Genomic DNA, 72089 nt, shown 5'->3' on the forward strand with positions numbered 1-72089 from the left:
ATCAAGTGACCCAAATGAAGCGTTCATTTGGCATTGTCGATTAGGTCACATAAACGAGAATCACATCAAAAGATTAATTTCGACTAATGTGATTACACAATTTGATTTTCAATCATATGAAACATGCAAATATTTCCTTCTTGGCAAAATGACTTGTAATCCTTTTAGTGGTAAAGGGACACGAGGTAGTGAACTATTGGGACTCATACATACCGATGTGTGTGGACCAATGAGTATCACCGCTCGTGGAAATTATGACTACTTCATAACCTTCACCGACGACTTAAGTAGACATGGGTATGTCTATTTAATGAAACATAAGAGTGAAGCGTTTGAGAAATTCAAGGAATTTCAAAACAAAGTAGAGAACCAATTGGACAAAAAGATAAAAGCACTACATTCCGATCGTGGTGGAGAATATCTTAGCCTTGAATTCGATTCACACTTGAAAGGTTGTGGTATTATATCACAACTTTCTCCACCTGGAACACCAAAACTCAATGGTGTTGCCGAAAGGAGAAATCGAACCCTACTTGATATGGTTCGATCCATGATGAGTCAAACCGAGTTACCAAACTCGTTTTGGGGATTTGCAATCCAAACTGCAAATATATCTTTGAATAATAGTCCCATTAAGGCCACCGAAAAGACTCCATTTGAGATGTGGCGAGGAAGAGTTCCTAATCTATCCTACATGAAAATTTGGGGATGTGATGCTTACGTCAAGATAAAGAATGACAACAAGCTTGCCCCAAGATCCGAAAAATGCACCTTTGTAGGTTACCCCTCGAATTCTCGAGGATACTACTTCTACAAACCTCAAGATAACAAAGTGTTTGTGTCTTACGAGGCTGTCTTCTTAGAAAGAGACTTTATTTCTAAGAGACAGAGTGGGAGAAATTTTGAACTTGATGAAGTTCAAGAGCCATAAACCGAGGTAGAGACGCAAGAAGATGTTCCTTCTTCGTCTAACGTGGTTGTCCCTCCTCCACTAAGAAGAACGGGTCGAGTTATTCGCCATCCCAATCGATATGTGGGACTTATCGAAGAAGATGGAACACTGGATGTGTTTCTTTTAGAAAGTGACGAGCCCGCTACCTACAAGGCCGCAATCTCTAGTCCTAATTCCTCCTTATGGCTTGAAGCCATGAAGTCCGAAATGGATTCTATGCATGAAAACCAAGTTTGGGACTTGGTAGATTTGCCTAAAGGGGCAAGACCTCTCCAATGCAAATGGATTTTCAAAGTCAAGAATGGCATAGAAGGACATGATGATGTCTACAAAGCTAGGTTAGTGGCAAAAGGATTTACCCAAGTCCAAGGTCTTTATTATGATGAAACCTTTGCCCCTGTAGCCATGCTAAGGTCCATACGGATTTTTTTAGCGATTGCCGCATTTCATGATTATGAAATATGGCAAATGGATGTCAAAACAGCTTTTCTAAATGGGCATTTAGAAGAGGAGGTGTACATGATACAACCCGAAGGTTTTGTTGATTCTAAGAATCCTAACAAAGTATGCAAGTTTAAGAGATCCATTTATGGTCTTAAGCAAGGATCTAGTATTTGGAATCATCGATTCAATCATGTTATAAAGGAGAATGGTTTCACTCGAAGTGTTGAGGAACCATGTTTATACATGAAATTTAGTGGGAGCAAAGTTGTGTTCCTAATCTTTTATGTCGATGACATACTACTCATTGGAAATGATATTCCAATGTTGTCTTCTGTTAAGAAGTGGTTAGGTAACCACTTCCAAATGAAGGATTTAGGAGAGGCACAACGCATATTAGGTATCCGGATCCATAGAGATAGATCCAAGAAGATATTGGCATTAAGTCAAGAATCTTATGTTGATAAGATTTTGCGACGGTTCAGCATAGACAAATCTAAAAGGGGTTTGGTACCTATGGTAACTGGGACTATATTGAGCAAGACTCAATCTCCCTCCGAACCCCATGATGTTGAAAGCATGAAGATGATCCCTTATGCTTCCGCTGTTGGATCAATCATGTACGCCATGATATGCACACGTCCTGATGTCTCGTATGCCTTGATCATGACGAGTAGATATCAAGGAAATCTAGGTGAGAGTCACTGGATAGCCGTCAAGAACATCCTTAAGTACTTGAGAAGAAATAAGGATTCTATCTTAGTGTGTGTGGAGGAGACACCGAGCTACGTGTAAATGGATACACGGACTCGAGTTTTCAAACGGATAGAGATGACATGTAATCACAAGCTGGTTTCGTTTTCATGCTCAATGGTGGTACCGTTAGCTGGAGAAGCTTCAAGGAAGCTGTAACCGCGGATTCAACAACGGAGGCTGATTACATTGCAAAGATCGAAAAGTCGCCAAGGAAGCTGTGTGGATCAAGCAATTCACGGAAGGTCTAAGAGTAGTACCTACCACCAATGATCCCATCACTCTCTATTGTGATAATAGTGGGATGATCTTCCAAGCTAAGGAGCCAAAGTCTAGTAATAGATCTAGACATGTACTTAGAAAATATCATGTAATAAGAGATTTCATCGAAAGAAAGGAAATTGCGATTTGTAAGGTTGGGACGGATGACAACATAGCCGATCCGCTCACCAAGCCTTTATCGCAGGCCAAACATGATGGACATGTTGCGTCCATGGGACTTAAATGTGTACCAAGTTTATGTTAGATTTTGAAATGAAATAAAAGTGTTTTTTTTGTTCATGTTCACAATCGCATTTGTCTTTTATCTTTTCTTTATACATTGTTACATCCAAACGGGTTGTAGTGACAATTGAACCCCGTTAAAGTGAACACTGATTAACATAGTATTCGCCCATAGTCACTTGTATGAGGTGACATCTCGAAGTGACTAGAGTGTGGTGCGATTGATGGCAAGTTCAAGTGCGATAGAGTCATATGAGAATGACTAGTTGATCACATAGGCAGACTGTTAGGAACACTTTGTCGGGCCTTATGACCGCTTATAGAGTTCTGGCAAATTTATATAGCCTGGTCGTGGCGAGAGCTACTATAGTATTCTAATGAGTCGATTCTTTTGACTAAAGACTATTCGCCTAAGATGGCACAGTTTCAGATTAACTTTGATTTGTGTTACTACGACCTTCGTAAATGGGGTCAATGGGCATATTTTGGGTGATGATGGATGTGGCTAGTCGAAGGGAATGAGTGCGATAGGAATTGTCCACCCCTAGTCAGGGTTATAACAATATCTCAGGGCCACTCGAGGAGTAATGAACTGGAAATGCGTGGCCACGCTCGGAATGAATCCATGGTGGATAAATCCGGTCAATCAGTTATTCTCCAGATCGAGTAAACCACTCTCGATATGATCACTTGCAAGTACGACCTGAAAGACACCTTGCATTGAGTGGGAGATAGTAATACGACAAGAGAATTGGTGACGCACACTTGTCAAGGACAAGTGGGAGATTGTTGGAATATGTGTCCTCCGACAATAATGCGATCACAACTGTTGATCATGATGATCACATGTTTAAGTCTCATTTTAAAGAATACAATTGGGAAGTATTTTTACTGTCAACTGGTCCACACATATCGGTAATGATTGGCTGACTAGAGTTTGACATTACTGTCGTGCGACGGTGGTGACCAGTTGATCCCCTTAGGTCATACCTATAGGGTAACACTCTTAATTGATCATTTAATTGATCGTATGACGATACGGGTCAATTAAATTACTCAAAATTGACGGACGATTTTGGAAGTAATATTTACGTGTCTTATTGAAATTTGATTAAATAAGATACGGTCTAAGTAATCGAATTGTTTTATTACTTAGATGAAATTATTGTTTAAGGAAACAATTGCATTTGAATGAATAAATTATTATAAATACAAGATGTTGTGATTTATAATTGGTAAATTATTTTGGTACAAGTAATTATGAATTACTAAGTCGATTTTGTATATGACGTATTTTTATTAATGCGTTGATTTTTAATATGTTAAAAATACATAACAATTCTATGTGACATATGACATGTGACAAATTGACAAATTGACAAAAACAAAATGGAGTCCATTTTATCTATTTAGACCGAAATAATGGGGTAGTATTAGCAATATATTATGTTAATTGGGTTAGTGGAAAACATGATCATATTAGCCTAATACTAGCCATGCATACCTACTTGTTCTTGTGAAGACAACCTTGTGCATGCATTGGCTCCCTCTCTCTCTCTCCTCCCACCGGTTTTGTGAAGGGCCAAATAGAGAGTTTTTGCTCTATTATCATTTATTCACACTACTACATTACTTGCCTAATGCAACATTTTGAATGCAACATTTTTTTTTGTTGCAATGTAGAATAGCTAAATTAATTCCGCAGCACTTTAATTAAAAACGTTGCTTTTATCGGAATGAGGCAACACTTGTGTTGAAATGTTGCATTGGGAAGACCAAATGCCACGTTTTAGTTTTGGAAAGCTAAAATTTATGTTGGCGGTATTGAGCCAAAATATACCGCGTGAAAGCAAAAATTTTGGATTATTCATTCTGAAATACATACGCCATTTTTTCTACCAAAAAATAAAATAAAATACATACGCCATTTTCAGGGAAACTATACCGCCATTTTCATCCAACATTTTCATCGCGAAACCAAAAACCGCCATTTTCTTCCATTCATTCTCTACATACTACCCATATTACACTGCCATTTTCATACCTGAAATCGCAACCTGTTGAGATAAGCAAAGAGGGGGTTTCATCAAATTTTCAATTGAATTCATCTTTCGATCAATTAATTTGCTTCAGAGAGGTATGTTATTCAAATTTCCTCTTTGTTTTTAGAATTGTGTTTAGGGTTTAGGGTATTTGAATGGAAGCTTATTTGATTTTAATCTGATATTGGTAATTTTATTTGCTTCTGATCAAAGGTTTAGATGATTATGTAAATATGATGTTGCTATTGTATATTTGTTCTGATTATTACAATCCATATTAGGGTTATTGATATGAAAATCGTTTAGATTATAATTTGATGATATGGATTCTGATTTGGGTAGTTGTTCCATAATTTAACAATTTGTCTGAGTTACGGATAAAATTTGTTCTTTGTACTAATTAATTTGAATGAATTGGGTTAACTGTTGAATTTAAAGTGTATGCCTTGAGATTGGAAGCCTAATGAGGATGGGAAATGAGATGTTGTCGGGTGACGGATTTCGTCAATCTGAATCTTTATTCAGTGTTTAGATTTGTTAGTTTTCAATTTTGAATTCTTTATACAGTAAAATAAAGGAGCAAAAAAAACTATCAGTCTAATCCAGTTTATACAAAATTTTAATGACTGCTCCTAACAGTTTGTTCTTATCAGTTCCATTGATGCTTTGTGTGGTGTTAGGATTATACTGATATAGCCTCGATTCGTGTCGTTGAGCTGATTGTAGAAATGCTGGACCTGTTTTCTTATAAAATTATTTGTTAGTTTTCAATATGAATTTTTATTAGAAAGTTTATACTTTGGTGTATTGAATTTAATACAGACTTAAAGATGAGGAATGATAGAAGTTGGATGTATTTACCTAGACGTTTGCCTGAGTTTGAGAATGGAGTCACTGAATTTCTAAATGCGTCCTTTTCTAAGGCTGTTCACGGGAATCAAATAAGATGTCCATGTAAGCGGTGCAAGAATAGATATTGGTTAAAAAGACATGAAGTGTTTGATCATCTAATAGGATTTGGCTTTGTTGAAAATTATGTTGTATGGATTTTTCATGGTGAGGATGAGTTATCAAACGAAACTATAAATGAACCTCCACATGAAAACCATAATTTCCATGATAATACTGATACTTTGCTCGAACATAGGTTTAGAAATCCCTATGAAGGCTCCACCAATGTACAAAATGGTCCAAATGATGAAGCTAAAAAGTTCTATAGGATGTTGGAAGAGGGAGAACAAGAGTTGTACCCAGGGTGTAAGAACTTCTCTAAGCTATCTTTTATTATTCGACTATTTTTGTACAAGAGCCTTCATGGAATTAGCAATACATCATTTAATGATCTGTTGCGTTTATTACGAGATATGGTTCCTGAGGCGAAGATTCCTGGAAACTTTAATGAGGCTAGGAAAATTGTGAGGGATTTGGGTCTTGATTATAATAAAATATTAGCTTGTCGTAATGATCGTATGTTATTCGGAAAGAGTTTGAAAATCTTTCAAGAGTGTCATAAATGTCATGCGTCTAAATGGAAAGAATCCAAGGAGTCGTGTAATGGGTCCTCAAATAGCCGTAAAATACCAGCAAAAGTTCTATGGCACTTTCCACTAAAACCTAGAGCTCAGAGGGTGTATATGAATCCGAAATTCTTTGAATATATGACTTGGCATCCGATAAACGTCCAAAGGACGGCTTTCTTAGACACCCTGCTGATGGTGCTGCTTGGAAGAGTTTTGACTCTTTGTACCCTTGGTTTGCTGATGAACCTAGAAACATTAGGTTAGGATTAGCTTCTGATGGATTCAATCCGCTTCGGACTATGAGTATTGCTCATAGTACATGGCCCGTGGTGCTGGTTAATTATAATTTGCCTCCTTGGATGTTTATGAAACCTGAATTTTTTATGTTGTCGTTGTTGATTCCTGGCCCCGAGGGCCCTGGTAACAATATTGACGTTTATTTGCAGCCATTAATTGAGGAGTTAAAAGATTTGTGGAATGTAGGGTTGCAGACATATGATAAATTTAGGAATGAAACATTTAGGTTACATGCAACTTTGAATTGGACAATTAGTGATTTTCTAGGTAATTCAATGTTGTCTGGATGAAAAACAAAAGGTAAATTTGCATGTCCTAACTGTAACCATGAAACAGATTCATTGTATTTGAAGCATAGCAAAAAGATTTGTTATATGGGTAGTCGCCGATTTTTGGATGTAAATGACCCTTCGCGACGTAACAAGAAGTCTTTCAATGGTAAGGTTGAAGAGAGACCCCCCCCCCCCCCCCCCCCCCCCCCCAAACCTCTGACTGGTTGTGATGTATTCGAAGAGGTATCTGACTTTGAGAATAATTTTGGAAAGCAGCAAAAGATTAAGAGAAATAGTGACAGCCCTTGGAAGAAGAAGTCGATATTTTTTTACTTGCCGTATTGGAGACATATTAAATGTAGACATAATCTTGATGTGATGCATATTGAAAAAAATGTTTGTGACAATGTGCTTGGAACTTTATTGGATATCCCGGGTAAGAGTAAGGATCATACTAATGCTCGTTTTGATCTCTTAGAATTGGGTATTAAAGAAGATCTACATCCCCAATTATCAAAAGATAAGAGACGTGTAAGTCTTCAGAAGGCTTGTTATACAATGTCTTCAACAGAAAAATATATCTTCTGTCGTGCCTTGAAATCAGCAAAACTTCTATATGGGTTGGCCTCAAATATTTCGAGATGTGTGAATTTAGCACAAAAAAAAGTTTCTGGCTACAAGAGTCATGACGCTCATATCCTATTAGAGTACTTACTTCAAGTTGCTGTGAGAAAGTCCCTTCCGAGGCACGTGGCAATTCCCTTAATTAGACTAGGCAACTACTTTAGAAAATTGTACAGCAAAGTTGTGAATCCAGGAGAACTTGATGCCTTAGAAAATGAAATCATCCAAATATTATGTGAGCTTGAAAAGATTTTCCTGCCATGCTTTTTTGACATCATGGTCCATCTGCCCATTCATCTAGTCGAGGAAATTAGACTTGGAGGTCTCGTGCACGGTAGAGGGATGTACTTCATTGAAAGATATTTGTGTAAATTGAAATCATATGTGCGCAATAGAGGTCGTCCTGAAGGATCTATTGCAGAAGGGTATCTAATCGAGGAATGCATGAACTTCTGTTCTCGTTATGTGGATGGGGGGAAGACAAGATGTAGCAAAGACACAGATGATGAAATAGCTTCTGATGGTACAAAAAATCGAGGCAATGTTGTATTTTCTAATATTGGACATCCATTAGGGGGAAAACGACAGAGAAGTGGAAAAGTGTTCACTTTGGATACTTTATTAGGTGAACAAGCACATCGTTATGCCTTACTTAACTCGGATAGTGATGAAGTTAATGAATATATCAAGTGAGTAACTTTTTACTTTTTTATTATATTTCTATTATGTGATGATTTAACTTTATACTTTTATTTAATATATGAATTTGACAGTGAAATGATTATTTATGTAGAGAACACGAGGTATTTGTGAATTCTCAACGACATAAGAGCAAATGGAAGAGAGCACGAAGCTATAGTCATGAATTCGCAAACTGGTTAAAGGAAAAGGCGAAAGACGATGGTGTTTCTGAACAAATATTCTGGCTTGCTAAAGGTCCAAGTCCTACTGCTAAGAGGTATAAGGGCTATTATGCCAATGGTTATGAGTACTATGCAAAATCTCGCGACGCTCGATGTACGACACAAAATAGTGGAGTATCTCTCTCAGCATTAACTTCAAGTTTTGCTAGCTCCAAAGACAAAAATCCTATTGACGGGGAGGTAACTTATTATGGGGCGGTATTAGAAATTATTGAGCTTAGTTATTGGTCCCAGTTTATGGTTGTCCTCTTTCGTTGTGAGTGGTATCATGTGGAGAAAGATGAATATGGGTTGACATGTGTTAATGTGAACAAATTTTGTTCGGTAGATGATCCCTTTGTGATGCCTTCTCAAGTGCATCAAGTATTTTACGTGGCAGATCCTGTAGTAGATGGGTTGCATTATGTCATGGCTAAGGTTCCTAGAGACGTTTTTGACTATGATGATACCACAGAAGAGGCAGTTTCGAGGGAACCTGATGACCCAGTATTGCAGTTTGGGCCGGGACATCTAGAAGACAATGTCACACTATCAAGGGAAGGTCTGGAGCCTACGGTGCTAGATGCAAATACACTAATGGCCAGTTCTAATACCTTGGTTGGTTTAAATGATGACAACTCTGACTGTGATGATACCTTATGGGAATGGATGCAAGCTGATGATGAAGAATGTAACAATGCTGAATGATGATACCTTATGCTCAATTGTGATGATACATTATTAGCTGATTGTGATACTTGTTTGTGATGATCCTCTTGAGTTTGATTGTCATGATAAGTTGGTTGGTTTAAATGATGGCAAATTAATCTTTGATTGTTGTATGACTACTATTTCTGATAATATTTTAGGTTTTTTTTGAAAGAATGAGGCAGGAAATGAAGAGAGCAGATGTACCATCAAACGCCATTGATTACTTGAGGATAAGAAAAGAACGGATTGCACAAAATAAGGCGAAGCTGCAGGAATTTGGCGTGCATAATATTTCAAACTCATTGACAAGCTTGGCGGAAAGTAGCAAGAAAAAGAAAAGGAAGGGAAAAGCATCAGATAGAACAAGTGGTTCAACCGACATAGACATGGATTATTTTCCTAGTAACAGTGACGAAGAAAACATCCCTTTAAATGTCGAGCCTTCAAAAAAGGTTACCTTTATTTAATATTGTTTTCCTAGTAACTTTATACTTTCATAATATATATATTGTTTGATGTTATTTTTATGCATATCCACGTTTTTCAGCCTCAAACTCGACAGCGTGTACAGTATATACCTCCCGGGTCTGTCACGAAATTCTCTGGTATCTCAAGACAAATTTTTGCACCCAAAAACCAAGGTTGTCTTACCAATAAGAAGCAGCAAGTGTCCCAATTTCACTCACCTTTTGACAAAGAGAAAACATTTGAAAGGCATAATTCAGGTAGAGAAAATGTTATGCAGAAAAACCAGGGAAAGAAGATGACAATGGCTGATTTGATCTTGCATAATAAAATGTTTCAAAACGAAAAAGAAATGACTAATGATCATGACCAAATACTATCTACACCTTCGACGATAGATGATCGATACACGGGCTCAAAAACAACTCATAATTCTACTGTTAACACTTTGCCCACAGTTGAAGAATTTCTATCCGCTGGTTTGAACGGTATGTGCAATTTATTTTTTCCTTAAATAATAAATTTACCTCGTTTGCTTTTTTCAATACAAGTTCAACCTAATGACTGATTGTAAATTTGGTGTAGTGCACTCTGAAGGTTTGTCTAAATTAGGTAGAAATGAATTTATGCCTTCAGGTTCTGAAGGGCATGTTTCTGAAGAAGAAGAATCCGATCCAGATGGTGAATTTGATGACATGGCAGGCGAATATGACGAAGAAGCTTTTGGCTCTGAGAGTGAGGATATTGATTTAGATGAACAAGATCTTGCATTAGAGGGTAAGTTAATGTTACATGTTTTATGTTTTATTCTTTTGTAGATTTCGAAATAATTACTTACACTTGGTGAATTTTATCTAGCTATTTCGCAAGGGAAAACAAGAGGACCAACCATGTTGCACCATGTTCATACACGAACTTCGAAAGAACGGATCCCTGTCATTTTGAACGAATTTAGGCAACCCATTCCCGTGCTTATTCCGAATGATACTGAGGATAATACTAATGATACTGCTAATGAAAATGTTGATGATAGTGCTAATGATGATGCTAATGATGATGCTAATGATGATACCGTGGTTAAAAAGAAAGATCCTGTAGGTGAATTTGCCCGCTTTATAGGTACAGTAGCACGAGTCTACGATAATGCACCGCTAGTCTATGACACTTGGCGGAAAGTGCCCAACAAAGACCAACTGTGGGATTATGTCTTGGTAGGTAACGATGGATATTAATAAATGTTTTTATGTGATAATTTCTTTGCGTTTTTCCTAACTTACCCAAATCCATGTGTAGTCGAAGTACATTGTACCTGATGAAGGGAAGGACTGGGTGTTGAAGACCATGGGTGCTGCGTGGAGAGTTCATAAGTGTCGCTTCAAGAAAAGGCATTACTACAAGTATAAAGATGATAAGACTAGGTGGCTACACAGATCAAAAACAGTACCTGAGGACCACTTTTTAAAATTGCTTGCTAAATGGAAAAAGACATCTGAAAAGGTTTTTTTTTGCCATTTATTTCACTTACCCTTCAATTTATACCATCAGTAACTATTAGTTAATGTGCATACGATAGTACAGGAACATTAATGTATATAATGTGAATGTGCAGAACCGCTGTTCTCGTAATAGGGAGCGTCGTTTGGCTCAGAGAAATATGCACGTCGCTGGTCCTAAAAGTTTTGCATGTATACGCGAGGAAATGGTATTGACTTAACTGTTACAAGTGTTGTTTTCATTTCATATGAGACTGTAATTCTTATAATATTTTATCTTACAGAAACATAAAAATCCAGACAAAAAGCCACCTTCACTTGCTGAACTCTTTGAACAGACTCGTAAAAGAAAGGAAGGAAATTTACACAAGGAATCGTATGAGGATACAACAAAAAAGATTGTAAGCTACTTGATTCTATTTTCTCATGAGTAATATTTTGATTATTTACAATATGCTTTTAACGACTAATTAAGTATATTAATAGGAAGCAATGAAGAGTTACGTACCAGATGATAATGGAAGTGGTTCGACGGATCCATTTTTGGCTGTGATGGGAAAAGAATATAGTGGTCGTCGAAGATTATTTGGTAGAGGGGTTTGTAACAAAAAACTGAAGCAAGTTAATGCTGCACCATCATCGTCTTATTTGGTTCCAGGAGAGGTATTGGTCTCGCTCAAGAGTAGTTTGGCTGAAGATTTGCGAAAAGATGCAGATAGTGAAATGAATCGAGTAGAAACTTTTTTTAAAGAATTGGAAGAAGAGCATCTAAAGAAGAAGGAATACTTGGAAAACATGGAAAAAAATCTGGAGAATCAAAGAGAAGCTATGACCCAACAAATAATGAAAACCATTATGGAAAAGCTGCCGGAAGAAGTTGCTAGGCGATACTTACATTGAGGTACATCTTCATATTTGTTTAATTCTCTATTTTTATTTAGCTAAGGTGGTGCCAAGTACTCGATGGGGCAGAATTACGTACGCCCATGTTTGTTGGTACGATCATGTTGTGTTGTTAGGGCGATCATGTTGTGTTGCTGGGAGTATAGTCGAGGTTGGTTGTGGTTAATCTGATGTTGTGCTGTTAGGAGTATAGTCGATGGGTCAGAATTACGGCCAGTGTAGTTGGTGTAATAACAGGTGAACTTCAACTGTTTTTCATTGAGAAATTAGTGTATGTCGGCTTATATGCCTCGCCCCGTTTTGCGTCTTGTTTAGCTGCTTTTTTGCTGCCTGTTTTCAGCCCGTATTGCCGCTGTTTTCAACCCGTTTTGCTGCTGTTTTCAACTCTGTTTTCCGCTCTCTGTTGCTGCTGTTTTGCACCCTGTTTTCCGGCTTTTTTCAGGCCCGTTTTGCTGCTATTTTGCTGCTTATTTTAGCCCTATTTCGCTGCTGTTTTCGTTCTATTTTCAGCTCTGTTTTCCGCTCTGTTTTGCTGCTGTTTTGCGCCCTATTTTGCTGCTGTTTTCCTGCTTTTTTCAGGCCTGTTTTGCTGCTGTTTTCAGCCCTATTTTCCTGCTGTTTTCGTTTCGTTTTAAGCAAACTTTGACACGGTAGCTAGCATGGTACTAACTTCAAATGTTTTTCATGTGATGACCTCGCTTCAAATACGACATTTTGATGGCAATTCAAGTATACACATGCAAAAGAACTACCATGAAGAAAATGAAATAGAGTGAAGTCTATGATTAGATTATGTATTTTTTTATTTAGTCGTTTGATATTTATATTCCAAGCGAAAGCGTACGATTATTATGTGCATTTTACGCACCTTTTGTAATAAGCAAAATAATGTAAAACGTTGCTTCCTTTAATCAAGTTGTTGCTTTTTTGACAATAAAGTGTTGCTTATGATATTTCAAATATAAGGTTATTGGTGGCTATAAGTGTTGCATGTTTATATTGAAAGTGATGCTATTCAACATAAAGAGTGTTGCAATTGAAAAAAAAAGGTGTTGCAATTGAAAAAAAAAGGTGTTGTAACCAATATCAAAAGTGTTGCGTCGACCTATGAAATGTTGCTTTTCTTGCTCTAAAAGTGCTGCATTACCAATAAAAACCGTTGCCATAGCTATCCAAAAAAAATGTTGCATATGTGGGAGTGGGTGCAACACTTCAAAAAAATGTTGCCTTTTGGTAAGAAGTGTTGCACGAAGTGTTGCATTTAGGCTAATACAACAAGGCTTTAGGTAGCACTTGATAAAATGTTGCTTTAGCTATATGGCAACACTTATAAACCATTAAGCAACATATATTGAGTGTTGCAAGAGAACTACAATGTAGTAGTGTCATATTCAGACAATATTTCTAGTGTAAGGAATTAGTAAGCTCTCTAAGAAAACTAGAGAAATAAAAACTCCAAACTTCTTCCTCTCTTAGCCGAATTAAGAGAGCCAAAAATAAATATTTTGGATCATTTTAGTTAAATTAATATTGTTCTAGTAATAATAATATTAATTTTGTTAAGAGTTTACCTTGGGTATAAATCCTTGGGAGGGATTCTCCACTTGAATCCTTGTTCTTCCATTTTGGAGTGCTCAAGAACAAGTAAGAAGGAGATCTTACTTGTGCCCAATAATCCGAAATTCCAATGTAAGGGTTGATGATTTCTTCCTTTTAATTATTGTTTTCATGCATAAGATCATCTTTTAATTTTATGACTAAATTAAAATCATCACATATATGATTATGTCGAGTAAAGAGATATAAATTTCTAACACACACTACCTTCTCCCACTCTCCGAGGAAGCCGAGAACATAATCCAACACCAAAGGGAGGACATCGCCGAGCCCTCCTCCTCTATTATCATTCCACCCTACCCATTCACCTACCATGAGTTTCAACCCGAAAATGTTACGGCAGGGAATGACTACTTGACTCTTTTGATGCAACAAATGCACATGCAAGCCTATGAGGATTGAGTCAATGCATATATAGCACAATATCCGCCTCTCTTACATCTAGCTAGGCAAGGGCTTCTTGACCCATCTTGTCCTTTGCCTAGTTGGGCGGATAGGGAAGTCTTCTTTCCTAGTGCTTCTAAGGATGCTAGCTTGGGTGAGAAGGAGGTTGTTGTTGAGAGTGGTGGAAAAGAAGGTGAAGAGAATGAAGAAGAGAATGAATAAGGTGAAGAAGAAGAGGGTAGTGAGGAAGAAGAAGGAAGTTCATGTGAAAGTGTTGAAGCCTCCGGATCTATGGAGGTTGATTCTAGTGAAGAGGTTGATGATGATGGAGATGATAGTGATGACGTCATGGGCGAAGATTGAGGATTAGCATACTCTTGGGAGGATGCCACATTACTTTGTGAGTTTCCTACACCTCCTTTAAGGATTGTTTATTTCTCTTGTTTTTCATATAATTTTTATCTTGATCATGATTTTTTAGAACTAGCATCAATTAGGGGACTCACACCTCGGTCCCATTGAGGTGTTTCTTTTATTGTTCCCACATTCAAAATCCAAAATGACAATTATAATTTCATACATAGCATCATCATACATGAACTCCTCCAATTTTTGACATTGCAATAATGTCTATTTTGGTTTGGGGAAGTTGATGCATATGCATTGGCAGCTAATCTAAATTATGCTCTCCAACCAAAAAAAAAAACTCATGCATCATATAGCATAGCTTAGTTTGCATTCACTTGTTTATATGTCATATACTTTGCATTTAGTTTAGAAATCATGCATCCTCATATAAATTGCATAATTTTCTATCGTATTGGCCATTGAGGACAATGCCCATACTAGTGTGGGGATGGGAAATTCTAACATGACTTTTTAAAACAAAAATGATAAAAATTGAAAAATTGAAAAATACAAAAACATGTCTTTTTATTTCATAAATCATAAAAACCATAAAAATTTGAAAAATTCAAAAATCCAAAAACATGTTCTTTTCTTTTATAGTATAGTCTTATATATATTATGTTTGTTCATCCTTTTTCACATAGATCGACTACGCCAAATCCGAGACATGAGGATATAGAAAACCGCATGGTATGATCTTTCCAATCTCCTTTTTCCTCTTTATATTAATGACTATGTGGCTTTATTTTGATTGATGCGTTATAAACAATGTGAATTTAGGATTGCATTTTGATTATTTGGCATACTAGTTGGTAGAATCATATGCATTAGGTTTAATAAAAGTTAGTTGCATCATGGCATATAGATGCATTTAGGAAAAATCTTGTGAAAGCATCTATTTGGGAAGCTCGATAAGTGTATATAAGGCCCTTGTAGATACTTTATCTCCTTAAGGCTTCGCTTGTTAGAATATTTGTAAAACACCCTAGGATGTGTCATGCTAGTATTCTTTGACCCATGGATTAAGGCCTAGTCAAGAGTACCTTGTGGTGTGATAACTCCTTGGCTACCGTTTATTCCAAGGTGACCCTTGAAACCATGCAACCATCATCCATGTTCTACCACATTTTGTCATCAAAAAGGGAATGGGCACAGAAAATGTTCAAAAATTGAGTTCAAAAATTGAAATGAAAGTCGAAAAATTTGCAATTGCATCAAAGAAAAAGGAGTAACAAAAATGAAAACTCCTATGCTTCAAAAATAAGCACCCTCACTACAAATGGGGTGACTTTGAAAATGTTCAAAAGAAAATGCAAAAAGTTGAAAGTTGTCAAGTGTTGAAAATGCCAAACATCAAAAGAAATGGCAAAGAAATGTTCTCAGAATGTCAAATGCCACAAGAAATTGGGGGGGGGGGGGGACAACAAAAAAGCAAACTCCCATATGAAACTCAAGTTCTATTGATCCCTTTTGCATCGTATCCACTTTTGTGCATGGTAGATAGGGGACGACCCTTCTTCTTATCTAGGCAAGAAGGGGAATTCCGTGATCCTCCAGTGTTTCTAACACCATAGGGAGTCTACTCTCGACGAAAGCATTCAACGATTGAGGACAAAGGTACCCTAGCTTGACACAACTTGGAGGTGATTTATTGGTATCCTTCTAGGCTTAGTAGTTTGAAGAAACCGTATCTATGATGGAATGTGTACCCTTAGATTCCTTCCCTTGTAGATAATTTCCGCCACTTAGATGAGGAAAGTAGCTATTCATTTTTGTAGATGCATCAATTACTTGTTTTGTGTGCTTTAATGCTTGGATGTGTCGCCATATTGGCAAGCCCCGCCTTGCCTTGCAAGAAGGTATCCTACCTCATGGTTGTCTTGTTGTGAGTTGAAGGGGCGGAGTGAGACCCGATAATTGTCTCACATCGGCTATATTAGTAGGTTAGTTTGAATATGGGTCCTAGTTTTTGTCATCTCTTTACTCGGGACGAGCAAAGGTTCGGTTTGGGGATATTTGATGTGACTCATATTTAATCATATTTAGTCCCCGAATTAGCCTCGTTCCTATGCTTTTTAGTGCATAATTGGGTCATTTACTATCTTTAGTTTCCCGTTTTGTATATCCTTTGAGGTTTTGTTCCCTTGGTAGGAAAGGAGTGCAAACCTTGCATTTTCATGGCAAAATGGAGCTAAATTGATCGAATTCAATGACCAAGCATCAAAGGGAAGACGATACTAGAAGGCCTATGTAGATAATAAAGTAGATTGAGCAATTATGAAAGGATCCATGCATCCCCAACAAGATCCCCGAGGATTGTTGAGGAAAGAAGAAAAGAGAAGTGCTGACCCAGCATCCGAGCGTCTCCCTGCCAAGAACGAGCGTCTCCTTGCCCAGAATCCGAGCGTCCCGATGCCAAGACGCTCGTCTTGAGGCCACCAAATCCGAGCGTCTCTCCCCTGATCTACTCGGATTCCCATGCAGAACCCACCGTGCCTACAGCCTAGACGCTCGGGACGAGCATATTTCCTGGAGACTACCAAAACAGAGATGAGCATCTCCTTGGAGAGGAGCACTTCCTCAACTTTTCTTAAGGGTCTTAATAGTCATTTAAGCCCTTAGTAACCCTAATCCTTGTACCTAATCTCTAGTATAAATACCCCATTGTACTACCTAGATTAGCATGTCATCTTAATATCATCTTAATCTTATCCTAATCAAGTCTCAATACTCTCTTAATCTTGTAATCAACTCTTAATTTAGCATTAATACAAATCTCATTTATTAATCTTTCCTTAATTTCTCTATTGTTCATCATTTATTTTGGGTAATTAGAAGATTATTTGGGTTTATTTGGAGGATTGACAATCCATCAATCATCAAGTACTTCTATTATTCTTTGTTTGATTATTTGGAATCATCTTTATAGGTATAATTCTCTCTTAATCCCTTTTTAATTATTGTTAATCATCATCATTTGTTCATCATGTTTTGCCTTGCTAGTATGATTGACAACCTTGTTAGCATGTTAAACTTAATAATGAGTGAGTAGTTTCCTTAACTAGGGTTAATGGGGAATTAGGGGAAACCAACATGGGGATTGATTTTTGCTTAATCTAATATGTTTTCATAATTAATTTGCTTGCTTGTTGTGATTTCAACTTATGCACATGTTATGTTTGATGAAATGCGAGCCTATGAATCCTTGAATTTTTTACCCATCACTTACCTTTTCAATAAGACTTGTAAGACATAAACCAACTCGAGTCTCATTAGACCATGCATATAGTTGGATAGGGAGGATTAAGTTGACTTGTAAGTGTTGTACAATCTAATCGATTCGGCTCCGGGACCCAAACCTTCTTAGGGATTGTAAGATATAAACCAACTAGATCCCATCACAACAATAAGTGTTTACATCTAGTAGAAAACATGTTTGTATGATCAAATCCCATGAATCCCCTATGAACCCATAACACCCTAGTGCTTTTAATCAATTGCTTACATCTCATTTTAATCATCTTGCTTGTTCACATTGCTTTGCTTTTATATTGTTGATTAGTTTAGTTGATCTCTTACCTCAACCCAAATTGTGACACCCTTAGACACAACCATTTGCAATCGAAAATCCTACATCAATACCTGTCCCTTGGGATCCGATCTTTACTTACCTCTTTACTAAGAGTATAGTAGTTTGTGAAGTTATAAATATTGTTTTGGTCTAGGTAACTTTTGACAACGAGTAACAAAACCAATCCGACCAAAAATGGGCTCACTATGGTACAAGTATGAAAGAATTATTATAAATAATCACTTGTAGTGAGTCGTATTCTTGTGACAATGCCTTTATGCTATACCTTTTTACTTGACATGTCTTTACGCCTCTTTCGGATTGTCCTGCCGATTGTGGGTTTAGCTCATATCTTCCGCCTCTTTCGGACTGTCCTGCCAATTGTGGGTTCTCAATTTCCAATTAAGGGCTCGGGTCTTGGATGCGGACTGTCCTGCCGCATGTCAAATCGGGAACTGTACTATCCCGAGAGTCTGGCCGGATTTAGACTAGGGCTGAGTCTTGGGAGTACCATTGTCGTCCTACTAGGGGGACTATATATATATATATATATATATATATATATATATATATATATATATATATATATATATATATATATATATATATACATATATAGAACTAGGATCACATGAGTCCACCCTATCTTTTTGAGTCCCGTGAGTCCACTTATGTATCACACGCTCTACACAAAAATATCCCGAATTTTTTTATGAATAAAAAAAATATTTTTTTTTATGAATAATTTTTTTTTTAAGTCTAAGCTGTGATATTGTTTGGTATAACCTGTGATATTGTATCTGAGTCTCTGAGTCCAGTAAAAGAGTATCATGAGTTATACAAAACAATATCACACCTTTCAATAAACAATACCACTGGTTGTACTAAACAATATCACGGGTTATACTATACAATATCACAACACTGAACCTAATTTCGTCTTTCACTCCGCCTTTCACCATCTTCATTTTCAGTCACACTGAAGCTTTTAGTCCATGCATTGTCAAATTAATTAGCCTATATGAGATTCAAACCCATATATTGCATTGTTTTGCAGTAACCTACAAGAGACAGGCACAACAATTGGCACAATATTAATAAGCTAAACTTTCTAAGAGCTAATATAGTTAATACAAAACTAGACTCGACTGTAGTAAACCAGAAACCGAAAGTAAGAAACATTCAGTGAAAAGCTTACACTGACTCCAGCTTTGTAAGGTTCTGAATAGCAGGAGATAACTTCCCGGATACACTTTGACTTGGCAACCCCATGAACAACAAGATTAAGTATATAGCAATCAGAACATAGAATTCTGATGATAAGCTAAAATCCTAAATAATGGAAGTGTAAAACCATTTACGGTTGCCTCATCCGATATGAACAGGGGATTTTTGTCAAATTTGGAATCAATCATCATATACGGTTATGCAGGTGCATGGTGGAGTAAGGCAACTTTTTTAATAGCATAGATGCAACACAGTTATAAAATGGTTTGACTAACATGAAAGGAAGTGGATCCATCAGAGAATGGTTTCGTGTATGTTCCTTGAATATTTAAATTAAGATATTCCAATATTAGTGTAAGTTCGTGATATTCTTTTGTATAGCGTATGATATATAAGTGGACTCATGGGACTCAAAAATATAGGTGGACTCACCGGATCTTGCCTCTATATATATATATATATATATATATATATATATATATATATATATATATATATATATATATATATATATATATATAAGCAAGATCCGGTGAGTTTGCCACTTTTTGTGAGTTACCCCCGCATTTATATACCATTGGATCTAACAAGATCAAGGGCTGAGAGCCTGAGATTAGACCAAAAATACACACACACACACACACACACACACACACACACACACACACACACACACACACACACACGCACGCACACACACACACACACACACACACACACTCATTTTTTCTTTCTCTTTCTCCCTCTCATCATCCTGCGTTGTCCTGTAAACTTTTTTTTCCATGCTTTCTTCATTCTTCCCCTCTTTTTTCCTATTTTCTTCAAGTTCATGGCATAATCCAATCAAATTTTCACAAAACTAGAGTAATTCAAGTCGAAAATACAAAATTAATTCATTATCTTCGTTCAATTTGATTGATACACGCATCACGTCAGTTTTTGCCCAAAATTTGAAGAAACCCTAGCACTAAGCGACAAAACGAAGGAATGCGTAGGTTATATAAGTCGATATATGTTATTTTGCGATTTATTTCAATTGTTACTCCGTTAGTATGCTTGTTTATCATACCTTTGACATTTGATTGATGATTGATTATCATAATCCTGAAAATTTGTCGGTAATCTAGATTTGTACACCAATTGTTTGTTAAAATGTCTAGTTGTATGTATAAACTCAGTAATTGTAATGAAAAAACGTGGTTATTTAACAGTTATTCAAATGCAGAAACTCAGTTATTGTAATGTAGAAACTCAGTTATTGTAATATATAAACTCATTTATGGTAATGTAGACACTCATGGTATTTGTAGTTATTGTAATGTAGAAACTCGGTTATTGTAATGAATAAAGTCAGTTATTCTATATGTGATTTAGTTATTCACTCGTCAAGTCCAGATATCTTCAATCCGGTTATTTTACAATCCACTTATTTCTTGGGTGTTTTGTTAAGTTATATTCTGCTTTTTGATGATTTGCAGGTTGAATCACGATAGACGCGGATAATTGACGTTCAATGGAAAATTTGATGTATATACTTGGTTATTTTTTCTTAGTTTTCATTTGTTTAATTGAACAACTCAGTTATTGTAATGTAGAAACTCATTTATTGTAATGTAGAAAAACTCAGTTATTGTAATATAGAAACTCTGGTATTTGTACTTACTTCAATGTAGAAACTCAGTTATTGTAATGTAAAAACTCGGTTATTGTAATGAAAACTCTTGTATTTATAGTTATTGTAATGTAAAAACACAGTTATTGTAATGAGTAAATCGTGTTATTGTATTGAGGTGAAACTCAAAGATATTCAAATTTATATCTTGTGTTTGTTTTCAGCTTATTTAATTGCATAACCAGTCATTTTCAGTCAATCAATAATTGCGATTGGTTAATTCAATAGCAAAATCTGAAAAATGAAATAATAATATATACCAAGGTTAAAAAAACCACTTACTTTCATTATATAAGTATTTTGTTTACACCACATTACACTTAAACATCTCCAACAAATTATATCTAAGCATCATCATAATTACATCTAAGCATTTCAAATAATACATCTAACAATAGTAACATCACAAATATTACATATATTTAATCCAATTCAACATCTAAAACTATTTCTTCCAACGAGAACCGTGTCTTGCAGTTGTTTTCACGTTTCTTCCACAAGTATTTCTTCCCAACGAGAACCATCTCTTGGCTATTGATGAGGGTTGAACCAGCAGACAACAAAAGTTCACTGAAAGAAATAAAACAAAAAGGGGTTAAGTTATAAATAAATATGCAACGGATATACAATAACCACTCACAAGTATTGAAATAACGGTAAAACAACTATAAAGTAACTGCATATTTTATAGAAATAAAGCATAGTATTGTAACCGACTATAAGCATATTATATAAGACCACAATAATAACTCCAAATTGAAATAACTAAGTTAAAACAATACAATTCTAATTTGAAACAACTAAGTTAAAATAACACAATAACTAAGTTTGAATAATACAATAATTCGGTTAAAGCAATACAATAACTATTATTAGCAGAATATTTTCTAACATAGCAAACAAGAATTAACTACAAAATACAATAACTGAGTATAAATAATACAATAACTCGGTTAAAGTAATACAATAATTGTTATTAACAAATTAACGACAAAAACCTTGTAATCATCAAAGATACAGAAAAACAATTGAATTAAAAAAAAAACTACTTAAACACCTTACAACCAACATGAAAATGCAAAAAAATCATTTAGAGTTCTCATATCAAACTCAACTTAAATAGATTATATAAGAAGACACCATCTTACAACAACTGTAATTCAAAACAATTAAGTTAAAATAATATAATAACTAAGTTTGAATAATACAATAACTCGGTAAAGCAGTAAATAACTATTATTAACAAAATATGTTCTAACATAGAAAACAAGAAGTAACTACAAAATACAATAACTGAGTTTGAATAATACAATAACTCGGTTAAAGTAATACAATAATTATTATTAACAGATTAATCACGAAACCCTAGAAATTATCAAAGATACAGGAACATAATTGAATTAAAAAAAAAACCTACTCAAACACCTTATAACCAGTATGAAAATGCACAAGATCATTTAGATTCTCATATCAAACTCAAGACCCTATAAATTATTGGAAAAAAAAATGATAGAACAAGCAATTTAACAACATGGATATAAAGTACAAACGGATTTACAATGAATCAACGAAAATGAAACGGATATTAGATAAGAACGATAATGAAAACGCACAAATTAGATCTAGAAAAATAAAATTAGTACTTACCTATAGTGAAATTAATAAGAAATACAAAGATGAATCGAAAGAGACGACGAAATATCCATAATTGATGACGAATTTGAACGATTTGTAGCCTGCAACTTTGAAGAATTTGATGAATATTGAAATTTATAATCTTTACATACGTTTTTTTTTCTGGTTTTTTAGATATGGAAGGAGGAGAGAGAGTTATATTTTCTAATAATGAGAGAGATTGAGAAATTAGTGTCGATTTATAGGCTGAGTAAGATTTAATCCTAGCCATCCATCTTATGTTAGATCAATGGTCTTGATTTAGAGGGGCAACTTACCAACTCATATGATCCTATATATATATATATATATATATATATATATATATATATATATATATATATATATATATATATATATATATATATATATATATATATATATATATGGGTCGAGATCCGGTGAGAACCACCCATATAATGAGAACCATGAGAACCACTTAACAACCTTGGATCTAATAATACACAGGCTGAGATTAACTCAACCAAACCCCAAATTTTTTCGCACGTCCCTCCCAAACCCACCTAATCTCAGTCATTTTTAAATTTTGCTTTCTCTCTCATCATTATTTCTCTCTCTCTTCAACTCATCTGTCGACTATCAAAACCTTCCGCCATCGCCTCTTCGATAATCAAACCTTAACTTTCTCTACAATCGAACGATAAATTCTTCGACAATTAACCTTTCGACGCTGCTTCAATCAATGAAGCCTTTAAATTCGAGGTAAATTTCGATCTTCATGATTATTTGTTGTGAAATTAGTTGAATTAGTCGATTAAATTAGATTGTTCGTGAAATTAGGGATTGATTCATCGATTAAATTTCTGAATTGATGAATTATGCTTTTGAATTTAGGGTTTCGTCTATTAAATTGGGGAAACTGAGAAATTAGGGTTAGGGGATTTGAGAAATTTGTTGAAATATTGAAATTAGGGTTTGATTCGTCTATTAAGTTTCTGGATTGATAAATTATGCTTCTAAATTTAGGGTTTCATGAATTAAATTGGGGAAACTGAGAAATTAGGGTTGGAGACCGTTTATGTGTATCAAATTCTTGTTTATGTGCATCCAAATTCCTGTTTATGTGCATCAAATTCCTGTTTAGGCGCATCAAAGTGTAATTTTGTGAATCAAATTGGCTTAATTGAGAAATTAGGGTTGGAGAAATTGTGAAATTGCCTACATTTGTTAAAATCAGGGACTCAATTTCATGAATTATACTGTTGTATTGTTGCTTATTTAATTTTTGACATTTCTTGTTGCAGCAATAATGACAATGGCAACTGCTCAATACTATCACAAACTTCTTCAAATGTCATTACAAACGAAGGAGTGACTGTTGAAGCTAATGCATGCCAGCCTATATTAGAAATATCTGCAATAGCAGTTAAACATGATGTTCCTGAAGTTGTGACTTTCGAATTTGTTGAAGGTACAATTCTATTCGTCCTGAAATTGTGAGTTTCATGATTGTCTTAGTTATTATTGTTAAAAAGTTGGTAGCCATCCCAATTCTTGGTTGTCCAACTTGTAGTTGCTTGTTGTTTTCAGTTTTTTTAAGGTAATTAAGCTTAGTTTAGGATACATGTCCTCTGTACATGAATGAAATAAGGTTCAGTGTGCATGAAATAAGGTGTAATGTGCATCAAATAATGTTATAAGGTGCCCATGTTTAATTAGTAGTTGGCCTTTGACTAGGAAAAACTGCTTAAGGTATGGCTGCTGGCAGTGTTTTGTATTCACTGGTGTATTTTGTCACCTATGAAAACTCTATTAGTGTTAAACTTCTTAGACTGTACGGAATTTATGATTAATGAAAGCTATATTTTGCTTGTTGGATAGATAGTTAAACTTCTCATGCTGTCTATTAGAGAACACGATTTGCGTCCTATTTGATGCATGTAGAAGTTTATTTCATGCACATATAGCACTTTCCCATGCATGTATAAGGCAAGTATTAAGACACCCTCGCTTTGGAGTTTAGAACGGTGTTCTATACATGTGGTTATGTAATAGAATGTTTATGGTCAGGGGGAGTGTACTTGGATTATCCAGCAACACGAATTTGTGAGAGTGTAATTCATATTCTTTTGCATCCCTCATCTTTCTTACTTTAATTGCACCACATATACAGATATCATAGTAGAGGAGGCAGAGGACGAGGAGGCAGCAGAAGGTTCTTCAAGCAACACGAATCGGGTTTTTGAGTGTCTCAACCATCTTAAGCCTGTTATTGGTATGCTATTCGATAAGCTTGAACTAGGTGTTGAGTTTTATGAAGCATATGCAAAAGAATGTGGGTTTGTGACTAGATTAAGTTCACAAAAGTCTAAAAACGTCGTCGTTACGCATAAAAAGGTTGTGTGTAATAAGGTTGGAGTATGTGAAGCGAAAGGGAAAAATCACCGGAGGCAAAGGACTAGGATAGAATGTCCTTCTTGTATTAAATTTAAGCGAATTTTGGAGGAAGGTCCTGATATGGGTAAATACCAAATATATGGTTTTCATAAAGCTCATAATCATATGCCACAAACACCATCAACAATGGTACATTTGACACAAACGAGAGAGTTGAATGTAGTTCATAAAAAAATGATAATTGACAACTCCAAAAATAACATAGGTCCAGTTAAGTTGTATAGGTTGTTCAAGTAGTATGTTAGAGGTTATAGGAATGTGAGTGCGTCATTGGATGAGTTTAAGAACTTTTCTAGAGATATCAAAAAATATTTATTAGAGGGGGATGCTCAAATGCTTATTGAGCATTTTATGAATATAAAACACATGTGTCCATCTTTTTATTTTGATTTTGAGGTAGACGAGATAGGTCGATTATCACATGTATTTTTGGCTGACCCTATTAGTATTAAAAACTATTTGTTATTCGGGGACATGACCTCTTTTGATACGACCTTTAGAAAATAACATGTATAGGATAATATTTGGCCCTTTCACGGGGGTGGATAATCATAAGAGATGCGTGACCTTTGGGGCTGGACTTATTATTAATGAGAGCAAGGACTCCTTTGCTTGGTTATTTACGAAATTCGTAGAGGCTATGAGGCGTCGTCATCCAGTTTGTATGATAACTGATGAAGATGCGGGGATAGAAGAAGGAATAAAATTAGCCTGGAAAGACAAGGTGCAACATAGATATTGCATGTGGCACATACTGAAAAAGTTGCTTGAGAAGGTAGGGCCTGTAATATGTAAAGATACTGAGTGTCTGATGAAGATAAACCGATGCGTTTGGAGCGAAGATGTGGAGCCGCCTGAATTTGAGGAAAGGTGGACTACACTAGTTGAATCTCAGGGGTTTTCGGATAACGAGTGGCTTAAGGAGAAGTACAACATTAGAAATATGTGGGTTCCAGCTTAATTTCGCGACCTGTTTTTAGGAGGTTTGATGAGAACAACCTCCAGGTCAGAGTCAGAAAACCACTTTTTCAGCAACTTCACTAATCGTAATTTAACCCTAGTTGAGTTTTGGATGAGATTTGAGAGTGCGATGGATGCACAAATATGGACTCATTCGGAATTCGTTGCACAATCAAAAAACGCCTTCCCCCAGTTGTCGACTCCATTAGCCCTAGAAAAGCATGCATCAGAAATCTACAGTCCAACAATTTTCGGTGAGTTTCAAAAGGAAGTCGAAGCGGCTTGCTATTCATGTGGTGTTGGGGATAAAGAAAAAGATTAAACATATCCAATTCTATACACAAATCTCATAGATCAAGTTCGGAACAAAACATATAAGGTTGGTTTTAAGAAGGATGATGTTTTAGTGGTATGCACTTGCAAGAAATTTGAAAGACATGGAATACTCTGTCGACATGCTCTGTGTGTCTTTAAAGATCGGGGAATTCAGAAAGTTCCAAGTGACTACCTGCTTAGTCGATGGAGCAAACTAGAAACCTGCCAACCAATCGTCGGCCCTAATGGCCAGTTTCTTGCTGATTGTACATCAATGGATGTACAGAAAAACAAAGTTGGTGAGTTATGGTCGGAGTTGTTTACTTGTGTGGCACTCGTTGAACAGAGTCCTGGGCATTGTGATGAGTTGTTTGGGATTTTGTGTGAGTTCAAGGAAAGGGAAAAAATGCCCCTGATGAAAGTGGCAATACTGGTATTGCAAAGGTAAAGGACAAGAATGCGGAAATTGGGATGCTTTTAGGAACAAGCATCCTTAGTGAGATTAAGGTTTTGCCTCCAAGGTAGTGCAAAAGCAAAGTGTAATACCCCGTATTTTATATAATATAATCAATTAAACGGATATTATTATATATTAATTATTATGTATTTTATATTACTAATTATGTCGGGATAATTGTTGAGTCGATAATTACGTTGAGCTATCGTAAGTTAATTGAGACGGGTTTATATAGAATTCGAAAGGTGAGCTAACCCATTTGAGTTGGCCCAATAACTGTCCAGCCCATTTAACCCTAAGCCCATTTAACCCTAACCCTAAACCCTAAACCTAATAGTACCCTAATCTTTATCAACCCTACTCCCTCAACCCGCCTCCCTCAACCCGCCTCCCTCACTTCATCAGCTTCAATCTCAACCCTCACGCAAAACGAGAGAGAGAGAGAGCGTGGGTGATGACGGCACAGCAAGGAATACCTTAGGGTGTTTGTCGACAACCGTGGGTGGCCCTGGTGGCGGTAGAGGTGGCAGGAAAAAGGTAAGAGCAACTCATTTCCTCTGTTTTCGCATTTTCTGTCGTGTGTTGGTGGCTGTTGCGTGTCTTAGGGAGGGATGAGGGTGGTTGGTGTCGGGGTAATGGTAATGGGTGGTTAGTGACGAGTGTAGTGGTGGTGGTTAGGGTGGTTATAGGTGGTGTTAGTGGCTGTGCAAGGCGGCACCGACAGGGGGGTAGTAAACGTGTTTAAGCAGGGGTTTTCAGGCGGTTTAGATGGTTAGGTTGGGGTGGCACCACCGTGGACTCGGGGGAGGTCGAAATGGTTGTGCCACGGTGTCTGGGTTCGTGGGCTGACGGAGAGCAAAGTCGTGGTGGTTTGGCAGGGGTAAGGTGAGGGCTACGGTGGTTGTGAGTCGAGGACAAGGGGTGTTTGGTGAGGCTTGGCGGTGAACCAGGCCAAATGGCAGCCCTGGTTCGACTCGCCGGCGGCAGTCGACCAGGCTGGTGTTGGTGGTTGGTGGTGGGGTCGAAGTAGGGAGCATGGCTGGTGGTTGTCACGGTGGTAGGGTGGCGCGTGGAAGTCGGGAAACGGGTTGGAAGTCGTGGTTGGAGCGTGTTGTTTAGTAGATTCTGATTCGTTTTCTTTATTATTTAAGTTATCGTATTCTTAATTAATTAATCTAATTCCCGAGTTAATTAAAATAATTAAAGACGGGTTTAAGTCGGGTCGTTGAGTTGTTCAATATTTGATTCGGGTTTTCTTAAGCGTATAATTCGTTTAATCTTTATTTATCATATTAGTTATTTAACTTAAATTCCCGAGTCTTTTAAAATAATTCAAGTCGGGTTTTGAGTCGGGTTTGTTAAAAGAGAAAAGTTACATATCGGGAAAGTTTCCATTTTAAGAATTCTACTTTAGTAACCTTCTATTTTGGGAAGTTGGGTGATTAATACTAATCAGGTTATTTTAGTTATCAGTTGGGCATAAGTTTGGTGTCGGGATTGATTTCGGGAGAGCTTCTATTTTGGGCGATTTTTATATTTAGTAGTTAGTAATTATAAATATTATAATTGTTTTAGGTGTCGGATTCGTGAAGGATCGATAATCAGATTCGTTGCTTTATTTTCTGGACTGCTTGAACTGCTTAGTTGGATTTGCTGGCACTTTGAGGTAGGGAAATACACTTGACTTATTATCGTTGTTGTGTAATTGTGTTGACTTGATTCATGGTTGTTGATTTACGTTATGATTCATATATGGGAAGGTGATTGACTGAATTGATCGTATTGAATATGATATCACAACATCGGGTAACCGGCATGATTTTATGATTTATTAGTTCAGTGATTTATATATATATATATATATACATATTGTGTTGCATTAATTTCTGTTGAGCATTTCATATGCATTGGAGTTGGAGGATGGTGTAGGAGTGATGATGTTGAGATACGATGTGAGTTGTGATAAGGCCCAGGCGGGTTCTGCGGGACTTGCCCTGGTGTCCTCAGCTGCGAGCTGGCAGATCGGCTACGGTCGATATATATAGTCTACCGGGGATCGGTATGGCTGGGTTGTCCGGGGTATAAGATATGAGATATGAGTTGAGATGGAGATGGAGGTGACGGAGGAGCATGCATATCATATTTTGTTGTTTTATTGTTTTCCCTACTCAACCTCGTGGTTGACCCCGTGTATTCGTGAACACCTGTGATGACCCAAATATTGGCGAGCAGACTTGACAGGTTTAAGAGATAGGACGGGAGCTTGGTGGGCGTGAGACACTGGATCAGAAGACTTAGTAGCTAGATCATCATCTAGAAGACTTTCACTTTTATTTATGTTAGTTCTTTGTAATTTGATTGAAAAGAGATTTTGTAATAATTAAGTTAAAGTAATTATATAATTTTGCCTTGGAGTTTAATTTGTTAATCACTACCTCGGGAAACCGAGATGGTAACAGTCCGGTTTATTAGGGAATGTCTTGCTAAAGGCTCCTTCATAAACCGGGGTGTTACACAAAGGCTCGGAAAAAAGGCTGATCTCACAAAGAGAACGAGCTGGGGAAGTGAACAAGAAAGCGCTAAGAAAATGTAGGGCTTGTGGGGAGATGGCGAACCACGATAGCAGGAATTGTGACCGAAGGACAACCGACAATGAGTAGAGTAATTTTTTTTAAAGATTATTTAAAGCATTCGACATTTGCCTTATTGAAAAATTCGGGATTTTTATTTTATTTAATAGATGTTGGACATTTGCCTTATTGAAAAATTTGGGATTTTTATTTTATTTGATAGATGTTGGACATTTGCCTTATTGAATAATTAGGGACTTTTTATTTTATTTGATAGATGTTGGACTTTTTTTCTTAAAACGAATGAATGTAACACTTATAGAATGTAAAACGTGAGTGTTCCTGTCACCATTATTTCGTGCACATACAACGGTATTTCATGCACATACACATGTATTTCATGCACAAAGAACGTTATTTCATGCACATCATGGTTATTTCACTTGGGATTACTTTAAGATTTGACCTACCACTACATCCTTCTTTCCTACCACATCCCCAACCGTCGAAGTTAATAATAAAATTCCAAAATCTAAATGAAAATGCAACATTTTAAAAGTTCACTTGAGATTACTTTAAGATTTGACCTTGGACACATGACTTACATATTTCATGCATGCACACTGTTATTTCATGCACGTGGAACATTTTTTAATGCATTTACGATGTCAGAGAGATTTCCGTACAGCCTTTTCGTTGTCCAATTTTGAAAATTGTCTCTCATTTTCGTTGCCTCGTGACATGTTCGTTGTCCAATTTTGAAAATTGTCTCTCGTTTCGTTGCCTCGTGACATGTTTCCAGAAGTAGTCCAGAAACATGACTTCATGTCTTACACGCCTTACATATTCCAAAATCTAATATGTACTCTCAAGACTTAGTGTACTACATATTCCAGAATCTAATATGTACCAAGAATCTAATATTCCAAGGTCTAATCCCTTTGCACATCCCTCGACTCAAGGAATCAGATCAAAAAATGGTTCAGTGTTTCGAATGTTAGATTAGGTCATCTGCCACTCCCTTAGAACATCCCTCGACTCAAGTGTTTAGAAAATATAACCTAGTGATAATCCTACAAAAAAAACAGGGGGGGAAATACTATTACGTAAAAGTCATTCCGAGACAGAATCTAATGAAAAGAAGATTAAAATTAGGCATTCGAAAGTTCTTTATATTTACCTTTCTCGTGTTTCGCTTCTATTTGATGAGACGTGCAATCATACTCCTACCATATTCATCCAAATCCTACATATAAATTTCATTTGACAACAAATATTGAAAGGCTTGAAATAAAATATACTGAATAATGTTTACAAAAGTTTGTTGAAAAATTTATACCTCGTAAGAACGCTCATCAGTCCATGATGCTTGATCACACAAATTTTTTAGCCACTTTAACAAATAAAATCCACAAGAATACCCGTTTTTTCGTCGAGGCACTTGCAGAACCTCCCACTGAAAAGTCTTGATCTCCAACAAGCTTGTGTATCTTGGAGAGTCTCTTGCGATGATCTCCAAAGCAGGCAGGAGCCATACCACAACAAGACAGTGAGTGATTGTGATTGTGGTATAAGGCTATTTAATGCACCTGCAAGGTTATGTTATGCACAGACAAGGTTATTTCCTGCACATAAAGATCGCCAACAGTATTCTTATTCGACAATGCATTTTGGAAAGTCGAAAACCATTGAGCTGCCTTTCGTATATCATATTCACAATTGAATAAACTCGTTGAATAAACTCTCAGCTAAATAGGCCGACATAACTTTCAAAAACATAAATGTCGATGTTATTCCAAGGGTAAAAGGGTATCTCATGCACGCTGAAGGTTATTACATGGACATACAAGGGTATTTCATACACATAAATATCACCAACAGTATTTTCATTCGACAATGCATTTTGGGCAGTCAAAAACTATTGAGCAGCCTTCCGGATATAATAAGTCAGAGGCAACATGTTTTTGTGCAAAAATTAATAAATCATACCTGTTCAACTAAAATTTTTTGTCTGACTTCAGGGCGCCTGGGCGGGCTGGAGTCGAGTATGATGTTCATCCTTTTCCCAAAGTCAACAACACATGCAAACCAATGTGATCTCTCCACACAATAAGGAAAGAAAGCCTGAAATATTACAAAGTAGTCAAGTAGGATGTATCGACTTCAAATGAAAAAAAAAAAAGTGCATTGAAAAAAAGTGCATGGATAAAAAAAGTAAGAGAATGTTAATTTACCAGTTGGGTTGTGTTTAGATTGATGGGCAAGTAGTCAAGTAGGACGTATTGACTTCGAAACCCCTTTTTACCGACAACTCCTTAAAATTTGAGAACATTTGTCAAAATTCTTTGTAATTTCAAAAACCAAAAACAAGCATTTGACACAATAAGGAATATGAATACCTTTATGATTGTCGGAAAATACACAATAGTTGGGTTTTCGATTGTAGTACGAATACCAACAGCATCAATAACCATATCCATTACCCAATTTCCTGGCAGCAAGGTCTGCAACCTGCCTTGGGTAACTTGCAATCAATCGGTTTCTACAACGACCTCACTAATGATGCACATGTTGTAATTAGATTAGAAAACACGGAACAGCAAAGAGTGGACAAAAACTGAAGTTTAAAAAAAGTTGTGTGGTCAGTTAGAACTTACTCCTTATTCTTCCCATTATTCCGAATATAATTGATCAAGTGTGCATCTGTATATGATAAATCATCATGTGGCGCTTGATTACTAAGAAAAGGGGAAAATAAAAGCTCCTTGATTAACATGGAAAAAAGGAAAAACGGAAAACAAAGCTACTTAAGATTTCGCATTACCGAATCTGACCACCATTCTTGTAAGCCTTTGCTGCAGCCGTCACTTGAAGTTTGTAAGAGTTTTATCGCCAAGTGATAATTTCATTGCAAATCCTCACAAAATAACGTTTAACATCAACTCTCTGAACAATAACAACAAAAGAAATCAATATCAGTGCCTTCATATTTAATGCACATACAAGGAAAAGTTGAATTAAATAATACAGACTTACTCCCTTTAGACCCACTTTTGAACCTAAGCGTCCCTTAGCCCAATTGTACATCTCCATATGACGCATGAGGTAGATTCCAGTATCATGCTCGACATCAACGGCAACGTGCGGAATATGCAACTTAGGAATCAAAAGCCATGAAGACACCAACTTTGGAATCTTACTTGAAAGCGTACTCAACAAGTTCTTCTGATAAAGGTAAAACAATGACAAGTAAATAATCTCTCACAAAAATTAGACGAAAATCAGGCACTTTATTGTGAAAAGATCTGAAGACATACCACAGGTCTAACATGGCGAGAATAGTCAGTTGACGGAGGCATCAAGTGCATCACTTCTAACATATTCTTACTAACATGGTAACAGAAGACAAATGGCAAGGGTGTAACAATAGAAATGAAAACCTGTACGACATTGAAAACAAAGACAACGATGAAAAGAAAGACGAAAATGAAAAGAAAGACACTTAGTTGAGAACAACCATGGTAATGTAAAAATCTTGAAGGACTTACCAACTCCACGTCTGCAAAGTTGAAATCCAATGAGTCAATTTGTTCATTAAATTAGGTGACCCGTATTAGAGAATAAAAACCTGTAATAATTGGACACTTATTTGATGCATGTTCAGTGTTGTTTAATGCACCTAGATTGGTATTTCATGCACCCCTTGCACCAATTGACCATACTTGGTTATGTATAACTAATTGACCAGTAAGAGAAGGACCTACAAGCATCGCAAATTTAACTCTCGAATGAAAAAGCAGAAATAGAAACTAGTAAGGGAAAGAGTACAAGCATTCCGTCATTTGAAATATCACATTAAGCATGCAGAAAAACAATAAGATAAATTCAGGAAATATCACATTAAGCATGCAGTACAGGTATTGCATCCAAATTTAGAGAGAGCATTAAAATGTAGTCTATCATTATTTTGGGGTAAGGGATGAAACACAAAAACAGACAAAGCTATGCAGATTTTGTTACTCGACATACTTTGGTCAACAGCATCATTTATGCTTGAATTTGTTGGGTTTGGTCGGAAATAATCTTTCACTGATCTACCTCCTTTTATTTGTGTTTTTTTTACTGGTGTTTTTTTCTTCCTTGCAATGTGATCTTATCGCCTCATATCCGTGAATGCATTGACGATGTTAACACGGGTGAAAATAGAAATTTTGGCCAATGCACAACCGAGAGTATTTAAATGTAAACAAAATATGCAGATTTTCCGAGTCAAGGGCCCTCTACTAATTAAGCATTGGCACCTTATCGACAACGGAACAACTGCTAATTTTAAAGTGACACTTTGTTTGATGCGGACAGAACCTTATTTGATGCACATTGTGTTAGTTGTTTAGACCAAATTAATACTCATCTTATGATATCAAAATTACAAGTTAAATTTTTGTGGTTTAAATCTACATGCATGCAAAGAAAAATATTAAAGAGATGGTATAAACCATCTTAAGACAAAAATGTCCTTACATTGTTGATGGTAAAATATGGGCACAACTCAAGGACTCCTTCCTTGATGTTGTTCTTGAGCTTATACAATAAAGATGATCCTCCAACACCTTAATTACCAAAATAGGTAATCTCCTAAGGTGGCACCCAAGATTCAACCCAAATATATTACTACAAATAATATAGACTAGATATTATTTGAGTATATGTATATTTGATGTACTAATTATATTATTACTTTGATAATATTATTAGTTTACTTTTATATGTGTTTTAATATAAAAGGATGAACAAAATAAGAAGAAAAATATGGTCTATTGATGGTGTATATGAACCATCCACATCAAGCATATAAAGACCAATTTTTCTTGAAATTTTCAACCTTAGAAATGAGGGAAGGAATTGGGTATTTATTAGCATGAAAATGTAAACAATTCACATACAAAAGATAGTGGGAAATGCCTACCTTTTCCACTCACAATGAGTGTATTAGTAGTGTATAAAAAACTGTCCAAATGGTCCCCTCCGGGTCCATTTCGATTTCCGACAATTGCCCCACAAATGCTTATAAGTCTTATATTTAATTATCTTACATAATTAAATATTAATTTATTTATTTAACACTTAAATAAAACAAATTAACTACCAATGACTACTTAACCATTAAGTAATCATAAGACCATTTTCTCAACATACAATGTGTCAATATTATCCTACTTAGCTAATTTTACAACCTCTTCTAAAATTAAATAGCTAATTAATTCCACCTCAAAACATATACACATATCGTATAAAATTTATTGATTAACAATTAACTAATAAATTCAAATTTATAAATTTATTATTTAAATATCACATAATTAAATAACAAATCTCCTTGTCCCGAGTTCGTAACCCGTCATCAAATAATACATTTACGCGACTAATTAAAAGTCAAATAATACAAGGAATTAATTATCTTGTATCTCATACAAACAATTAATTCATTCTTTTTGGGCGTCATCCTATAGGTATGACATAAAGGGAGCAGCTGATCACCGCCGTCACACGACAGTAATGTCAAACTCTAGTCAGCCAATCATTACCGATTAACGATGACCAGCTGAGAAATTATAAATCCCTGATATTCCTTTAACGAGATTTAATATGTAAACGCACTTATTGTGGAGGGCACTACTCCAACAATCTCCCACTTGTCCGACACAAGTGTGCGTGACCAATTCTCTTGTCCAATAAAATCTCCCACTCAATGCAAGATGTCTTTCGGGTCGTTCTTGCACGTGATCATATCATAAAGTGGTTTCCTCGATCAGGAGAATGACTGTATGACCGGATAATCTACTATAGAACTCATCCGAGCGTGGCGACGCATTTATAGTCACCTCTCCTCGAGTGGCCTTGAGATAAAATATGACTTAAATGGACAATCCCGTTGACCTATTTTCTTCGTTCGATACAGATCACAGTGACCCAGTAAATGCTCATCGGCCTCCTTTTACGGCGCGACCTTAAACAAAAACCAAAGTCACCGAAAAACCGCACCAACTCAGACAAATAGTCACAAGTCTAAATAATTGACTCGAAGGAATAAAATAGAAATCTTCGCCACAACCTAGCAACAAAAGGACTCTATAAACGGCCGATGTCCGACAAATTGTCTCACAATCTGCCTATGTAATCGATCAGCCATCACTATGACCATATGACAGTCAAACTTGTCATCTATCGCCTTACAATCTAGTCACTCCAAGACGTCACCTCATTAAGTAACTAGGGACAAAATACAATGTTAATCTAGTTCACATTAATAGGGTTTGACATTGTCACTACAACCTATTTGGAAATAACAAAGTATATAAATTCAGATATAAAACTGAATATAACAATAAATGCAATTATCATATATGAAATATTAAATACAATATTTTTATTATTACATATCATATAATTTACAACAGTTCTGGCATTCGTCTCAACCCCATCGAAACTACATAACTATCATGTTTAGCTTGAGACAAAGGCTTGGTTAAAGGATCAGTGATGTTGTCAGCTGTCCTAATCTTACAAACTGTAATTTCTTTCCTTTCGATTAAATCTCTAATTACATGAAATTTCCTAAGTACGTGTCTAGACTTGTTACTAAACTTGGGCTCTTTTGCTTAAAAAATAGCCCCACTGTTATCGCAATACAAAGTGATAGGATCCTCGGCGGTCGGAACTACTTTCAGTCCCTCTAAGAATTGCCTAATCCAAACATCTTCCTTTGCAGATTCAGAGGCTGCAATGTACTCAGCTTCCGTTGTAGAATCAGCACTCACTGACTCTTTGAAACTTCTCCAGCAAACCGCCCCTTCGTTCAACAAAAAGACAAAACTAGCCTGGGATTTCAAATCATCCCTATCAGTTTGGAAACTGGCATCCGTATAACCTCTTATACGTAATTCAGATTCTCCTCCAAACACTAAGAATGAATCTTTAGTCCTTCTCAAGTACTTTAGAATATACTTGACGGCTATCCAGTGATTCTCACCTGGAGTTTTCTGAAAACGACTCGTCATACTCAAAGCATATGAGACGTCAGGACGAGAACACATCATAGCATACATGATCGATCCAACAGCGGAAGCATATGGAATCGATTTCATGCGTTTAATATCCTTTGACTCAGTAGGACACTCTAACTTACTCAAAGTGATCCCACTGCCCATAGGTAGAAAACCTCTCTTGGAATTTTTTATATTGAATCGGTCAAGAATATTATTGATATAGGCTTCTTGACTCAATGCTAATATCCTTTTGGATTTATCCCTATAGATCCGGATACCCAAGATGCGCTGAGCTTCTCCCAAATCTTTCATTTGGAAGTGATTTCCTAACCACTTCTTGACAGAAGCAAGCATATCTACGTCATTCCCAATGAGTAATATGTCCTCCACATAAAGAAGTAAGAAAACAACTTTACTCCCACTAAACTTCATGTATAAACATGGTTCCTCAACACTTTGAGAAAAACCTTTCTGTTTAATAACATGATCAAAACGATGATTCCAACTCCTTGACGCTTGCTTAAGACCATAAATGGATCTCTTAAGTTTGCATACTTTGTCAAACAATTAATTCATTCTTTTTGGGCGTCATCCTATAGGTGTGACCTAAAGGGAGCAGCTGATCACCGCCGTCACACGATAGTAATGTCAAACTCTAGTCAGCCAATCATTACCGATTAACGATGACTAGCTGACAAATTGTGGAGGATACTACTTCAACACATTGAACCCTATTTCATGCACACTGGACCTTATTTCATGAATGTACAGAGGACGGGTATCCTAAAACCTAAGTCTACTGGTCGTGATCCCTTATGAGGGGTTTAGTTTTCAGTACTTGTCGTTAGGAGCACCTAGACAAAAATACAATTTATAACTTCACAAACAACTCTACAATTAGTAAAGAGGCAAGTAAAGGTCGGATCCCAAGGGACGGGAATTGAGATGAGATTTTCTATTGCAAAGATGTAAACAATTGATAAAAAGCACTAGGGTGTCATGGGGTCATAGGGGATTCATGGGAATTGATCATACAAACATATTCTCAAATTATAAGCAAGCAATTATTGTTGTGATGGATCGAGTTGGTTTATATCTTACAATCCTAGGAAAGTTTGGGTCCCGGAGCCGAATCGATTAGATTGTACAACACCTACAAGTCGACTTAATCTTCCCTACTCAACTATATGCATGGTCTAATAAGACTCGAGTTGGTTTATGTCTTATAAGTCTCATTGAAAAGATAGGTGATGGGTAAAAAATGCAAGGATTCATAGGCTCACATTTCATCAAACATAACATGTGCATAAGTTGAGATCCCAACAAGCAAGCAAATAAACTATGAAAACATATTAGATTAAGCATGAATCATTCCCCATATTGGTTTCCCCTAATTACCCATTAACCCTAGCTAAGGAAACTACTCACTCATTATCATGTTGAACATGCTAGCAAGGTTGTCAATCATACCAACAAAGTAAAACATGATGAATAAATGAAGATAATTAACAATAATTAAAAAGGGATTAAGAGAACTATACCTACTAATGATTCCAATAATAAAGCAAAGAATAATAGAAGTACTTGATGCTTGATTGGAAGGTTGGAAGGTTGTCAATCTCCCAATAATAACCCAAATAATCTTCAACTACCCAAAATAAAGGATGAACAAGAGAGAGATTAAGGAAATAAAACTTGTATTAAAACTTGATTAAATGTTGATTACAAGATTAAAGAGAGATTTGATTGATATAAGCTACACTAAATATTGCTAAGAAGAACATGCTCTTCTAATTAGACTAATGGGGTATTTATAGTGGGGATTAGTTTCATAAATTAGGGTTTACTAAGGGCTTAAATGACGATTAAGTCCTTGAGGAATCGCTGGTCTCTAGGGAGACTCCAGTCTCTTTATCGTCGGTCTTAGAAAAAGATGCGCATCCTTCCTTGAAGTTTGTAGAAGACGAAATAGCTGTAAGGGAATCCGGGCGTCTTAGGCACGGGACGGGCGGATTTGGGTGTTTCCGGATGGGCGTCCAGCTGGGGAAGACGCTCGGATTAGCGGGGTTTTGGACGGGCGTCTTGTGGAGGAAGACGCTCGGATTGCACCTCCTGGACGGGCGTCTTGTAGACAATCCGCTCGGATTGTCTTACAGCTTCATTCCTTCTTCTTTTGTTCCTTTTTCTTCCTAAAATCCTTGAGGATTTCCTCGGGATGCAAGGATCTTTTCTCATCATTGCCCATCTACTGTAGTATGTACAAAGGCCTTCTAATCTTGTCTCTCCTTATTGCTTGGTCATTGAATTCAATCAATTTAGCCTCATTTTGCCATGAAAATGCAAGGTTTGCACTCCTTTCCTGCCAAGGACACAAAACCTCAAAGAATATGCAAAACAAAGGACTAAAGACAATAAATGGCCCAAATATGCACTAAAAAGCATGGGAACAAGGCTAATTCGGGGACTAAATATGCTCTAATTATGGTCACATCAAATATCCCCGAACCGAACCTTTACTCGTCCCGAGTAAAGAGGTGACAAAGACTAGGACCATTATTTAAACTATCCTAATAACATAGCCGATATGAGACAATTAGCGGGTCTCACTCCGCCCCTTCAACTCACAACAAGACAACCATGAGGTAGGATGCCTTCTTGCAAGGCAAGGTGGGTCTTGCCAAAATGGAGACACATCCAAACATTAAACACACAAAATCAAGTAATGGATGCATCTACAAAAAAATAGCCACTTTCCTCATCTAAGTGGCGGAAATTATCTACAAGGGAAGCAATTCAAGGGTACACACTCCTTCATAGATGCAATTTCTTAAAACTACTAAGCCTAAAAGGATACTAATAAATCACCTCCAAGTTGTGTCAAGCTAGGGTACCTTTGTCCTCAATCGTTAAATTCTTTTGTCAAGAATAGACTCCCTATGGTGTTAGAAACACTGGAGGATCGCGGAATTCCCCCTCTTGCCTAGACAAGAAGAAGGGTCGTCCCCTCTCTACCATGCACAAAAATGGATACGATGGATAAAGGGATCGATAGAATTTGAGTTTCACTTTGGGAGTTTGCTTTGTTGTTTGTTTTTCCCCCCAATTTCTTGTGGCATATAACATTTGAGAACACTTTCTTTTGCCATTTCTTTTGATTTTTGGCCTTTCAACACTTGACAACTTTTCAACTTTTCTTTGCATTCCTTTTTGAACATTTTCAAAGTCACCCCATATGTAGTGAGGGTGCCTTATATTTGAAGCATAGGAGTTCTATTTTTGCTCCTCTTTTCATTTGATGCATTTTTGCAAACTTTCTTTCACTTTTCATTTCATTGAACTCAAATTAATTTCTTTTTGTGCTCATTCCCTTTGATGACAAAAATGTGGTAGAACATGGATGATGGATGCATGGTTTCAAGGGTCACCTTGGAATAAACGGTAGCCAAGGCGTTATCACACCACAAGGTATTCTTGACTAGGCCTTAATCCATGGGTCAAAGGATACTAGAATGACACATCCTATGGTGTTTTACAAGCATTTTAACAAGCAAAGTCTTAAGAAGAAAAAGCATCCACTAGGGCCTATGTACACTTGTCAAGCTTCCCAAGTAGACGGTTTCGCAAAATTTTTCTAACATGCAAACTACATGCCATGATGCAACTAGCATATAAACATCCTAATGCAAATGATTCTACCAACTAATATGCCATATAAACTAAATGCAAGTCCTAGATTCACATTGTTATACCGCATCAATCAAAATAAAGCCACATAGTCATTAACATAAAGAGGAAAAAGGAGATTGGAAAGATCATACCATGCGGTCTTCATGATCCTCATGTCTCGGATGTGGCATAGTCAATCAATGTGAACAAGGATAGAGCAAACACAATATATACAACAATATATACATGACTACACTACAAAGGAAATGAACTTGTTTTTGGTTTTTCAAATTTTCAAATTTTCATGGTTTTTCGAAAAAAAATTTTTTTTTTTTTTTTTTTGGATTTTTGAATAAAACTTAAGTTAAGTTAAGTTAAAATAAAAGTTAAGTTAATTTGGGGGTAGTTCATGCACACAAGATGCAATGCATGAAACTAAATTGTCATTTTGGATTTTTAAAAGTGGGAACAATAAGAACACCTTAATGGGGCCGAGGTGTTAGTCCTCTATGTTGCTAGGACTCTCCAACCATAGACAAAGTCAAAAATTGTACAAGTTAACAAAACATAAACTTCTTTCATGAAAATTGAAAATAAAGAGAAGAGATGAGGAAACTTCACTTAAGCTTGAGATGGGTGCCTCACGCCCGCTCCATCTAGCTATGAAGAGATCCTCTAGAGATCGCCGTCATCTCCCTCTAGATTACTATCCCATATTTCCTTGGATGCATCACTTGTATTCGGGTCCATGAACTCGTCCTCTTCACTTCCAAGCTCCACCGTGTCCCCACCGCAAGATTTGTTGCTCCCTTCCTCTTGTCGCCCGTTTGCCCCTTCATTTGCCCTCTCCGAATTGGGGAAGAGTAAATCCAATTGTGCCCAAGAGGGAAAGGCTCCCTCCTCGCTAATCTTTCCCTTTTGAATCATATCGTGGTATTGAGGATAGAGTGCATAATAATTGTCCACGGTAGCTTCATATTGTCGGAAGTGAAAATCTTGTAGAATTCCCGTTACAAAGTCATCACGGGGAAGGATAAAGGGGTTGGGATGGTTGTACGGTTGATAAGGAAATGGGTAGGGAGGTAATTTGATTTTCTTATCTTGAGGTTGTTGCTCTTGTTGTTGTTGTTGTTGGGGATTTGGAGGTGGTGGTGCTTGCCTTGCTTGGGTTGGGTTTGGAGGGATGAGGTAGGATGGGATTGGTGATAAAGGTCCCCTTCTTGGTGAGATTCTTGGTAGTCCGGTCATTGGTAGGTAGATTGGTTCACTTCCTTTTATAATCCACTTGACCCTTTTATCAACCTCCTCAAGGGTTATCCAATGATGATGAATAAGAAGAAGGTCTTCATTTATCCTTGTATTTCCGGGAAGAGGAGCATACTCATTATTCTCATTGAATTTCGGATTGAAATGCTTTGCAATCTTTGTAATGACCCCTCCATTAACAATGTGTTTCATCCCATCATCATCACCATTCCTAAACTTTGCCCATTTTTCGAGTAGCACAAGAGGCGCATTGAAGTGGTACCCACCCCTTCCTTGGATATTGAGATAAGACTCCATGAACACAAGGTCAAGTTCGTTCACTATTTCCGGGTCTCGGCGAGCAAGTAGAGTGCCGGAAAGGAACCGGTAAGTAAGTCTCATAATAGGATTTTGAATATGGAAAGCTAGACACTCCTTGATGTACATGAAATCTAGGCCGGTCATGGCCCTCCATAGGGGTGCAACACTATATCTCTTCGGTTTTGATGTCCGGGTAGGCGAGACATCGAGACCAAACACATTAGCAAATTCCACTAGAGTCATCATTCTTGAAACACTTTCCAACCTAAATTCAATGCATATTGTTCTATTCAAGGTTGTAATTTTCAAGAAGCTCAAAAATTCAAGCACAAGTAATCGGTAAGTTTGCTCGTGCATGTGGAAAAGGGTAGAGAGACCAAACAACTCAAAAAGAGCTTCAATTTGGTGATAAATACCAAGTTTCTTTAAAGTACTATGACATAAAAACTTAGTAGGGAGAATGTTCTTACGAAGAAGCCGGTGGAAAACGAGTCTTTGCACATCATTGACGAATTCAACATTTGAGAAGTCATCAAGCCTTGTAAGATCTACAATTTCTTCATGCTCTCTTCTTAATGTATTGATGTGGGAGGTAGAAGAACTTCCTCTTACCCTTGGTCTTCTTCTATCCCTAAAGAAAGATCCCTTTGGTGGCATTCTTTGATTGTTGAGCTGGAATTTTTGATTTGTTAAAGTATAAAGATGCTCTTTGTGGATTGAATGTTGCCTTTGGAACCCTAGAAAATTGGGGCTTTTTGATTTTTTTGGGGTAAAAGAGTGATTGGGATATGCTTTGGAGTCATAAGGAGGTGGGTTTTTATAATACTAGTGGAAGGAAGGGTGATGTGTCACAAATTGTGTGGTGGGGTGCTTTTAATTTTAGGAAAAATCGGGATTGATTACCGTAGGAAGACGAGCGGATTTGTGCACAAGACGCTCGGATTCCAGCATTTTGGGATGAGCGGATTTAAGGGGAGACGCTCGGATTCCCTTACAGCTTGTTTTTGCAAAAATTTGACGCAGCCAAGATGAGCGTCTCGAGCATAAGACGGGCTTCTTTTCTGAAGCAGGACGAGCGTCTTTTCTCAAAGACGGGCGGATTCTGTGACAGTAACTTTTCTTAAAATGCATTGGCAAAAAGACGCTAAGATTCCAGGTAGGACGCTCGGATTCTAGCTGGACGAGCAGATTCTCGGGAATATCGACGTCTTTGTACAAAACGAGCGGATTCTCTCTTTGGACGCTCGGGTTCCCTGCTGTTGATTTCTTTTGATTTCCTTGATACCGATAAAAGCTTCCCCACACTTGAAAATTGGTTCCTTCCTTCATTCAAAATTCATTAGTGACCCTCCCTCACTTACTCTCATGGAAAGAATTTATGTTTATGTTAAAGGAAATGCAACAAAATTATAAATACAAGTTAGAGGGTTAGTATATTTACAAGTGGTGGTTTGGAGAGGACTCCACCAAACTCTCCCTTTGATGATTATTTCAAGGATAAGGAGGCCCGAGGTAGGTGACCTCGACCTCTCCAATAAACGCTCCCTCATAGTATGGCTTCAATCATTGACCATTGACCTTGAATTTGCTCCCATCTTCCGCCTTGATTTCAAAATCCCCGTATTTTCTGACTTCGGTGATCACATAGGGACCCATCCATCTAGAGTTCAACTTTCCCGGAAAAAGTCGATAGCGGGAATTGAATAGGAGGACTTTATCCCCTTTGTGCAAGGCTTTTTGCTTAATCCTTTTGTCATGGAGCAATCTTGTCCTTTCCTTGTAGATCTTGGCATTCTCATATGATTGTAGTCGGAATTCCTCCAACTCTTGAATTTGAATCATCCTCTTTTGACCACTTAATTTGAGATCAAGGTTAAGGGCTCGAATTGCCCAAAAAGCTTTGTACTCCAATTCGATTGGCAAGTGGCATGCTTTTCCATAAACAAGCTTGGAAGGGGAGGCTCATATGGGAGTCTTATAGGTCGTCCTATAAGCCCAAAGAGCGTCATCAAGCTTTGTGCTCCAATCCTTTCGGGTCTTGTTCACAACTTTCTCAAGGATTTGCTTGATCTCTCTATTTGAAACTTCAACTTGACCACTTGTTTGAGGATGGTGTCCTAAGCCGGTTCTATGTTGAACACCATATTTGGTCAAAAGAGATGCGAGTTTCTTTTCATGAAAATGCGTTCCTGCATCACTTATGATTGATCTAGGAACTCCAAATCTTGGGAAGATTATTTTCTTGAAGAGCTTGGTGACCGTTTTGGCATCATCGTTTGAAGTGGCAATTGCCTCCACCCATTTTGAGATGTAGTCTACGGCCACAAGGATATACTTATTCCCATTGGATGTCACAAACGGACCTTGGTAGTCGATCCCCCAAACATCGAAAATCTCCACCTCTAGAATGCCCATTTGTGGCATTTCGTTCCTCCAAGAGATATTCCCCGTTCTTTGACAAGTATCACAATGAATGATGAATTCCCTTGTATCTTGAAACATTATAGGCCAATAGAAGCCCGATTGAAGAATTTTTGCAATGGTCCTCCTTGCTCCATGGTGCCCACCGTAGGGTGATGAGTGACACCCTTCTAAGATTCCTTAGACTTCCCATTTAGGGATGCATCTCCGGTAGAGCCCATCACTACACTCTTTGTAGAGGTTTGGGTCATCCCAAAAGTATCTCTTTACTTCGAATAAGAACCTCTTCCTTTGGTTGTAGTTCAAGTTTGGAGGGAGTACTCTTCCAACAATATAGTTGGAATAATCGGCAAACCATGGGGTGATGTGCCTTTCAAGTTGTGTTTTAATGGCCATCAAGATATCATCGGGAAATGGGTCATTGATCGGTGTTTCTCATTGTTCATCATGAAACCGGATCCTTGACAAGTGATCCGCCACTACATTTTCGGCTCCTTTCTTGTCTCTTATTTCCAAGTCAAATTCTTGAAGAAGCAAAATCCATCTCAACAACCTTGGTTTGGCCTCCTTCTTTATCAAGAGATGTCGGAGAGCACGGTGATCCGAAAAGACAATCACCTTGGATCCAAGTAAGTAGGAACGGAGTTTGTCCAAAGCATAGACAATGGCAAGAAGCTATTTCTCGGTGGTATCATAGTTCACTTGGTAGGGATCAAGAGTCTTACTTATATAATAGATGGCATGAAGAGCTCTTCCTATCCATTGGCCAAGAACCGCTCCAACGGCGTAGTTACTAGCATCACACATAATGTCGAACGGTAATTCCCAATTTGGAGGTTGAATGATCGGTGCCGAGATTAGTGCTTACTTAATTCTATTAAAGGCTTCAACACACTCATCAGTGAAATGGAATTGGGCATCCTTAAGTAAGAGTTGAGTGAGGGGTTTCGCTATTTTTGAAAAATCTTTTATGAAACGGCGATAGAAACCCGCGTGACCGAGAAAAATTCTCACCCCTCTAACATTCACGGGAGGTGGGAGTTTCTCTATCACCTCAACCTTAGCCTTATCGACCTCGATGCCCTTTTCCGAAATTAAATGACCCAAAAAAATTCCTTCATTGACCATGAAGTGACACTTTTCCCAATTTAAAACAAGACTAACATCTTCACATTTTTGCAATACAAGAGATAGATTATGCAAACAGGAGTCAATGTCCTTTCCATAAATGCTAAAATCATCCATAAAAACTTCCATTATGCTCTCTAGGTAGTCGGAGAAGACACTCATCATGCATCTTTGAAAAGTGGCGGGGGCATTACATAAACCAAAAGGCATCCTCCTATATGCAAAAGTACCATAAGGGCATGTGAAGGTGGTCTTATGTTGGTCATCCGGGTGTATAGGGATTTGGAAGAATCCCGAATACCCGTCAAGGTAACAAAAGAATTTGTTGGAGGCTAACCTCTCAAGCATTTGGTCAATGAATGGTAGGGGGAAATGATCCTTTCTTGTTGCGGAATTTAATTTTCGATAGTCAATACACATACGCCAACCGGTGATCTTCCTTGTGGGTATTAACTCATTCTTTTCGTTTGTCACCACCGTGGTACCTCCTTTCTTAGATACCACTTGAACGGGGCTAACCCACAAAGAGTCCGATATGGGATATATGATTCCCGCATCAAGCAATTTCATAACCTCTCCCTTGACAACTTCTTGCATGTGGGGGTTTAATCTTCTTTGAGGTTGAATGGTAGGTCTATGGTCCTCCTCTACATGAATTCTATGCATGCAAAAGTTAGGACTTATCCCCTTAAGGTCATCTAGACTATAACCTATAGCCTTCTCATGTTGTTTCAACACATCAAGCAATTTTCCCAATTGGTTTTCATCAAGTCTATCGTTAACAATCACGGGTTTGGTCTTTGATTCATCAAGGTAATCATATTTCAAATTTGGGGTAAGGGGTTTTAAAGTAGGGGTTTGTACCTCACTTTCCTCCCTTGGAGGTTCATTGAGAATTTGCTCCATCTCCATTAGACATTCCATTCTCATTGCATATTCAACTTGTTCTTCATTCTCATCAATATCATCACACTCGAATTTCATGACGGATTCCTCTTGCTCTTGAGCTTGTAAGATGTCTTCTAGGATGGATTTCTCATCTTCTATAGGTTGACATGCTTCCACAAGGATGTTATGTACTAATTCGGATTGTGCATGCGTAAGTTCTTTGTTAGCTAGAGCGGCCTCAAAAAGATCTACCTCCAATTCCCAATACATATTTTCAGCCTCACTTGCTTCCAAGGCTTCCAATGCTTGCATGGGATCTTTGAAGAAAGGTATACTTAAGTGGTCCTCTACAAAACAATCTATAAGGTCCATCTTGCAAAATATCAAACAACTTGACAATACAAGAAAATCTAAATCAAGTTAACATCGTCCCCGGCAACGGCGCCATTTTTGGTCGTGATCCCTTATGAGGGGTTTAGTTTTCAGTACTTGTCGTTAGGAGCACCTAGACCAAAACACAGTTTATAACTTCACAAACAACTCTACAATTAGTAAAGAGGCAAGTAAAGGTCGGATCCCAAGGGACGGGAATTGAGATGAGATTTTCTATTACAACTAGTGGTGTCTAAGGGTGTCACAATTGGGGTTTGAAGTAGAAGATCACTAAACTAAATAGCAATGAAAGTAAACAAGCAAGATGAATTAAAAGGGATGTAAACAATTGATAAAAAGCACTAGGGTGTCATGGGGTCATAGGGGATTCATGGGAATTGATCATACAAACATATTCTCAAATTATAAGCAAGCAATTATTATTGTGATGGATCGAGTTGGTTTATATCTTACAATCCTCGGAAAGCTTGGGTCCCGGAGCCGAATCGATTAGATTGTACAACATCTACAAGTCGACTTAATCTTCCCTACTCAACTATATGCATGGTCTAATGAGACTCGAGTTGGTTTATGTCTTACAAGTCTCATTGAAAAGATAGGTGATGGGTAAAAAATGCAAGGATTCATAGGCTCACATTTCATCAAACATAACATGTGCATAAGTTGAGATCACAACAAGCAAGCAAATAAACTATGAAAACATATTAGATTAAGCATGAATCATTCCCCATGTTGGTTTCCCCTAATTACCCATTAACCCTAGCTAAGGAAACTACTCACTCATTATCATGTTGAACATGCTAGCAAGGTTGTCAAACATACCAACAAAGTAAAACATGATGAATAAATGAAGATAATTAACAATAATTAAAACGCGATTAAGAGAATTATACCTACTAATGATTCCAATAAGAAAGCAAAGAATAATAGAAGTACTTGATGCTTGATTGGAAGGTTGTCAATCTCGCAAAAATAACCCAAATAATCTTCAATTACCCAAAATAAAGGATGAACAAGAGAGAGATTAAGGAAATAAAACTTGTATTAAAACTTGATTAAATGTTGATTACAAGATTAAAGAGAGATTTGATTGATATTAACTACACTAAAGATTGCTAAGAGGAACATGCTCTTCTAATTAGACTAATGGGGTATTTATAGTGGGGATTAGTTACATAAATTAGGGTTTACTAAGGGCTTAAATGACGATTAAGTCCTTGAGGAATCGCCGGTCTCTAGGGAGACTCCGGTCTCTTTTTTGCCGGTCTTAGAAAAAGATGCGCATCCTTCCTTGAAGTTTGTAGAAGACGAAAAAGCTGTAAGGGAATTCGGGCGTCTTAGACACGGGACGGGCGTATTTGGGTGTTTCTGGACGGGCGTCCAGCTGGGGAAGACGCTCGGATTAGCGGGGTTTTGGACGGGCGTCTTGTGGAGGAAGACGCTCGGATTGCACCTCCTGGACGGGCGTCTTGTAGACAATCCGCTCGGATTGTCTTACAGCTTCGTTCCTTCTTCTTGTCTTCCTTTTTCTTCCCAAAATCCTTGAGGCTTTCCTCGGGGATGCAAGGATCTTTTCTCATCATTTCCCATCTACTATAGTATGTACAAAGGCCTTCTAATCTTGTCTCTCCTTGATGCTTGGTCATTGAATTCAATCAATTTAGCCTCATTTTGCCATGAAAATGCAAGATTTGGACTCCTTTCCTGCCAAGGACACAAAACCTCAAAGAATATGCAAAACAAAGGACTAAAGACAATAAATGACCCAAATATGCACTAAAAAGCATGGAAACAAGGCTAATTCGGGGACTAAATATGCTCTAATTATGGTCACATCACCTACTTGGCTAAAAAATGCTGAAAACATCAAGCAACTACCAGCTGGACTATTGTTTCAGATCCGAGCAATATAGATCAATAAAAACCAAAATACACTCACAAATCCGCAAATTAAATTATAAAAAATTACTTAAACATGCAATCAGAACAAAAATGCAGAATTCGCTAAATTATAAGCAATATATAAACTCTGAATTTCTATGCAGATGAGTTCAATGTATAGTCTTGATGCTTGACACAATCTGATGTTGCTGCAGAAAGACTTGAAAAATGTACAAAATTGATTCTAAATAAATTCAATGCGAATTGGTGACACAATAAGATTATCATGCTAGACACCTGGAAATTATAATCCGTGGAACCTAAACCTATAGCAAACATCAGAAATCATCAAGCATATTGACAAATCTTAGCAATATAGATCATTAATAATCAAGAGATCATCTAAATTTCACATTTTCGAAATGTAGAAAAAAACTGGAACATGCAGTCGAAAATAAGACTAGAAATCTAAGAATTCGTTATAGAATAACAATAAAAGACATTAATTAGGGAAATTACTGCAAATTAGGGTTAATAGCTGGATATGAATTGATGAATGTCGGGAAAAACATACATGCATGATCAATTTAAAGTACAATCGCCATTAATTTGAGATGCATATTACCTGAATTTGTAGGAATGAGATTGATAAATCTCGCAAAAATGCAGCTGATGAATGGATTGAACCGTAATTTGAGAGGCAGATGATCAGAGACGATGAAGGTAGGAGAGAGATGATCGGCGACGATGATCGGAGAAGACGATCGGAAATGGCGACGGAGATGATGATGGTCGAAAAGAGAGAAGAAGATGAGTGAGAAAGTGACAATGGGGAAATGATTGAAATTGAAGGGTTTGGGGGGGTTGGGGAGAGGGGGGGTGAGCGCGTAAAATTATTATTATTATTAGTATTATTAATTATTAATGTTAGTATTAGTAGTATTATTAGTGGTTCTCATGGTTCTCGTCATCCTAGTGGTTCTCATATGATCCTGAATCTATATATATATATATATATATATATATATATATATATATATATATATATATATATAGAGAGAGAGAGAGAGAGAGAGAGAGAGAGGGCAATATCCGGTGAGTCCACCTATATTTTTGAGTCCCGTGAGTCCACTTATGTATCACACGCTATATACAAGAATATCATGATTTTTTTAGTGTAACCTGTGAGTCTAGAAACAATATCACAGAATGTACGAAACAATATCACTACTCACACTAAACAATATCACGAAAAACACGCGCATTATAAACAGTAAAAAGAAAGGCTGAGAATATTGAAAGTGCACAACTCTCTGTCGACGGCAACCACCCATAACCCGACGCCACACCTTCACCACCGTCAGCACCACCACCATTGACTTAGTACCACACCACCACCCGCCAACCCGTCTCACGACCACGACTACACCCTTTATTAACACACCCATCATCCCACCCTAAATCCGCCACACACAATCCCTAACAAAGACCCCATATTTTGAGTTCGGTGTGGAGCAACAGCAAGATGATGAGTCGTTATAGTTGATGCAGGCCACCATGGATGGGCATATGGTGGTTGAATCGATGTTTGTTTGATTTTAAAGTTTAAAAGGAAAGATGGGAGAGAGATGGGGAAAGAGATTTAAGGACGTGGATAGGTAAGTGCACTACATGGGTAGCGAACGCCAACAACCTCGTCGGCATGGGGGTCGTCGATAAAGAAAGTACTGTGACTGACATTGAAGATGGTGAAAGGCGGAATTATGTTCAGTGGTGTGATATTATATAGTATAACCCGTGATATTGTTTAGTACAACCAGTGTTATTGTTTCGCTGGACTCACGGACTCAAAAAGATAGGGTGGACTCATGTGATCCTAATTCTATATATATATATATATATATATATATATATATATATATATATATATATATATATATATATATATATATATATATATATATATATATATATAGTATATATGAGTAGTAAAGGCCTTGCTTGGTTATAGATATTGGTATATGTCTTTCAAGGCAAGAGTTGTGCCTTGTATTGTTGGTTGTGAGAGTCTTGGTCCTATCGGATACTAGAGGTGAGCTATAAGCCCTCTAGTTGCGATATGATCGTCGGAATTGATGTTCACATCCGTTCTTATGGTGAGATGCAAGCCATAAGTATGAATGTGACATTAGTAGCCATGTCTCGTGCAATGTTTGCTAAGTGGTTTTCCAAGTAATGGCTACAGTTTCTATCCTTGTAATTGGCATTGATTGATCCCTTACTTAACTGCTTCACATGATTCGGATTCTACTCTCCTATATATGTTGTATTTCCTAGAAATGCATGCTTTTGTATGAATGACCGTATCCTTGTCTTTCATATTATTTAATTGTCTCACATGATTAATTGAATCTTTATTATGCTAACGTTGATCTATCGTATTCCATCTCATTGCATTGCCATGTTCAAATATAAATTTGATATTCATATCTTTTGTAAGTATCTTACATGACTTACCTCTTTTAGTTCTTTGTTATGTTCGTTTCGACATTTTGTGGCTGGGAGAACCTTGAGTTACTCCCCACTGACTGTGGCGTTCATGTTTACATGAATGACAGGTATTAGTTGGTGCATATATGGGGTGAAGCCATGTGTGAGCTAGCAAGCACCTTGGACTAGTAGTCAGTTTAGTAGGATTGCTTAGACTCACCTTTTATCATTTCGTCATTCGAGGGATATATTTTCCCTCACCTTGACTATCATGTTTGTATAATTTAATCTTTATTTCGCATTCTTTATTTGTGTTTTAGATTTTAATGAACCCGCGCTTTAAATTTTAAAAGTTTTAAAGATCTCCTAATTTCCGCTTGAATTTATAAGTTTTTTTTTTTCAAAGTTATCGCGGGGTGTCACACATCCTATGTCGAATATTATGCAAGACAATTCAACTATGACATCAATTTATACATATACACATCCAACACCTCATTCTACACTTACTTACGCATATGCAAATTCAGTCATTCGACACGTGATTACACTACACCAAGCATTACTTTAGCAACATAATTACCACTTACTATACAAGTTTGCTCAAAGTTTCAAACATATTACAACAATTCGTCAACCAGATATCTAACATAACTATGCCATGTCACAAGAGTACGCCACAACATTCATCAATTGCATTTCCGCATATTACTTGACAACTTTTATTAACTAGAACGCGTATAAAGACTCACAACTCATTAACATCATCAAATTATCAAATACTCGTATGCAACTCCTAGCACGTTCACCATCTTTATCACATCCACACATACACTTCCAACAATTCACAGTCCTTCACGGTTCATCAGTACTATTTGCACGCACTAGACATTACCATAGGCTCCATCACAGCTATTTCTAATCTATTTATCATACACAACTATGCACATAATTCCCGACTCGATATCCCCATACTCGGTGGCTGGCTTAAGCATATTGGGGCCATGATTTTGAAATGAGGGCGCCTTCTCACCCAAAATCAAGCATCAGCCGGGGCTCCTGATGCGTGTCTAAAATATGATGTTTCACACTTTATTCTACACGCATTTCAGAGCTCAAATGTGCAATATATGCCATTATTTCCCTATTTTCCTCTACTTTCGTGTTTTTGTCTATTATTGCAGAAATATGAAGAATTGAGCGGAAATCGAGCCGAATCCGTCCCTAAGTAATTGACATTGCATTTGACATGAAGTATTGACTCGAGGAATGAGCTTGGTGCGCGTTTTAAGGCCTAAAGATAGCAAAAGCACGGGTGCGTACGAGTTTAAAATGCAAAGAAGCACTTCACAATATTGCAGCCTGCTTCAGATGGCAATATCTCGAGTTCTAGAGCTGATAATCGAGTGATTTCAATTGGAGGTGAAAGCTTATCCTCTTAGCTTTCCAACGCCATGTAGAACGCCTGATTTGACCAAGGAACGAAGAAATGGCAGCTGTTTTAAGATCGGTGCGCGCTGCAGAATTCGTCAGAATGCACTACTGTACAGCAACCTTGGTCGATCGATCGATGCTTATGGTCGATCGACAGAGCACGAGATCAGAAGCTACTGTTCAGTATAGGTTGGTCGATCGACTGAGCAACATGGTCGATCGACCAAGTTACGAGCTGATACGCGGATTAAACATAAAGATCGAGAAATACAAAGCCCAAAGCTATATTAGGTTTAAGGATTTAGTTACGTTAGTTTGCTATATAACGTAACCTGACTAAGAACTTGAATCATTCAGTTTTTCATTAGGTTCTTTATCAGTTTAGTTTATCAAATTATTAGGGTTTGGGAAACTATTTCGCATCGGATTTTCGTTGTGCTTTCAATCATTCCGTTACAATTCTTCTGCGATCTTGGTATTCTTCTTATTCTAGTTTATTATTTTATTTGCATTCATAGATTTAGAATTGTTAGTTAGTTTCCCGAAACCATAGTTATCGTTTAATGTTAGCTTTTTATTCCGTTGTTTTAAGCATGAATTCTTCCGTCTATTTCGTTAATTACATTGTTGTTATCATCGTTAGTATGAGTAGCTAATTTATTCGTGCTAGGATGTAGGGGAATTATAGTGTAGGCGGCAAAATAAAGAACACGGCCTGATTCGCATGTCAGTCGATCGACTGACACACTTGGTCGATCAACTGACCTCGTGGGGTTTTATTTTCGTTTTAATTGTTTTAATTATTTATTCGACGAATCGAGTGCACACGACTAGTTGAATGTTTAGGATTTGACTGACCCATTAGATCGAGAGATAGGGACAGTTGTTAGATCACCAGTTAAAATGACTAAACTATACTAAGATCGAAAGATAGGTAAAGTTTAGATTATAAGTCACTTTTCAGGACGAGAGTCGTATTAGTGATATTAGGGACTTAGCGAGGTCGAAAGATGCTATTTGTTAAGAGTGGACCGAGAGGACCTCTTTACTCTCCGCCTCATGTGTTTTGTTTTAGACCTGTTTAGTATGCTGCCGCCGAAACTATAACGAACCGATCATCCTTGCACCCCTTTTTATATCTGTCTTTTTCACGTATTTAGTTTATTGTTTTTCCTTGCTATTAGCTGTAGACCAAATCAAATCAACCCCCACACTTGTTACCGTAGACTAAATTAGACAACTAGAAATTACATTCGCCTCCTTGTGGTTCGACCATGTTACTACTAGCCTAAGTTAGTTTTAATAGGAATTATAAATTTATTTTTGGTACTCACAACGACGGGTATCAAATTTTGGCGCCGTTGCCGGGGAGGCAATTGTTCTAATTTTTAGTTGTTTTATTTTAGTCTGTTTTTCGCCTCAAGGGAAAACTGAGTACCTTGAGGCAGTTCTCATCTCCTTCTTTAGTGTTGTTTAATTGCAGTACTTCAGGAGAGTCCACTCATGTTCCATTCTTGGGAGCAGCAGGTGGAGATTTGTAGGAGATGTGGCGCTGAGGGGCATGCTTCTGTTATGTGCCGAGCAGATATGGACCAAGTCTATGCTTACTGGCATTATAAACAAGATCATTATGCACCGCCACATCCATGCTATCAGCAAGGCTTCCAAGAGCCTTCATATTCCTTTGCACCACCTCAGCAAGACCCTCTTCCTTCTGAAGAGAGTGCGGAAATGAAGCCTATGATGGAGATGCTTAAACTCCAAATGCAAGAAATCATTTGAACAGAGAGAAGCTTCTTTCAAAAGACTTGAGCTTCTCTTGGCTCAAGTAGCTGCCGAGCAAAACGATGATGTGTATGATTTCGGGAGGATGATGATTTGGAGGAAGATGAAGCGTCAATTGAAGACTTCAATCTTTGTGCCACATGAAGAATTCGATCAAGCGATTTGTGTGGTCGAACGAATGACATTGCAGAAGGAAGAGCGGTCGATCGATGGAACCGGTGGTCGATCGACCCGATCATCTTTGGAGGAGGAAACTACTCGATCGAGTAGTGATCTTTGTTCGATCAAACCCGCAGACCTTGGGAATTGTTAAATCGTCGCCAACGCCTATTCCGGATGACGATGAGAAGGTAAATGAGGATCACTCCTATCCGATTAGAGGTAATTCCACTCCTTTAGTCGATTATGTATACCTTCCTACTCCTTCTGTTGAACCATTTGCTGTTTTAGGATTGACGCCTCCGTCCTAGTTTGGGAACAAGTTGGAGGAACATCGCTTTGTTTCTCTTTCTACAGGTCTTGGCAAGTTCAAAGACCCCGGAGGTGAGTTGGGTGTTCCTAGCTTGAAGTCGACCTTTGCCCGGATATATGATCCAGGAGGAGGTCGATGAGGATATGTCGTCTAAGAAGAAGTTGTGCGAGGTGGAAAATTGGGATCCGGATCTTTGCGAGACGTTGTTGTTCTTCCGTTGCCATGTTGTGGAGGCCGGGGTAGATTTTGTGATTTAAAACCCGCTGCGTTGTCGGAAGCCTAGTAGTGGGCCATTTCGTGGCCGTTCTTGATCAACTATTAGTTGATCAATTGCTTCCTCATAAAACATTATTTTTGTTGCTTTTTGTTAGACTTCCTTTTTAGTATTTTGTGTGCGCGAGACTTCGCATTTTATTTTGCTTGCTTTGGATTTTTAATACTTTAGACTTTATTCTGGGTTTTCGCGCAATTTTGGGCACGTATTATTGTGCATTTGCAGGTTTTTAGACCTCGGTAGCTCTAGTTATTGAGCTAATACGAAGAAATAAGAGGTTGAAGCAGTGTTTTCAATCGATCGACTGGTTCCAGTGGTCGATCGACTGATCTGCAGGTTCTAGGAGACACTGTTCATGTTTACCTGGTCGATCGACTGCTCTTCTTGGTCGATCGACCACCTGTCGCTGCTGTACCTGTTCACGACCTCTCCCCTGTTGTGTTTGGTCGATTTGCGGACTTAAGGGAGTTTTCTACTCCGCTTTACTTTCCGTCAAATTATTTATTTCTTCTATTTTCTCAATTGTGCACAATTTTACCGCTTCATTATTGTCTTTCTCGATTTTATGCGTGGTTTTGATTTGTCTTTCAGGTACTTATTGGTGGCACTGCTGGCCACTGAAACCTCCTAGCTCACACTGGTTTGGGGAGGTTTCCCTTGCTGCGCTTAAAGTCTTGTGAGTTCCTGATTTCTTTACTTCATGTCTTATTTTATTTCTCGCAAATTCTCATTTCTCTTTTCTTCATTATATGATTTTGCACAATGGGGACACTGTGTGATTTGGTTTGGGGAAGGGTTTTGCGTCGCATTTCATTTGTTTGCATTCACATTTAATTCTGTTTTGCATTGTTTTATTCCATTTCATCCATTTATACAAAAATCCCAAAAACTTGAAAAAATTTCAAAAAATTCCCATAAAATGCACGTTTATTTTAGCATATAGGTCGAGTCGGAACGGTAGTATTTCAAGGATGATACTGCAATTGCACCTGTTTTGCCTGAGCCTTGCTTGATTAACATGTTATTAGTAGAATCGTAAATGCATATCTACGAGTTTTCGTTACATTCTTGCTGAACTTGAGACTTGACTTTGAAAATTGGCAACCTACATCATATTTCTGAGTTTTAGAGCCCATAACTGGTGACATTTATGACCGGTTTATTTAGGAATGTGAGTAGTTACTCCTTATGAGACATGTTTCCTAAATTTGCATGAATATGAACTTGATCTACTTAATACCTGTATACATTCGGTTTGTGGTTTATTGACACATGTGGTAGAGGTTTCCCTTTATTCATTTTGCCCATAAGCTCCACACTGCCAAAAATATCCTTTTTGTCCCGATTACTACATCCTACACATAGCCTGCCTTTGTCAAGCTAGTAGCCTAGTTTTTGGGATTGTGACTCATTTTTAGTAGCATATGCTCATGTTTGAGATTTTGATGGAAAGATGAAAAGGAGGAAAGAAAGAAACGAAAAGAAGAAGAAAAAAAGGAAATGAACAAAAATGATTAGAAAAAGAAAGAAAAAAAAAGTGTCCTGTACTGTTCAAAGCAGTCGATCGACTGCCCCTTTTGGTCGATCGACTGAAGATTCGAGGAAGAAATCAATTCGCATAATTCAATCCTTATCTTTTGGCGATTTTTGCTCCCATGTTTTATTCATATTTTATGGGGAGTTTATTGATTTGTTAGTTTGGAGATTTGTGAGATTTGTGCTTGCTATAGCACCGTTTAGTTTGATTATGAGCAAGAAGTTGGATGTTGCCATATGGTTCCGTTTTGGTACTAGCTTGATCACCTGTACCTCCACTTTTCCATAAATATTTTGCCTCTTCTTACCCATACCTCACATATCCCATATATAACTCGGCATGTGTCATGGTCATTTGTTGGTTGGAATGCATATGTACGGTTATAGAGATCATTTTCATATTTTATTGCTGGCATGTCTTCATAGGTCGTAGTTAGGTGAGAGTCTTTACAAATTTAATTCTTTCTATCTTTCACATATTCACCTGTTCTTATGAGAGATTTAAGCGACCCGCGAGAATCCAATTTGATAAGTCTCTGATTGACGGTTCACAGTGATTTTTAACGACTTTATAACTCGTTTGCATGATTCACATTACTAATTGATTGTTAGTTGTTGCATTAAATTGGTTTAGGCTATTCGGTTTGCATTTCGCTCTGAGATTGAACTCGTTCCATTAGGTTTTGGGATCGAGTCTAGTTCTTGCTTGGGGACAAGCAAGGTTTGGTTTGGGGAGATTTGATGCGTGTCTAAAATATGATGTTTCACACTTTATTCTACACGCATTTCAGAGCTCAAATGTGCAATATATGCCATTATTTCCCTATTTTCCTCTACTTTCGTGTTTTTGTCTATTATTGCAGAAATATGAAGAATTGAGCGGAAATCGAGCCGAATCCGTCCCTAAGTAATTGACATTGCATTTGACATGAAGTATTGACTCGAGGAATGAGCTTGGTGCGCGTTTTAAGGCCTAAAGATAGCAAAAGCACGGGTGCGTACGAGTTTAAAATGCAAAGAAGCACTTCACAATATTGCAGCCTGCTTAAGATGGCAATATCTCGAGTTCTAGAGCTGATAATCGAGTGACTCCAATTGGAGGTGAAAGCTTATCCTCTTAGCTTTCCAACGCCATGTAGAACGCCTGATTTGACCAAGGAACGAAAAAATGGCAGCTGTTTTAAGATCGGTGCGCGCTGCAGAATTCGTCAGAATGCACTACTGTACAGCAACCTTGGTCGATCGACTGATGCTTATGGTCGATCGACCAGAGCACGAGATCAGAAGCTACTGTTCAGTATAGGTTGGTTGATCGACTGAGCAACATGGTCGATCGACCAAGTTACGAGCTGATACGCGGATTAAACATAAAGATCGAGAAATACAAAGCCCAAAGCTATATTAGGTTTAGGGATTTAGTTACGTTAGTTTGCTATATAATGTAACCTGACTAAGAACTTTAATCATTCAGTTTTTCATTAGGTTCTTTATCAGTTTAGTTTATCAAATAATTAGGGTTTGGGAAACTATTTCGCATCGGATTTTCGTTGTGCTTTCAATCATTCCGTTACAATTCTTCTGCGATCTTGGTATTCTTCTTATTCTAGTTTATTATTTTATTTGCATTCATAGATTTAGAATTGTTAGTTAGTTTCCCGAAACCATAGTTATCGTTTAATGTTAGCTTTTTATTCCGTTGTTTTAAGCATGAATTCTTCCGTCTATTTCGTTAATTACATTGTTGTTATCATCGTTAGTATGAGTAGCTAATTTATTCGTGCTAGGATGTAGGGGAATTATAGTGTAGGCGGCAAAATAAACAACACGGCCTGATTCGCATGTCAGTCGATCGACTGACACACTTGGTCGATCGACTGACCTCGTGGGGTTTTATTTTCGTTTTAATTGTTTTAATTCTTTATTCGACGAATCGAGTGCACACGACTAGTTGAATGTTTAGGATTTGACTGACCCATTAGATCGAGAGATAGGGACAGTTGTTAGATCACCAGTTAAAATGACTAAACTATACTAAGATCGAAAGATAGGTAAAGTTTAGATTATAAGTCACTTTTCAGGACGAGAGTCGTATTAGTGATATTAGGGACTTATAGCGAGGTCGAAAGATGCTATTTGTTCAGAGTGGACCGAGAGGACCTCTTTACTTCCCGCCTCATGTGTTTTGTTTTAGACCTGTTTAGTATGCTGCCGCCGAAACTATAACGAACCGATCATCCTTGCACCCCTTTTTATATCTGTCTTTTTCACGTATTTAGTTTATTGTTTTTCCTTGCTATTAGCTGTAGACCAAATCAAATCAACCCCCACACTTGTTACCGTATACTAAATTAGACAACTAGAAATTACATTCGCCTCCTAGTGGTTCGACCCTGTTACCACTAGCCTAAGTTAGTTTTAATAGGAATTATAAATTTATTTTTGGTACTCACAACGACGGGTATCTGCTCCCAACATACATACACCAGGTTCATTTTATTAGACTCACTACGTTCATTAACCCATTAGTTACACGTTCCAAATCGTCGCTCTTATACCACTTTGTAACACCCCCATCTACCAAGGAGCCTTAACCAGACCTTCCCTAGCAGATAAGGGCGTTACCATCTCGGTTGCCCGAGAAACAATAATAATCAAATGTCGATAATAGAACAGTTATAATAAATTACAAGTGATATAAACAACATAAAAGATACAACTCGTGATAACTATCAACTCGGTGAAACTATCTCTGCCAAGACTCGTGGTAGACTCGTCCCTCCAAGAACCCAGCTACGATCCAGACATCAACCTGCTAAGACCGACTTCTCACCATAGTGGATCATGGCAGACACATCACAAGAAGACAACACAACAACACCACCCAAGGTCAGTAACTGGAGGAACAATACAAAGGCAAACACAACAAACATAGCAACACACATACTCCACCTCCTCCAATCACCCACACACCTCTGACTGCCCGAAGGTCCAGTCCTGCCAGATTACCAATCGCAACCAGTAATCCACACCGCCAGTGGGGGACCGTAGCCGTTCCCACCTAAGCCTCGTTCATCAAATCCGAGCGATAACCCATGTTCTTTAATGTGCACATCCCCTCCTTTGGCGGGTTCCACAGAGGGCGAATCAAGAGCGTGAAGCCACTCCCGCAAGTGACTCCACTCAGCCGAGGGCGCACCTCGCGAACCAGAGACAAACAACAATAATGGTCAGTAATAACTAATCTACACCACTAACAATGACACTAAACCAATTATACAATACAATTGACACTCTAGACAACCACACAGTACAGTGTAGGAAACCTACTTTTAGCCAACCACAGCAATTCCGTGCACGACCATAAGATAACAAGCAATCCCATAACCACCTATAACAACCAGCATAACCATCTATTAATAATACCATAATCACAACTGAAACCAAGGGAGACGATGATGATGACGACAACATATCTATACAAAGAAATTTGGCGTCAAGACCGCTACCCAACTCATGCTTCCCAACCCCATGGTGTGTCCACCCTCAAAGGCTCCAAAAAGGTGACTCAAGGTGAAAGAGAAATGATATGACGGCATCTAGGTTTAGGACAAAAGGAAAGGAAATGGTTTGGGTTTCAAGATATTACGATTTATAATTCCCCGCTGAACTCACGTTACTCGATCGAGTAAATAACTTACTCGATCGAGTGGCCTATACTCGATCGATTGACTAAGCTACTCGATCGATTAGCCTCCGCTAGATCGAGTTACACGAACTCAAAAGCTCCCAACGTCACAAGGTTAACTCGTAAGGTTTCCGATGGTCTAGATAGGTGTCTAAGGTCAGACAACGCCGGTCAACGGTGTAGATATGGGCCACGTCTCAATCTGTGGATTTGGGTCACCTACCGGTCTGTAGTCATGGGCCACCTGCACGCCAAGCCAATATGTGGACATGCAGCGGTCTAGAAAGCCACGCTCGGTGGCGTTGAAATGCTTTCAACCGGATCGCTTTAGATCGGTCGGTTTCGTCTCGGTAAAGGTCTCAAAACGATTAGAGATGTTCGGAGTCGCCACCAAGCATTTGTGGGATGCTTGGAACCCATTCGAATCCACTTTATACCTAGGTCAACCAAGGCAAAAAGCGGTGTTTAACATAGGTACTAAAGATAAGGACTCATCCCCCTTTTAGCATTCTATGCCTAAAATGACTCTCGTGCGCCCTGGATAAGGCCATCCACTATCCAAAGGTTTTGAGTAAGGGGTGATGGTACGTATTAGGAATCCCTTTAATCGGACACCCAATCCCGCCCGCGTTAGCGGCCTCTACTGATCGATCGTGGTTGTTTAAGTACAAGAGTTGACAAAACGGTGTAAATGCATGAATGCACATCCAGAAGTCTTAACCTAACATGTGAGCTTTCTAAGTCGGTTTGTTAATCCAAATATCAAGCATAAGATGTCAAGTTGGATTTAGATTGATTTACATGTGAACGAAAACTAAACATCCATTTACCAAGTTCGGGTTATGGTGCTTAACACGATCCATTTATTTGAAAAAGAAGTGTGTTTAAATGACAAAGTTTAAAAACGTAAACTTGTCAATCTAATCCGTCATGTATTCGGATTAACTGTAATCGAGATCGTCCTAGACAAGTGCTAAAAACAAGGTAAAACAGTGACAGGCAGCCCCGTTGGGGCGCGAGCCTATTGGCGAGGGAAAGGGCTCTGCCCAGGTTTTGAAAGATGCAAACAGGCGGCCTCTTGGGGCGCGAACCATGAGCCGACCCAAGGGGGCATCTCCTAGTTTTTGAAATGTTGTTTAAAACCGTATTTGTGATTAAACAATTTGCAAGTATTGTTTGCATGACTCGGAATAATTACTATTATGTTAGTAATATTCGTTGTCAGATTTGCATGTTTGAAAAGCATAGTTTACAAATAGAAATGTAAAATGTTTGATTTGAACTAAATATGTTAAGTTCATTTCTTTGTAGTTAGCCAAGTTTCTCATCGTACTCGGATTAAACCGACATGGTATAAAGAACCAAGGATGATTATGAATTATGACTAATATATTTACAAATGTAAACAAATGAGAAAAATGGTAAATAAAATAAAAGGGGGTTAAAATACCCATTAAAATATAATTAACCAATAATATCATCGAGTCACGGAATAAACCGTCATGGTATAAAGAACCAAGGATGATTTTTATAATGGTAAAAATATGTTTATCATAAAAATGAATTAAAATGGTAAATAAAAGAATAGAAATTCCTTTAAAATGTAATTAACAAATTAATATCACCAAGTCACGGATTTAACCGTCATGGTATATGGAACCAAGGGTGATTATGATTTATGGTTAAAAAGTTTGTCATAGAAATGATTTGGAACATTTGAAACGGTAAAAACCGATTACAAATAAGAAACGAAATAAAGAGGAAAGACGAGAACAAACACGGATGAGTCTGACCTGGACACCTACATGAGGCGCGAGCCTCCCTGCATAACAAGGAGCTTCTGTCTCAGGCTAAAACTCGGTTTAGGCTCGTCTAACCTATGTTTGAATCGTGTTATGCATTGTTCATGCATATAAACTCATAAAAACATTAAAGACATGAAAAGGGTGAGTTGTTTACACCCTCAAACTTACGTGTATTGATATTTTGCGATGTAGACGACTTTAGAGATGGTTTGCTCGTAGCGACTACTCACGATCAAGAAGTTTAAAAGAGTGCCTTAAAAAGGATTTTGTTTTGAAAATGAGTTGAAAATATGTTAACTAAAACATGTTGATTGATGAATTGAGTTGGTCAAAGGGGTCGGTGGAATGCACGGCGACGGTACCAAAAAATATGTGTAAGGTTTGTGTTTACGATCGGTAGGTCGTAAACACGTGTCCATTTTGTGACTTAGGAAGTCCAGTCTAGAAGTTTAATAGAGAGGTGAAGGGGCGGACGCTCGCGTGAAGATTATGGGGTATGATGGTGGGCATTTATAGAGAAATGTGGGATGGTAGGTCGGTTGAGTTTGCTTTGAGGCTAAGCAGACACCCCATTGAGGCGCGATCAAGCCTGCTATGCAATGGAGTGCCCTGTCCTTTTCAATTTGGACGTGGCCAATTCTCCATCCATTGTTTGGTTGGTTTGATTTGTGGCAATCAAATAGGATGTCGTGTAACAATATGGGCATCTAATAAGATTATTTTAGGTGTTACTTGAGGTAGGTGTTTTGTGTGCTTGACTCGGTTTTGACCCGTGTGAGTCGAGATTTGAATTTTCGAGTCGGTTTTTGGCCCGATGTCGGTTTTGACTCTAATTAGGGTCGTTTTAATGGAAATGACATGCTAAAGACATTCATGGCATTATTTTTGACATTCGGGATTTGGGTTGACTCAGGTTGACTCGAGTTGCGGGTTTCTGGGTCGGTTTTGGGTCCGAAGACGGTTTTAACTCTAAATAGTGTTATTTTAATGCAAATGAAGTTTGATAACTTTTGAAATCATTTTTCATATCTGTGTAGTGCATAAAACTGTCTCATGTATAGATAATCCACGTACGCATATCAAAAACATGTTATAGTCCAATCATCATCGGGTGGTTTTTGGAAGGTGCAGATACTGGGTATCTACAGAGCCCCCACTTTGACTGAGGCTTGGACAGGGAGAAAGTCAAAGTATGATCTCCAGATCAATCGAGGATTACAACCTGAAGACCATTGCGATGTCGAGGCGACTCAAAAGGGTTTGAGACAAGGACCTGCCGTCGGGAAGGGCGACGTCGAGGCGACTCGGGGATTCGAGTCAAGGACCTGCCGTCGGGAACATTTTAGAGTCTGTCGACTTCCGATGCGGGTCGTTTAAAGTCCATTAGACTACGTATAAAGGCTCGCCAACCATAAGAAGGAGTCATACCTGAGGCATCTTCGGGATATGTCCTTGAGTCGTATCTTTTGTGCGTGCAAAGGCTCGCCAGCTGTGATAAGGAGTCATACCTGAGGCATCTTCGGGATACGTCACTTAGTTGTACCTTGTTTTCGGACAAAGGCTCGCCAGCTTTTGAAAAAGAGTCGTACCCGAGGCATCTTCGGGATACGTCCTTGAGTTGTATTTTTTTTGCGGACAAAGGCTCGCCAGCCATATGCGTTGTAAGGCTCACCAGCCATCTATGGTCAAATGATCGACTGTGGGAAATAGCCTGAAATATCGGGCTTATTTCAAGATATTGTCTGGTAATGACTTCCAACCAGGTTGACGGTGATAGGTTCGGCTAGGGAGCAACGAACTCCAACATGATGGGTGCCCTAAACGAGCTCCGTGGGGATAAATCATTTGAGCAAGGCTCTCTGGGAAACCATTTAGGGAGAGCGCTGCATCGGGATCATGAATGATGTTGTGAGGATCTTTGAGAGACCTGTGGGACTTTCATTTTGAAAATCGGCACTCGCTGGGGTTAGAAACTTCTCAGGACTCGCCGGGGATATGAGTTGTTGCTCGCTGGAAGGCAGTGTATGCCATCTAATTGATGCGGTTGAAGCCCTTGTACTTGATGGGTCGCTGTTTGTTGGGAAGAACCTAATACTTAGCTGGAGTGTGTTTGTCTTCTCAAGATTACCTGCATGGTTAGTGACCACACAAATCCGCAATCGCATAGACAAGCACGTTGAATGCAAGCATATAAGCACGTAAGCACATAAGCATGTGAGCAATTAGCATATAATATCTCACGCGAGGGGAGATAGAAGTTTTGAATGTTGTGAAGCTTAAAGGCGAGTCTTGTTACTCGTAGATCTGGGATTTAATAGATTGGAAACACTTGACCGTTGTGACGTTTGACTCACAGGGACGTATACTGACAGACTGACAAACAGACGGTCGTGAACGGGATACAGAGTTAATGTTGACACGACACGAGGGTGACTCTGACAGACTTTGCACATGTATGTGCAACTCCTCGCCAAAAAGGGGTGACAACGCGTATCAAATCCCTGAGGTAGAAGGTCTGCTTGGCTGGGGAACATGAATTGATTATCCTCTACAAACATCTTTGCCACCGTTTTCTTGTTTGAGATCCCTTCTCGAGGCATGATGATTCAGAGAGCTGAACCAAGACCTTGTCATTGTCCGAACCGAGCACCAGGCTTTGGGCGGTTTTATTTTGGACTGTTGTCAAGACTCAAAAGATGTTTTGAGGATAAAGGACGGGTGGCGTCTTGAAAAAGAAGCCCCAGAGTGAGAAGGTGGGAATTTGACTAAACAACGGATGGGCGACGTCTTAAGGAAGTAGCCTCCAGTAAATAGGTATGAGATTAATTTTTTTAGCTGGGTGGGCTGCTTTTGAGGATTGATGTTAATGGTTGAGATTGAAATGGGTGTGCGGTTGTGTCCTTGTTGGGGACTGCCTACGTATTCGCATGTTTGCGAAATCAAACCAGATCGTAGTTCTGAGCTGGTTATTGAGGATTGAAAATTGGAAAGGGTTGTGAAAGGAGTATGCGGTTGTGCCCTTGTAATAGGACTGCCTACTTATTCGCGTGTTTGCGAAATCAAACCAGATCGTAGTTCCAAGTGTGTGTTCAATGGGTTGCAAATTGAAGGTGTGAAAATTGAATGTGTGTGGGGGTGTGGTTGTGTCCTCGTAATAGGACTGCCTACGTATTCACGTGAAGTGAAATCAAACCAGATCGTAGTTCTGAATGTGTGTGCCTAAGCGAGTTGTTAGAACCTTAAAGTGATTTTGAGGGGTATGGTTGCGCCCATGAAGGACTGCCTACGTATTCACGTGAAGTGAAATCAAACCAGATCGTAGTTCAGAACTGTGTGCCTAAGCGAGTTGTTAGGACCTTAAAGTGTGGAGGTCACGACGGTAAAAGCCGTTTGGTGACTCGTCTGAATATGTGCCTAAGCGAGTTGTTAGGACCTTAAAGTGTGAGGGTCACGACGGTAAATCCCGTTTGGTGACTCAGGAAATTGATTTGAGATAATTCATCCTTGATCATGAATCGAAGTGGTGTAATTTGTGAAAATGTTCCTTATCATGTGAGCACACTAAAAGTGGACCCTAAGGGTAGATTAGGTATGTCCCATTCTCGGTAGCAAAGCATCTGAGGACTCCGTATCTGGATCAGGGTGAAAATGGCTTCAACATTAGGGAATGTGGAGCTTGGTAATAATAGGTTTGTTTGACAGATAAAAATCTAGGGTTGAGGGTCACAACGGAAGATTCCGTTTGGTGACTCGAAAGTTGATTGGAGATAAATACCCCTTGATAATGAATCGAAGAGGTGTAATTTGTGAAAAAGTTCCTTATCATTTGAGCACACTAAAAAGTGGACTCTAAGGGTGGATTAGGTATGTCCCGTTCTCGATAGAAAGCATTCGAGGACTCTGTGGGGATTGTGGTGAGAAATGGCTTCAACATTAGGGAATGTGGAGCTTGGTAATAATGGGTTTGCTTAACAGATAAAAATCTGGAGCAAGCATTTTGTGGTGTTTAGGCCGATAGGTAACGGCTTGTAGTGTGGTGCGAAATGGGGTCTCCGGCTTGATGTGGCCTGAGCACGAAATGGTTGGTAAATAATTTGGGATCAGATTTCCATGTCTGGACCTTAAAGGTCAAGGTGTGATATTACGAGTTTGAGGGGAATCCTCAAAAGTCTAGGTCTCCATGTAGCAGTCTCTAGAAGGACTTAGGGGTGAAGCAGTGTTGGTTAAGGTTTTGGTGTTTGGTGTTTTGGACTTGTCGGTCCGGGACTTGGTATTTTGGACTCATGGGTCCTGGGCTTTGGACCTGTAGGTCCTGGACTTGGTGTTTTGGACTCATGGGTCCTGGGCTTTGGACTTGTTGGTCCTAGACTTTGGATTTGGGTGTTGGACTCATGGGTCCTGGACTTTGGACTTGTTGGTCCTGGACTTGGTATTTTGGACTCATGGGTCCTGGGCTTTGAACTTGTTGGTCCTGGACTGGGTGTTTTGGACTCATGGGTCCTGGGCTTTGGACTTGTTGATCCTGGACTTTGGATGTTTTGGACTCATGGGTCCTGGGATTTGGACTTGTTGGTCCTGGACTTTGGATGTTGGTGTCGGACTTGTTGGTCCAAAGTTTGAAAAGTGAAATTGTGGGAAAATAACGAATTTGAATTTCGCTATTTCATTTTTGAAAAGTGACAGTTTTGAATTTCGTCAGTTGAAATTGTGGGAAAATAGCGAATTTGAATTTCACTATTTCTTTTTTTGAATGGGATAGTTTTTAATTCCGTTGTTTGGCATTGTGAAAATAGTGAATTTGAATTTCACTATCTTGTTTTTTGATTTAAAAATGACGGTTTTAATTTCCGTCGTTTGAAATTTGTGAAAATAGCGAATTTGAATTTCACTATTATGTTTTTTGATTTGAAAATGAAGGTTTAAATTTCTGTCGTTTGAAATTTGTGAAAATAGCGAATTTGAATTTCACTATTTTGTTTTTTGATTTGAAAATGACGGTTTTAATTTCCGTCGTTTGAAATTTGTGAAAATAGTGAATTTGAATTTCACTATCTCGTTTTGTTTTGGCTTTTGCCTTGGCTTTCGCTTTGGCTTTGGTTTTTTGATTTGGGCTTCGTTCGAGGAAGGTGGAGGTGCAGATGGGGATGTACCTTTTGGTGAGAGGTTGATATTTGTTGATGGGTTGTTTTTGTGGGGAATGGGCTTGGCTTCCGTCATTGATCATGAACAAGGAGATGTTATGGTTTGTTACCAAGGTTCATCGTAGGATCCCTTTGATAGAACCTTGTTCTAAATTGGGTGTTGATGAAATATTTGGTGATGGGTTGTTTTTGTGGGGAATGGGCTTGCCTTCCATCATTGATCATGAACAAGGAGATGTTATGCTTTGTTATCTAGGTTCATCGTAGGATCCCTTTGATAGAACCTCGTTCTAAATTAGGTGTTGATGAAAGGTTTCTATTGCCAGACATGGAATAGGTAAAGAGAATAGACACGGAGTTTCGAGTCCTCTCCTTACTTGGTACGGGACGTCACTCGAGTGTACACACATTGAATTGGAACAAGTTGTTTGTTTTAAATCAATTCTCAAAGCAAGTTATGTTTTAGACCATCCACGAGATAAACATCGCTGATTGCGTGAGACTTAGAAATTCCGATTTTGCCAACTCCGATTACTTTTCCCTTTTTATTGTCCCCGAACGTCACTTTTCCTCCATTAAAGGGCTTGAGTGAAAGAAACAGATTCTTGTCTCCGGTCATGTGTCTTGAGCATCCATTATTAAGATACCACTGATTGTTTTCCTTCACTTCTACCTGCAGAAAAGATTAGATACAGTTTTTAGGTACCCAAGCTAAGTTGGGTCCTTTATGATTAGTTACTCTATATACTAAATCCTTTCGAATCCAAACACGTTTAATGACCGTTTTTCTAACCTTAGGTTTGTTTCGCTTAGGAGGAGTTCTAGGGTTAGGGTTTTCTCTAGGTCTAGGAATTTCTCTAGGTCTCTTTTGACTACTTCCCTTGTGAATAGGTTTACTAGGTTGAGGTCGACAAGGGTTTTGTGAAGTGCTAGGTTTCTTAGAGTAGTCAAAGGCCATGTCATAGAACCAACGAAATTTATTGTTCCTTTCTTCGTTAGGTTCGTTAGTGGGAGTTTCCTTATCCTCGACAACTGTGTCAATAGTTTTGGCATGTTCGGCATTTTTTCGTAAATCATGAGCCTTTTTGACACAATTGATTCGGATATGACCCGTATGACCACAGTAATTGCAAATCGAATATTCAGGAAGATCAGCATACTTCCTTTTTCTAAAATCAAAATCCGAAGGTGTTGATTTGCATTTAGAGTGATCTCTACGGCTGTAGCACTCATGTCCTAACCCCATCTTCATATTATTATCAGATTGTTCGGTTAGGAAGTTTAGGACTTTTGTGCTACCTTCCCACTTGTCATGGACCTTTCTAGCGTGTAGAAGTAGGTCTTTTAAGGTTTTAATTTCCTCTTGACATTTCATGTGATCTACATCATTGTCCTTTTTAAAGTTGTCACGAAAGTCTTGGAATCGTTTATTAAGAATGAACACAACATCGGTGTGTTGTTTCTTAACGTTGATCATATCGGTCTTAGATTCTTTCAATTGCTTTGAAAGAGAATCTATCTCTTTCTTTTGGTCTAAGATCACTTCTTTATTAGATGTGACCTTAGTTTCCAAAAGTTCTTTGACTTTTCTAAGTTCTAAAGTTATAGCTTCATTAGCTATAACTTTGGCTTGAAGGTGTTTGATGTTAAGTTTTAGGTCGGAGGTTATAGCTTCATTAGCTATAACTTTAGAATCTAATTCCTTCTTTTCAGCCATAGTAGAATCTAATGTTGTAGCTTTCTCGGCTACAACTTTAGATTTCAACTTCTTAGCTTTAGTTTTGAGAGTATGATTCTCTTCCGCGATTTCGAGAATCTGTTCCTTTAGATCTTTCAATTCCAAATCCTGTTCGTGACACTTATCAAAAGATTGTTCAAAGAATTCAATTAAAGCACTTTTAGACAATTTCCTAACACGTTTTTTAAGCTCAAGATTACTTACCTCTTCATCGTCATCCTCGTCTGATTCTCCAAGAAAGCAATAGTTTGACTGAGAAATTGTGCTTTCATCGTCACTGTCGGAGATTAGGTCAAGACTGACACTGCTGAGACAAAGGTTTGCAACTTCGTCATCTTCAGATTCCTCGTCATCTTCTGATTCAAGGTCTCCCCAACACGAAGCCATCATAACTTGCTTGAATTCTCTCTTTGTCTTCTCACGCTTCGTCTTGTCCTTTATTTTCTCCCATGTTGGACAATCCTTGATCATATGACTAGATTATCCACACTTGAAGCAACCTCTATTTGCGAAAGATGATTTTGAGTCATTAACCTTTTTGTTGAATGACTTGTTGTTGTTGTTGTTATAGGATGATTTTGTTTGTTTATTTCGAAATATTTTGTTTTTGAAACGGCGTGCAAACAGAACGGTTTCATCCTCTAATTCAGAGTCAACTTTTTCGCTCTTTAAGGCCATACTCTTATTACGACTTGGTTCAGCGTCATCTTTGTTAAGAGTAATTTCATGGGCCATGAGAGCACCAATGAGTTCTTGATAGGATAGGGTTTCAAGATCTCGTGATTCCTCCATTGCAGTGACCTTAGCACGCCACTTCTTAGTAAGGCTCCTAAGAACCTTTCTAGCAATATCCTCGGTACAGAATTTCCTACCTAGGTTTTTTAATTCATTTATTATACTTGAAAACCTTGCGGACATACTATCTAAGGACTCATTAGGCTCCATGATGAATAGCTCATATTTTTGCATAAGCAAATCAATTCGGTGCTTCCTAACAATGGAAGTACCTTCATAAGCTAATTCAAGCCCATCCCATATCTCCTTGGCCGTGGAACATGAAGAGAACCAATCAAACTCGGTAGAAGTCATTCCGTTTTGTAGAAGACTTATTGCTTTGGAGTTCTTTTCGGCTTTCTTGTAGTCGGCCTCGACATAGTCCTCTTCTTTCTTTTCATAGGTAGTGCCTTCCTCGGATGCCACAAGAATTTTGTGTGGTCCGTTTTGAATAATCCTCCAGCACTCCCAATCGTGTCCTTTCACATAGTGAGTCATCATGTTTTTCCACAATCCGTAATTCTTCCCATCAAAGACGGGACACTTGAGATATTTGGAATCCATTTATCACGTGATAGGCAGCGGAATATAAAACGATAAGATAAATGAAAAACAAGATAGATCAGCCTCTTTGCGGTTAGGCAATCAAGAGCACGAGGCTCTGATACCAATTGAAGAGTCTATTGATCCAAAATACTCAAGAGGGGGGTGAATTGAGGATTTAAAACTTTTTGAAAGCTTTTTCGATTATGCTAATGTAATTGACTATTTAAAGTTTATTGATTAAACTTTAACTAATCAACTAATGAAGGTAAACGTAATAAACGAATCAAACGAAAGAACGAAGAGACACAGGGTTTTGAAGTGGTTCAGTTTCACAAGTCGAAACCTACGTCCACTATTCTCGATTAATAAATTTAGTACCTTTCTACGGATTACAAATTTACTAACCCAACTCGTACAACTAACTCTAGCTGTAACTCAATGAGTACCGTTAAATACTCGAGTGACTAACTTACGCTAATAAGAAAGCACTAATGATTCTAACAAAGGTTCACGTTAATGAACAAGTTAAGAATTCAACTAAGCACTATTATCTTATAACGATAAATGAAGAACGAGTATGCGAGTTTTATGACACACGACCTTTCAAAATAGCAAATCGGTTTTTCTGCTTAAAACACACGGTTTGCTTTGTAAAAATTAAAAATAATTTTTATGCTTAAGGTCTCTATTTTAGATGTTGTAAATAGCAAAGTATTTATAGGAGAAGGAAGAGTAGGCTACACGGTTTTGTCAAACCCTAATAATAAAATATTAAGATATAAAAACAAATTATATCTTCTTATTATCTCTTTCCTAAAAGCCTTAAAAGATAATAAAGAATATTCTAAAAGATAGAATATAATCTTTCCAAATATTATCTTTACTATAAATTCTAAGGTTATGATAAGATTTCCTAAAACAAGAATATCTTTTACCATAAACAAATATATTAAGTAAGATATATAAGATATGTAAAGATATTATTATAGAATAAAATCTTTACCTAATATACCTTAGGTAACACGAGATGTCACGACTCATGTGCCTCATGACTCGTGCAAACCCTAGTCTTAACATATGATTAGAATTTAGGTTTTAAGAGAGGCTTATATTAAAACCCTAATTAGTAGCAAGGTCCAACTCATAAGTTGATCCATTATAACTACTAATTAATGTTTAATGCAAAGCCGGACTCCTCACTAAACCGGGCTTTATTATATAAATACTTTTATCAAAACATTTAAAATAAACTTTAAAACAATTATAAAACCATTTTTAAGACAATTATAAATCGTGTATAAAAACTCAGCATTTCAATGTTATAGTAGAAGAGCTATAACATTGAGCTCTTTTACTAGTAATGTTATAGCTGAAAAGCTATAACTTTACTAATCCAAGAAACTCATTCTTGATTACCATTACGAGATAATCACCTATACTATTCTAATCTTCAAGGAGATCTTCGAGTGTAGGCTACATCATCATCCAAGCTTGATTAAAGTTTAGACGAACTTCGTCTTCACATAGTTCTTGAACGAATCTTGAATTGTTTGATCTTGAACGAAGGCTTGAACTTCTTACGCAATTGTCACATTCTTCTTTGTTGCTCATAATAGGTTAGTTCTAAAATACTTAACAAACGATTACACGCAACAAGTATATAAAATGTAAAACACCTTGACATCATCAAAACATAAACATATAAACTATATGGTTCAACAAATTCCCCCTTTTTGATGATGGCAAGTCTCCTAAATTTTTGACTAAGTAAAAAGTTCCCCCTCAATATAATACCGTTATCTTGATAATAAAGATTAACGCAAGATCCAAACGATTTTTCTAAAACCGAAACTTAAGGACTTTAAGAGACAATCGGTCTTGACAAGAAGCAAGCTTAGGTAGATGCTTACTAGAGACGTTCTTTCCTCCTCTTGACATCATCGAAAAGTTAAGAACAAATCAAAAATGACTAGAATAATATAAGACGAGACAAGAGATAAAAACGCCATAAGAAATAAAAATAACACGCAAGACTATAAGCATCCAAAAGGTAATGATCATACAAACTAGGAATTAAACATGTAAAAGCCAAAGTGGGCCGAATTAACACATGTCTAATGAAACACTTGGGCCATAACCACAAGTGCATTGCCAAAATGGGCCGAATAAGAAGTTTGTTAAACACACCATGAAAAGAAATAAAAAAGAAAGCTAAGTAAGGTAAGGGCTAATTACGGTAAGGCAGGGAGATCAAGTGTTACGGGTCTT

General features: G+C 37.8%; 3 protein-coding genes across 3 annotated transcripts; all 3 read left to right on the forward strand.

Moving 5' to 3' along the window:
- The first annotated feature begins 5522 nt into the window (after positions 1–5522).
- LOC141590217 (uncharacterized) lies at positions 5523–9015 on the forward strand. The gene is made up of 5 exons (XM_074410824.1): positions 5523–6281; positions 6380–6776; positions 6846–6952; positions 7058–8094; positions 8199–9015. The coding sequence occupies exons 1-5, from the start codon at positions 5523–5525 to the stop codon at positions 9013–9015; spliced, it is 3117 nt and encodes a 1038-aa protein (XP_074266925.1).
- Positions 8429–11891, forward strand: LOC141591134 (uncharacterized). Its single transcript, XM_074411547.1, has 8 exons — positions 8429–9470; positions 9566–9971; positions 10120–10260; positions 10342–10694; positions 10777–10980; positions 11093–11185; positions 11261–11377; positions 11463–11891. Exons 1-8 carry the CDS (start codon positions 9192–9194, stop codon positions 11874–11876), a joined length of 2007 nt encoding a protein of 668 aa, XP_074267648.1. The 5' UTR covers positions 8429–9191; the 3' UTR covers positions 11877–11891.
- A 13467-nt stretch (positions 11892–25358) lies between these two features.
- Positions 25359–25811, forward strand: LOC141590218 (protein FAR1-RELATED SEQUENCE 5-like). Its single transcript, XM_074410825.1, has one exon. The coding sequence runs from the start codon at positions 25359–25361 to the stop codon at positions 25809–25811; it is 453 nt and encodes a 150-aa protein (XP_074266926.1).
- Positions 25812–72089: the final 46278 nt, after the last annotated feature.

The sequence above is a fragment of the Silene latifolia genome, chromosome 7 (assembly GCF_048544455.1).
Source record: "Silene latifolia isolate original U9 population chromosome 7, ASM4854445v1, whole genome shotgun sequence".
NCBI classification, from domain to species: Eukaryota; Viridiplantae; Streptophyta; class Magnoliopsida; order Caryophyllales; family Caryophyllaceae; genus Silene; species Silene latifolia.

Bases quoted from the DNA above. Each gene is read 5' to 3' on its own strand.
- LOC141590218 (XM_074410825.1), top strand. From the start codon at position 25,359: ATGTATAGGATAATATTTGGCCCTTTCACGGGGGTGGATAATCATAAG.
- LOC141590217 (XM_074410824.1), top strand. From the start codon at position 5,523: ATGAGGAATGATAGAAGTTGGATGTATTTACCTAGACGTTTGCCTGAG. The intron at 6,777-6,845 runs GTAATTCAATGT...ACCATGAAACAG, and splicing joins GACAATTAGTGATTTTCTAG to ATTCATTGTATTTGAAGCAT. The intron at 8,095-8,198 runs GTGAGTAACTTT...TTATTTATGTAG, and splicing joins GAAGTTAATGAATATATCAA to AGAACACGAGGTATTTGTGA.
- LOC141591134 (XM_074411547.1), top strand. From the start codon at position 9,192: ATGAGGCAGGAAATGAAGAGAGCAGATGTACCATCAAACGCCATTGAT. The intron at 9,471-9,565 runs GTTACCTTTATT...CACGTTTTTCAG, and splicing joins ATGTCGAGCCTTCAAAAAAG to CCTCAAACTCGACAGCGTGT. The intron at 9,972-10,119 runs GTATGTGCAATT...TTATGCCTTCAG, and splicing joins TCTATCCGCTGGTTTGAACG to GTTCTGAAGGGCATGTTTCT.